The sequence below is a fragment of the Anser brachyrhynchus genome (assembly GCF_964034855.1).
Source record: "Anser brachyrhynchus genome assembly, chromosome: Z".
NCBI lineage: Eukaryota > Metazoa > Chordata > Aves > Anseriformes > Anatidae > Anser > Anser brachyrhynchus.
Genome location: NC_137697.1, coordinates 70,574,567 through 70,646,655, shown reverse-complemented (window position 1 = coordinate 70,646,655; position 72,089 = coordinate 70,574,567). Strand labels below are relative to the sequence as shown.

Below are 72,089 nucleotides of genomic sequence, written 5' to 3'. Positions count from 1 at the left end.
GCCTGTACAAACCTCATGGAGTTCAACAAGGCCAAGTGCGAGGTCCTGCATCTGAGCTGGGGCAATCCCAAGCACAAATACAGGCTGGGCGGAGAATGGATTGAGAGCACCCCTGAGGAGAAGGACCTGGGGGTGTTGGTTGATGAGAAACTCAACATGAGCTGGCAACATGTGCTTGCAGCCCACAAAGCCAACCATGTCCTGGGTTGCATCAAAAACAGTGTGGCCAGCAGAGCAAGGGAGGTGATTCTCCCCCTCTGCTCTGCTCTTGTGAGACCCCACCTGAAGTGCCGCATCCAGCTCTGGGGCCCCCAGCACAAGAAGGACATGGATGCACCAGAACACAACCAGAGGATGACCACAAAGATGATCAAGGGGCTGGAGCACCTCTCCTATGAAGACAGGCTGAGGGACTTGTGGTTGTTCAACCTGAAGAAGAGGGCTGGGGGGAGACCTTATAGCGATCTTCTAGTACCTAAAGGGGGCCTACAGGAAATCTGGGGAGGGACTCTTTGTCAGGGAGAGTAGTGATAGGACAAGGATTAAAGGATAGGTTTAGGTTAACTATTAGAAAGAAATTCTTCACTCAGAAGGTGATGAGGCACTGGAACAGGTTGCCCAGAGAAGTTCTGGATGCCCCATCCCTGGAAGTGTTCAAGGCCAATTTGGATGGGGCAACCTGGTCTAGGAAAGATGGCAGAGAGTTGGAATTAGACAATCTTTAAGGTCCCTTCCAACCCAAACCATTCTATCATTCTATGATCCAGACATGTAGAGTACTTTGATAGGACTTCCCAATTCATCTCAGGCAAATATGAACCAAGCTTCTTATTTAAGGTGAAGAAATGTCACTTGCTAAAAAAGTTGCCCAGCCCTCTTGTGTGAGGTCTGTGAAGATTTGGGGACTCCTGTGGTAGGGACATAGTTTGTGGAAGGAACAGAGAAGGTATATCAGAGATTCAGGATATTTCTATTGTTGTCCAATAAAATGTTTGGATTCATTACCTGGTGTGCAATAAGACAACCCACACAGTAGGCTGAGATATTGTTTATTTCAGAATTGTGCAAGTCTTGGTACGAGGTGGTTTCCCACAAAGCTGGAACACCTTAGGACTTTCCATGCCACTCTTTATACACTCCATTAGCAATACATTTACGTGTTTGTACAGTCCTCTAGTTTCTAATTGGTTACATAGTTAGCATACTGCTGACATGACAGCATCATCCTGCTCATCTTCAGAGAGGAAAGGTCCTTTGTTGGGCCCGGGTCTCCCAGACTAGGGGCATGATTTTTACTATTATCACGAGGATAGTTCATGGATTAGAATTAGAATACTTCCAGTCTTTGTTTTTCTGCCAAATATTCACATTACATTGATTGGTGACCTATCCAAAGGAATACATCAGGATCTTTCCCTTAAGAATGTCAACATAATGGTCTTCCTGATCAGCAGTTCCTCAGTTAATCACCCTTTAGACATCTCCAAGGTCTGGGTCATCTTGCCCTTTCCTCAAAGTACGTATTTTATCTCTTTCATACAAAACACAGTTAACTATCTACTGGTATTATTATCAGTTCCTCCATGGTCTCCATATGATTCCTTTCTCTACTGAGTGAATCTGAGTCATAATTTAGGGTCCATTTCAGAAAAAGTGGACCTTAAAAAACCTCCTTAAAAACTCCTCTGTTGTTGCAGGAAAAAAAAAAAAAAGATACAGGAGCTCAATACAAATATGTCAGCAGAATGGTTGAAATGCAGCGAGCTAAAGCAGTAATAAACTCCTCTTAGCTGGCTGAGGACAGGCAGAGTGCTATTATGAACTCTATAATAAAGACACTGACAAACTGCAAAATGATTATGTAGTATTAAAACAATTCAAATGGTAAATTCATGTCACTTGCTAAAGAACTGAAAAAACAGTTTTCTTCATACCTCCTTCCTATTCCCATAGCTGCTGGCATCCTTTCTAGAGTAATCACAACACAAGACTAGGAGAAACAAGGCCCAGCAGAAGACACCTCTTTCCCTATGACTCCGCATGAAGCAAGCACTTTATTTCACTTAAGACCAAACTACTCTAAATTCAGCTACCTGGTCTAGGACAGGCAATAGTCTCAATAAAGAAACCAGTTTATTATTATTTCCATTTAAAAAAGCACTTCTGTTGGAAGTGTTTCCTGTTGGAAAGATTTTACCGTATGAGAATAATATGAAAAAGGAATATTCAGAAATCCTGAAATGATGGCCAAAAAAGCAGGTACCTTTTTTGTACTATAACACCAAAGGGAAAACCAGTGAATGACTGGGGAGATAAGATAGGGAAATAACTCAGAAGGACTGATTCAGATGGACCAATTCAGAATGACTGGGGAGAGGACTCAGTCAAACAGTAAAAATGGTCTTGCTTTAGAGGGAATGGAACAGGATGAATGAAAGGGACTAGAACAGATACATTTCCCTGTTACTTAAATACTTCCAACTTCCTTCACCTATTTCTAGCACACTCTGTGCAAGCAAAACATCTGGGTCACCAACTAAATGGGCAGAATGACTACGTTCCCCTTAACTCCCCCCATGCTCCCCAACATTTCCAACCACTAGCAAATAGTGCTTGCTTTTGTCTGCAACAATTGTGATGTTTTGGGCATTTCTTTTTCTTCAGTCTCATAAGAATACAGAAATCACCCTGAGAATTCTTTTGCAGATACACATTCATGTCACATAATTTATTTTAAGTGCCATAGAGCTTATTTGTGTTTGGAAATTGAGAGTTTTGAAGTCAAATAGGATTCTGTAGGCTTTAGAATTTCTTTTCCTTTGGCAAGAAGTACATTTTCCAGAAAGAAAGTTGCCAAGAACCTTTTCTATTTCTTTGTTTTTATTTTATTTTATTTTAAAGTCCAAACAAATAGCAATCATACCTTTGCTCTTAATTTTGCTTTTTTTTTACATCCTCTTCGAACCTATTTTCCCATCAAGAAACCCTGGTCATTCCTGTATTTGGATTATTTTGGAAAGTAGAACTTTTTGTTAGCAACCACCACTTCATTTTTACATTCATCTGTTTTTGCCCCTTTCCTTGCTCAGCTTTGCTACACTCCATCTTACTTATTTTCTGCTGGGCTGGCAAAACTGTTTCACACTGTTTCTGTTCTCTATATGATCAGCAGTGAGGTTCCCCAATGCAATGTGGGGAATGTTACTTTTCAAAAGGTAATGAACCTGTGTCTGTTCCTTTAATGTTTAGAGGTTTGTCAAGGGTGAAAAAAGTTGGTCACCTGGCAACCTGTATCCTGAAATGATTTAGCAAGTGCAGAGATGCAGCAAGGGAAAGGAAATTAAAACCAAAGCTGGCTGGCTATTAATTATTAATATTCATTAACAATTTAGCCTCTGCTTTGTTTAGCAAATAATTTGCAAACCTATCCATCTTCCCCTACACAATATGTTTATTCTCTTAATAGTCTGGAATATATTTTTCAGATAGAATGCTCACCTATGCTTTTTTCTTCATTGCTTGCTTTCAGCATAACATGATGCAGACAATTGTTTCAGGAAATGGTGGTGACCTCACAAGTGGAAAATATTTAATTGAATGATATTGATGGACAGAGAAAAAACATGCAAAATTTTATCAAGACCTTTTTCTGCAAATTACCAGTCATGATGAAAAATACCATCCTGCTGAATTCCCACACGTTTTTCAAAGTACTAAGTAATGATTTCTATACTTCTCAATAGTCCAAATTCTTTCTCATTCTATTTGCTCCTATAGATCACAAAGATCATTGCAGTTGGAAAGCACAGGGTGAGATCTCTAGCTTAACCTCCAGCTCACCTCTGTCAGAACTGAATTCAGCCTGAGACCTTAGGTCACAATACCTCCAGTCATGTCTTGAAAACCTCCAGTAGAGAGATCCCACAACACCTCTATGACCCAGCCCTTCTGCTAGACTGACTACACTGTGTTTTTTTGTTTGTTTGTTTGTTTGTTTTCCCTCAAGTCAGAATCACCCCTCTTCCAGTTTACAAGCATTACCTCTTAGTAGAAATCAAGGTCAATCAGATTTCATAAACATCAGGTATGTAAAATTCAAGATAATTCACTGTGAAACAATTCACCTAAACAAAGTAACTGTTTTGAAGGGTGAATTACATGGCACACAATTCCAGGATAGCAGATCTTCCTCCAGTGCAGCTCAAGTTACTCCTCCCCAGCTAAGAATTGGTTTTCAATGCTGTGCCTCATTTTCCAGGAGAACCCAACTTTGAGCTCTATCTCTAGCATCTGCACAGTATTCACATTCTGAATCTGCAACAACAGTTTTTTTCGCCATTCTGTCAATTTTAAGAAGTTAGTCTTACCAAATAATAAACTTGTTTTACCATGGATTTTTGCATCTTCTTTGTTTGTTTCACTATCTAGAGGAAAATAATTACTCTTTCCAGGATGACCCTTTCCATGTAGTAACATCTAAACTCAAATCAGCTTTTTCCTTTGAATTATGTCTCTATTTCTATGCCTGTTAGAATGTTTTATTTTGCCGAGAACTTTGAAGTAAAAGACCTTCCATAATGGTGACTTGTTTTAGAACATTTCTAATTAATTATTCTATCTCGTGACCAAAACCAGAACCCAGAACCTTCCCATTGCTGTCTTCTTCCCAAAAGTACAGACACACATGCAGCAGGCCCACAGATCCACAAGTCTTTCCATAGTTACATTTAATGAGCCTCAGAGAGAAATGGTGAGCAAATAACATGTGTGATACAACAAACTTTATTGGAAAGCTTTGATGATCTGATGCATGAAATGTAGGAATAACCATGTCCAGTACTCTTGAAGCATATCAACTTTAAAAAAATGAAAACACAACTATAAATAATTAAATCAAATTATTATCTTCTACACACTTATCTTTAATGCTGGTTCATTCAAGGCAAAACGTGACAGACAGAATATTCATTAGCAATATCACAGACTTTTTGTAAAGTTATTTGCTTCTTTCCTAAAAGGGATTTTTTTTGTTTTGTTTTAACAGAAATTTTGTACAAAACATGCTAATTTAACTATGTTTTCCTTGTATTCCGTGAACACAGGAATTTGTCACGGAGCAGGAAATACTCTTTTATGAACTTCAGAACACTTTTATGAACTTCAGAACTCTTTTATGAACTTCAGAACTCTTTTATGAACTTCTTGATTTCACCATTCTTTGTGATGAATTTCTGAAAGTAGGTCCTGGTGACCAAGCTGCAAATAAGAAAATGGCTAAGTCTTGAAAGGTATTACATTTTCTAGGTATCCACCTTTCTTCCTACAGGAGGCAGAGTTTCTGTATATCACTTTGTAATAAGCAAAGAATTAGTGTGGCATTGTACTGTGGCATCACTTTCTAACCCAATTCCCCATAAGTAACCAAAATGGCATTGCAGTAATTGAGATTAGACCTTACTCTTATTATTTTTTGCATATGTAATTTGATCTGGTATTAATGACAACAGCAATTAATGTTAACACACTTGTTAGGAAAAGAGCAATCATGGTGATTTGTCTTGAAAAAAGCAAGGATCTTGTCTTACAGAGCAGAATTGTAAGCAAGTTAGAGAACAAAAAGATGAGTACAAAACCGGGAGAAAAAAAAAAATACACTGGTACTTCATGGATTAATTAAATAATCTATCAAGTGAAATTCCACAGAACTTTTTCAATTCATTATTTTCATTAGTGACCCAAACTGTGGACCTTTATTAAATTCTCAGGAGCCACTAAACTAGAAAGTCTCAGTTATACCAGAAAAAAAAAAAAAAACATATATATATATATTAAGAAGCATGTTGTTAGTTAGGATGAAAGAGTGCTGAATACAGAAAAAAGACCTTGGTATAAACAAGAGCAAAGTTCTTTGTATAGGTAGACAATCAACTGCATAAATTGATACAGGGGATTATTATTATTGACTAGTTAATGGTTTTATATAAAGAGATCAAGTAACTGGCTCAAGAAGTCTTGAAGGGGCATCAGAGATGACCTGCTGCTACAAAAAAAAAAAAAAAATGGAAGTGACATAGTGGATGACACAACAGGACTGTCATTACCAAATGAGAGAAAGATATACCTTGAAGCCTTGTTAAGTGTCCAGAAGCAAAGGGGGGGGCGACCTAGAAAAGACCTATGTAATCAGGAATCAGTATCAGCTAGGCTAGAGAAGAAAGAACAAGACAACAGTCCTGAAGCATGGAAAAGTTGTTCCAGAGACGTGGAGGGTAGGCAATAATCTTAAAATGAATCAAGATTTGGCAAGACTTTAACAAAATCTTTCTAACAGAAAGGAAAAAGAAACATTTGAAGAGTCTTCCAAAAGATGAACTCCTATAGTGAAAACTGCATCAGTTAACAGACACATTTTATCATTACCGTCTAAAAATGACAACTTAGTTGATCCTGCCTAGAGACCACAGACCAGACTATTTATTTTATTTTTAAACTCCCTGCTTTATCTTTTCCATTTCTTTGACAGTTTGCTTGTAGCAAACAGAGAGGGCTTGTTTTACTTTGCTTTGTTTTCTCCTTGAGCTTCTTGGATAATTAGCTTTTTCACTGGAACATGAGAGGTATCTTTTCTCATGGCTTTGCCTCCTCATTACTGATGTTTTGTTAATCATTACCTTGTAAAGTAGAAACTGAAAATGTACTCAGAGAGCAATTGACAGAGAAGTCCTCTTTATGTCTGGGAAAATAAACTCAAGCTGGTCAAACTCTGTAAATCAGCCCCCTTGCTGCAGTACTCCATGAGCAGTTGAGAGAAATAATTATAGTTTGGTGAAAACCAGATACTTTGCTATTTCTTCCGTCAGGAAGTTACTAGCCTATTTTATAATCCTGTTACTTCAATGGCTAGGATAGTTTAACTGAGTGTGGACTGGACACTTCGTCCCATGCAGCTTCCAACACGTATTCCACCTACATCTTTGACTAGATGCACGCTCTCTCTGAATACCTGAATATTTTTTTTCCCACTATTTTCCATATAGTTTCCCCTATGCAGGAAAATGTCACACATGAAGGTTTTGATTACTATTCCCTTTAAAACTAATTATGCATATCTGCCTGCTTTGTCTATTTTCCCTTACTAGTCACTCTTCCACACTTTTATTGTCTTCCTACATTTTAAAGTACAAACCAAACAGCATAATAATAGCCAAGGCACCCTAATAATATACCACTGTTCCAGATTAAGATTATGAGGAAAACTCAATGTGTGTATATATACATATATATATTTAAAAAGCAAAATCTGAACATCTTTTATAGCAAATGTTAGTAATAAAGATCCTTCTGGATTTTATTCTCTTACAGCTGATTTCCACATGTGCTGTTTCCAGAAGTGCTATTGTAAGATTATACCCCAAATTTAAACTGCCACACACATTGTAGCTCATTTAACAATACGCAGTGAAACTCTGATCACTAGTCCATCAGAGCAATGCAAAAAAATGCAGCAGAATGTGGATTCACAGAACCTACCTTTAGGCACCAAAATAAGGAAGCTAGATAAATGGGCAGTTAAATAATTAACTTATGTAGTGATGGGAAGCAGGGTTCCTCCCTATCAATCAAAAGAAAATCATAGTCATGGATCTGTCCTCTCTGACCTGTACAAGAACTATCTCAACCCAGGGGAATACAGCAGCAACAATGGCCTCTGTGCTTCCTGAAAGCATTATGGTAAGAGGGGGAAAAAATAAAAATAAAAAATCTTTCATGCAATTACTTGCTGCTTTTACCCCAGAAGTGTCATCAAGATAACTGAAAGATGCAGAAAGGGACATTTGCTGCCTGACTGCTGATCACAGTTATTTCCTACTACATTCACCCTAGTATTTTTTATCCTGTTTTTTAACCCTTTCTTAAGCTGGTGAGTGCATGTTTTACCAGCACTGCTGGTGAACAATTTTTCATGGTGGTTGTGAGGGATTTACTGCCCCCCTTCCACACACACACACAAAAAAAAATCTGGAAATGCAAAGGTTCCCTCCGATGTGGAGAGGGTGTATCTGGTGGAAATCCAAGCTGCTTGGACAACAGGAACTTCATCTTGTCCATATATTCAGCAGTAAAAATATAGAACCTACCACCTGAAATGTTCATCAAAGTTCATCAAATGGACGGGGAAAAAATATGTATTTCAAAAAACAGGATTCTAATTTTCATATGCATTATTCACAAGATTTATGCTTTTCTCCTATCAGGCTGTATTCAACCTACACTATATGTTTGTTCATTGTGCAGCTATATCAAAAATCATTGTTATTAATGAACAGGATAAAATTTTGTCATGTCTCGTATGCCATGAAGTACAATAATGAGCTGAATAACTGGTATCAAAGGCATGCCTTATGAGGTTTAAAAGTTGTTTCAATTCCTTATAATCCAAGTTCATTTCTAAAAACTGTAAAAACAAAATCAGATCTCAGCTAAATTTAAACATAATGCAGATTCTAAGCAAACCATACATTCCCATTCTTTTTACTGTTTAATAAAGCAGGGAAGCTTATGTACAAATTCATTTGTTTTTTGCAACAAACACCAGAAGACTGGCTTAACAAATTTCAGATTCAGTCAACTTTGTTCAGTAAAAAGGCAACGTATGTGGACAGCATATCTGATACTTAGTAGGATCTGAAACAATAGCAAAGTACATTGACAAGTGTATACAGCAGCAATTTACGAACTTTACATTAAAAGCACTCTAAAGACATGCTTCAGAAATCAGTAAAGCTTTCAGGTCACACGACTACAACTTATCCAACTTTTGACTATCTATCCTAAACCTAGGAAGTCATTACAGGCCTTCGCACATGAAAGACTCACACTAACAACATGGAAAGTTCCCAGGTAAAGGTAGCCCCCACTTCTGGCCATGAAATCATCTCATAAAGTTCTTTTTTCAAGCCTATCCTGAGAAAATCTTTAGAAGGAAGTAGAGAAGATTCTATGTTCCCACCACATGCAATAAGCTTCTGCTGAAACCAGAGAGAGAAAAAAAAAAGAAAAAAAAGGTCAAATTCTGAAAAACTTGATAGCCAATTCCTTCTAGAAAATCCTCATCAAAAAGGACAGGTGCAAAGTTGTGTTAAAAAGGCACAAAGTCAGGACCTGCTTAGCAGAGGGTGGTCACTGCAACTGCAGCTTTGTTTCACGCAAACAGTAAAGGCAGCCTGCAAAATCTCATGACAGGGAGCTAGATCACAAGATGTGTAACAGATGCCAGCGTCTCTTACTGAAGCTAGCTTAGGGCTATTAATAAGAGCAATTCCTGCACCACAGGAAGCACATAAACTTCTAGTACCTTCTTTACCCTGGGAAACAGGCTGCTGATAAGGTAATAAGGAAGAACAAAAGCAATTTTACCTTCAAGCAGCCCGTTATCTCTGATGTGATGAAAGCCGCCTTATTCTAAATAATGTGGAGGTAGCCAGAACCGCAGACAGAAAAGTTAAAATGATCCTTTAGAAAACGCCCAAAAAAGAAATATTCCATTATCCCTCCCCTTTTCTTCTGAACGACAAGGGCAATAAATATGTCATTCATTTACTTTAATTCATTTACCTTGAAAATTCATTAATCTGAACTTCTCAGGACACAAGAAGAGACTCAGACAAGAGCTGTTTACTTTATTCTTGCAAAACCTTTATCTGTGTTTTGTGAATTGACCTGTCATTTATGAATGTACATAATGTAGAGGGCCACAGATGGTGAAACATGTCCTGCTATGTGGTTCTATTAAATTTCAAAATAAAATGCTCTTCATTTCCATTACTCTTCTCTCCTGCACAGACCAAATTAATAGAAACTACACTGTCACAGCTATTTGACCTTCTAATTGCTTTGTTAAAAATGTATTAATAATGAACACATGAGCATGAACCTGTCAAAGCTATAACATCTTTTCTGTCAATTTTTAAAAAGAGAAGACAACATAAGGTGTCTCGAGAACAAATATTACAGCTTGAATAGAAAGAAAAATAATTATTATTTTTTTCATCATTACCATCTTGTTTACTGCAGATGAATGGATTTAAAATCTGAATTACAAAGTTCTTGCCACAGGTTCTTAGTGGAGGAGTTCTTAGTGGAATGATTGACTTTAGTGGTCTGCTTCATCTACCTCTACACAGATCTCCTGTGATCTCAATTCACCTCTCACCAGCTGTTTTATAGTGATAATTGTAGTCTTGCTTTTCAAGTCCAATCTCAGTTAGAGTTAAATTGCTAATGTACAAAACCAGGAAAAAAGTTATAAACTGAAAAGGGAAAGAATGCAGAAACAGGCAGTTAACATCACAGAATCACAGAAGGTTGGAAGAGACCTCAAAGATCATCTAGTCCAACCTCAGCCCTAACATTAACAAGTCCTACACTAAACCATATCAGTAAGCTACATCTAAACGTCTCTTAAAGATCTCTAGGGATGGCGACTCAACCACCTCCCTGGGCAGTCCATTCCAGTGCCTAGCAACACTTTCAATAAAGAAGTTCTTCCTAACATCCAACCTAAAACTCCCCTGGCGCAACTTTAGCCCATTCCCCCTCGTCCTGTCACCAGGCACGTGGGAGAACAGACCAACCCCCACCTCTCTACAGCCTCCTTTAAGGTACCTATAGAGAGCGATGAGGTCGCCCCTGAGCCTCCTCTTCTCAAGGCTAAACAACCCCAGCTCCCTCAGCCACTCCTCATAAGACTTGTTCTCCAGACCCCTCACCAGCTTCGTTGCCCTTCTCTGGACTCTCTCGAGCACCTCCATGTCCTTCTCACAGCGAGGGACCCAAAACTGAACACAGTACTCGAGGTGCGGCCTCACCAGAGCCGAGTACAGGGGGACAATCACTTCCCTAGACCTGCTGACCACACTGCTTCTTATGCAAGCCAGGATGCTGTTGGCCTTCTTGGCCACCTGAGCACACTGCTGGCTCATATTCAGCCAACTATCAAAGAGTACTCCCAGGTCCTTCTCTGCCAGGCAGCTTTCCAGCCACTCATATGCCAGCCTGTAGCTCTGCTTGGGGTTGTTACGCCCCAGATGCAGGACCCGGCACTTGGCCTTGTTGAACTTCATACAGTTGACCTCAGCCCATCGCTCCAGCCTATCCAGATCCTCCTGCAGAGCCCTCCTGCCCTCGAGCAGATCGACACACGCACTTAGCTTGGTGTCATCTGCAAACTTACTGAGGGTGCACTCGATCCCCTCATCCAGGTCATCGATAAAGATATTAAAGAGGACCGGCCCCAGCACTGAGCCCTGGGGGACTCCACTAGTAACCAGCCTCCAACTGGATTTGGCTCCATTCACCACAACTCTTTGGGCCCGCCATCCAGCCAGTTTTTAACCCAACAAAGCGTACGCCAGTCCAAGCCACGAGCAGCCAGTTTCTTGAGGAGAATGTTGTGGGAAACGGTGTCAAAAGCCTTACTGAAGTCAAGGTAGATCACATCCACAGCCTTCCCCTCATCCACCAAGCGCGTCACTTGGTCATAGAAGGAGATCAGGTTCGTCAAGCAGGACCTACCTTTCATAAACCCATGCTGACTGGGCCTGATCGCCTGCTTGCCCTGCAAGTGCCGCGTGATGACATTCAAGTTAATCTGCTCCATGAGCTTCCCTGGCACTGAGGTCAAGCTAACAGGCCTATAGTTCCCCGGGTCTACTCTCCAGCCCTTCTTGTAGATGGGCGTCACATTTGCTAGCCGCCAGTCGACTGGGACCTCCCCTGATAGCCAGGGCTGCTGATAAATGATGGAAAGCGGCTTGGCCAGCTCCTCCGCCAGTTCGCTCAGTACCCTCGGGTGGATCCCATGGGGCCCCATCGACTTGCGTACATCCAAGTGTTGTAGCAGGTCGCCAACCATTTCCTCATGGATAGCGAAGGCCACATCCTGCTCCCCATCCCCTTCCACCAGCTCGGGGTACCAGGTATCCAGAGAACAACCGGTCTTGCCGCTAAAGACTGAGACAAAGAAAGCATTGAGCACCTCAGCCTTTTCCTCATCTTTTGTAACTAAGTTTCACCCCGCATCCAGTAAAGGATGGAGATTCTCCTTAGTCCTCCTTTTTGTGTTGATGTATTTGTAAAAACGTTTTTTGTTATCTTTAACGGCAGTAGCCAGATTGAGCTCCAGATGAGCTTTGGCCTTTCTAATTTTGTCCCTGCGCAGCCTCGCAACATCCTCCTGAGTAGCCCGCCCTCTTTTCCAAAGATTATAAACCCTCCTTTTTCTCCTAAGCTCGAGCCACAACTCTCTGCTCAGCCAGGCCGGTCTAGTTCCGCGTCGGCTCGTCTTTGGGCACGTGGGGACAGACCGCTCCTGAGCCATTAAGATTTCCTTCTTGAGGAGTGCCCAGCCTTCCTGGACTCCTTTGCCCTTCAGAACCTCCTCCCAAGGGACTCTGCCAACCAGTGTCCTGAACAGCTCAAAGTCAGCCCTCCGGAAGTCCAAGACAGTGATTTTACTGGTTCCCTTCCTGACTTCGCCAAGAATAGAGAACTGAACCATTTCATGGTCACTCTGCCCGAGACAGCTCTCGACCACCACATCTCCCACCAGTCCGTCACTGTTTGTGAACAGAAGGTCCAGCGGGGCACCTCCCCTGGTAGGCTCTCTAACCAGCTGCATCAGGAAGCTATCTTCCACGCTCTCCAGAAACCTCCTAGACTGCTTTCTCTGGGCTGTGTTGTGCTTCCAGGAGATGTCTGGGAAGTTGAAGTCCCCCACAAGAACAAGCGCTGATGATTTCGCAGCTTCTGCCAGCTGCCTGTAGAACTCCTCATCAGTCTCCTCATCCTGGTTCGGCGGTCTATAACAGACCCCCACCAGGATGCTTGCCTTGTTGGCCTTCCCTCTGATCCTAACGCATAGCCACTCAATCTTATCAGTCCCAGCCTCAAGTTCCTCAACATCTAAACACTCTCTAATATAGAGAGCCACACCACCACCCCTTCTGTGCTGCCTGTCCCTTCTGAAGAGCCTATAGCCAGACATTGCAGCACTCCAGTCATGAGAGTGGTCCCACCACGTTTCCGTGATGGCAACCAAGTCATAGCCTTCCCGCTGCACGATGGCTTCCAGCTCCTCCTGTTTGTTACCCATGCTGCGTGCATTAGTGCAGATGCACTTCAGTTGGGCCATTGCCTTCTTCCCCGGCTTTGCCATTGTTCCCCCCGGCACAGCTCCAACAAGCCTTCTTTCAGCCCCATCCCCCTTCTTTCCTAGTTTAAAGCCCTCTCGACGAGCCCTGCTAGCTCCTGGGCTAGGATCCATTTTCCCCTTAGAGATAGGGACCCATCTGCGGCCATCAGGCCGGGTGCCTAGAAAAGCGCCCCATGGTCAAAAAAAACAAAATTTCTGTGTTGGCACCAGCCTCTGAGCCACGTGTTAATCAGGTGGGCTTTCTGTGTCCTCTCGGTACCCCTCCCTGCTACTGCAGGGATGGACAAAAACACCACCTGTACTCCCGCTCCATCCACTAACCGTCCCAGTCCCCTAAAGTCCCGTTTGATAGCCTTCAGGCTTCTCTCATCAATATCATCACTGCCAGCCTGGACTATCAAAAGAGGGTAGTAGTCAGAGGGGCGGACCAGGTTGGGAAGCTTCCTGGCGATATCCCTGACCCAGGCCCCAGGGAGGCAGTAGACTTCCCTAAGGGTAGGGTCAGGTCGACAAACAGGGCCCTCTGTTCCCCTGAGAAGGGAGTCGCCTACTATGATCACCCTTCTGTCTTTCTTGGTGGAGGCAGTCTTGAGGCGTGGAGTCGGCTTCCTCGCCCTAGGCGTCCTCCTGGGTAGACTTTCTACCTCGTCCCCACCCACTGGTCTCTCAAGCTCCAGGGCCTCAAATCTGTTACGTAAGGGCACCTGGGAAGGTGGCGCCGGTAGGGGGGGGATGTTGTCTGAAAGGTCGAGCAGGGACCTGTCTCCATCCCTCCTCAACTTCTAGGTTGCCTCCCTCTGCCCGACAGCGACAGGGCAGGGAGTCCATCCCCATTTGGGGTGTCTCCCCCTGGTACCTCTCCTTCAGGCCCTGCAGGGAGTCACTCCACCAGTCTATCTCCCGCTCACACTCCCTGATAGCCCTGATAGCCCTCAACCTCTCCACCTCCTCTTTGAGTTCTGCCACCAGGCGGACCAGGTCATCCACCTGCTCGCACCTCACACACACGGCGCCTCTGCCTCCCTCAGATGGCAGCAACAGGCTCAGGCAGTCCCTGCACCCAGAGACCTGAACTGCCGCATTGTTGAGCAGGCAGTCAGTCTGGGTGGCCACAGACTTTCTAGAGAGAGTGCTCTGCCTGGTGAAGACCATCGCAGCCCAGGTAGCAGTCGACAGCCATTAAAGATGTTGTTCTTGTGGGCGGGGGGGAAACTCTGCCCTCTCCGCCCTCCCTGCTCGCCCTGCCTGCGCGAACATGATGAAGATATCTGAGGACTGTTAATCTGCTAACAAGATATTGCTTGTATGCCAGTCTGCAATGGTCACTGAAAGAAGGAAATTTATATGTGGGCTTTAAATTTACTCTTTAAACAGTGCCTCACAATTGCTTAGGCGGGATGTCTGCAAAATGGAGTATCCTGTATATTCTTCGTTCCTAATGCTACACAGAAACAATCTTTATTTCATACTTAGTTACCCAGTAATTTTTCAGTGGGCTGGCAGAGGTTGTCTTCTAAGAAGGCCCTAAACTCAGTAATAGAGAAGAATCACAGAATCATAGAATGGTTTGGGTTGGAAGGGACATTAAATATCATCTAGTTCCAACTCCCTGCCATGGGCAGGGATGCCACCCACTAGATTAGGTTGGCCAAGGCCCCATCCAGCTTGGCCTTGAACAACTCCATGGATGGAGCATCCACAACTTCTCAGACTATCCACAACAAGTCTGGGATGGTTGGGAGGGGTATGTCCTACGTACGCTGAGGAGCAGTGACAATGGCCACACTTTAATTGGTGGAGCTTAGCAAAGCCCCTCTTCAGTTTATACATTTGCATTGAAGGTCCACTAGGAATTTTCACTAAAACTGTACCCCATGCCCCAGTACCTACTTTCTTTCAATAACTTTACCAACCCCTAAGGCAATGCCTTGTGAAAACACATACTTTATATACGGCAGACATTTTTAATGAAGCTTGCTCTTTAAAAATGTGTTTATACAGTTAAGAACAATGATGGATGATGAAAATAACATGAAATTCACTCAGTCAGTGGTATCTTAGACCAGTTCCCATATTTAGAGGCAGAAATTTTCCTTTTTCCTCCTCTGTTCTGTTTTAAAGTCTTGTAGAATGGAAAGGACAGGAAAGAAGGAAGTGAAAAATTCTGCATCTTTTTTTCTACATTTTTTTTCTCATGTAAGAGATCTCCATTTTTATGGACAGATCAACAATCAAACTGGTAAGTGCTTGAGAGATTACCACAGAAATGAATAAATCAAGTATGCTAGGGAAACTAGGAGATTCTTTAGAGCTAGATGATGCATGCACAGTATGTGTTCTTTAATTTCTAGATTTCCCATTTTCATTCTGCTTTCTAGCTGCATGAGAAGGTGTAGTTACAGTTATGTGTAAAGCATTAGTGAAATGACTTCAAACTTCCACTACACAAATTCAATACTGCAGTTACCTGCATGAGATAGACAAGCGTATATTAAACAGGTTTAAGTATTTCCCAAATATTTAGCATTTTTCTCATAAAGAAAAATCCATCTTTTATATAATGAAACATAAATTACCTTCTAAATTGTAGAATACTATTTCTAGCAGGAATGACTTTCTCTAATATTTACAAACTATTTAGTTTTGAAAATTTGCTATCCAAACTTTAATGTTGGTAAGCTGCATATAGTATTCCTAAGGGACTGTATCATTGTAGTGTTCTATCTAAGAACAAAAGTGAAAAAAATAAAATAAATTTAAATAAATAAATAATAAAGGTATATGTATTACATTGATTCTTTATACGAAAAGTCAACATTTTCCTGACAAAATTATCTGTATTGTAATCTAGCTACTAGGTCTGTTAATCCTGCTATAGAAAGAATGCAGAAGAAAATTTCATCAAATTGCCAAATTTGTGTTGATCTTGGGGAATTAAAAATGATGGCTTGGTAATGTTAGATTTCTTTTTACTTTAAGGCTATTTTAGAGTTTCATCCAACTTGTTTCAGCTTGATTTAGGAATGCAGTTCTAGGTCAAAGAAGACTGAGAGTGTCCAAGCAACAAGTGATTAATTAAACTATACTTTTCAAGTTGTCATTTATAAGAAGGTGTACCTAGCAGAAGTGAAAATAAGGCGTTGAAAACACAACAGCTCAAAACAAAATCTAGATATATTCACATTCCATGACCATAGATGATTTTTTTTTGGGGGGGGGGGGGGGGGGGGATGGGGGAGGTCAAAACAAAACAAACAAACAACAACAACTAAAAAACTTGGAAGCTTGAAGACTAGCTTGTCAGCAAAGCAACACAGTCTCCACTGTTCTTTATCTGTAAGTAAGATTATTTACAAACACATTATATAATGTGATGTTTCTATGTTTCTAGACCTCTACTATAAGTCTTGTCAAAGGGGAAAAAAAAAAAAAAAGTGTCAGTTATGAATGACTTTGGTGTCACATCACTCCATTACCATCTTAGAGAAAATGATGAAATTAAAGTTAATGTATTTTTTTGGCTCAACACACCATAAAGTTAAAGCTTTGGAATCATGAAAGGGATAGCTGAATGCTATTTATTTAACACCACTGACTCTATTCACTATTTTCTTCTGTTAGTTTTTCCAGGCATTTTTCAAATGTTTAGACAGCCCAGAATACTGATTATTCAGAGAAGAAAAAGTGATCATCAGGAGAGCTTAAAGGTACATCCTAGCCTGATCAGAAGGAAGAAATTTGAAGAGTGAAAAGGCAGCAGGATTTTCATTATTATTAAAATTCTTATCTCAGTTGCTGAAATGATCATTGTGACTTCATCCACTTATCTGCCCTTTGCACTTAATGTCATATGTCTATTAACACATCTGTCCAATTTTCTGATTATACTGATTTGTTACTTAATGTGAGTGAACATATTCTGCCCATCCAAAACTATTAAAGCAAAGTAATATAGGATGTAATTTATGCTCATTTAATACATTTTCATTTTACCTTTAGTCTCAACAGAATACCGTAAGACAGAAGTCCTCTAAAAATCAGAACCATTTTATGAGATTTTTCTTATTTCTGGTTATGACTTTGCTCCTAATTATTATTATACAATCATATATTTTTTGTTTATTATTATTATTATATTGAATAAAGGATATGTGTGGACAAATAAGAAGGTGAGATTAATTGATCTTTCAGTTCTGTATCTTTTGTGCTTTAGATAGATATAAACACTTTGTTTTGATTCTAATGTTATGGGTAGAAAAATAAGAGTATTGATAAGGTATCGTAGAAAGAGTGGTATGTAAAGTCCTAAGGTGTCCCAGCTTTGTGGTACTCAGACTTGCACAGTTCTGAAATAAACAATATCTTGACCTAGTATGTGGGTTGGCTTACTGTGCACCAGGTAACAAATCCAAACCCTTTATCAGACAGCAATGGCACTGCACAAAATAATTTTGTTACTTTTTTTTCGTTGTTTTTTTGTTTGTTCTTTTTCCTGGGAAATAATTAATAAGTTTGGAGGAAAAAAGTAGTTGATTGCACCTACGTATAAGAATTTCAAGAGGCAGAATGTCTAGAGGTCAAAGGAAGCATCTGCTTACAGTAAAAAGAAGGTGCAAGGCAAAATTCGTTGGTTCCTATGATACCATGCAGAATCTAGGAATTAAGCCCAAGGAGGAAGAGTCACAAATTTGATCCTTGATGTTGCTCAGAAGGAACAACAAAGGCAAATCAGAGGGTGAAGCAAAGAACATTTTTCTGTGCCACCAACCAGAAGCTCATTTAATAGCTGCATTATTTATTACTTCATGTTCTTTCAGCATTTGCCCTGGTACAGTAACTTCTAAGGCTCTCTGTGCTAATCCCTAGGCAGGAATCCTTTCACATGCATGTACAGGTCAAGTATTAAAACATCTGCAGCTTACAGGAAAACAAGTAAGAAAACTGCTATACTTTTATCATTTAACTTGAATGCTGCAGTGTGAATGTTTTTCCTAGTTTGACACCAGCATCTCTGTGACTGGAAACTGACGGTCTCATCTGAATGTAACAGTACATGATACTCTGACAGTTTTGTGGCACAAAATGATTTGTTGTGTTTTGAACTTCTTACATTTTTTTCACCCTCTTCAGTAACTAAAACCAACCTTTTTTATTATTTTTATTATTTTTATTATTTTTATTATTTTTATTATTTTTATTATTTTTATTATTTTTATTATTTTTATTATTTTTATTATTTTTATTATTTTTATTATTTTTATTATTTTTATTATGGTATACCATGCAGAGCCCACAGTCTTGGATAACCAAAATGCCAATTAAAATTACTATTTTCCTCAAGAAATATCAGTACTCTCAGTCATTTTCAAAAGGTCAAGACTTAATTTATGTTACTTACATTGTTTATTAGAATTCAATTAAACTGTAAACTGTATTCCAGTAAAAGCTGATATTTCCTCTCAATGACTTGGTGCCAGCTGTGAAATATATTGGTAAATAACTATGGTAGAATTCAGATTCTTCCGTTAAGCACAATTGCATCTTATTTTTAATAGGTAAGAAGAGTACTATGACTGTAAAACTGGTGTACTTAAGTAAATAAGGATGTAGGTACATATAATCTTTGGATATTGCAGTTATTCTTTCATTTGGGAGATAAAACATGATATCAGAAAATTGTAACTACTTAGGCTACTGTTCTTGAAATTAATGGAAACCATGAATCCACTACCAAAAACACTTAAAGTTTACACTTACAGTATAAGGACAATGTCCAATGCATTGTTCATTAAATCACTTTATATTTAAGAACAAGCATCTTTAATTTGCCTCAAGGGGCACAATAAAAATTCCACAACACAACACATATTTGGGGGATGGTGGGGAAAGTCATGCACCTCTCTACCAATCTTACACACAAATTCCAAGCTTTTGATCAAGAACCTTCTTAGATGGTAAGTAATGCTTTAGCTCCTCCTGCCATTTTGCATTTGGCTTCTGCTTCCAAAAAGAAAAAATATTTGTGATGTCTTTCTTGTCTACTTGTCTTCTCTTTCTTAAAAATCCCTGGGCAAATTTTTTTTCACTATCTTCCTGATTTTTTTTTTTAAATGACTTTGATCAGTTTCTTTAAGCAATTTACTTGTCACCAGCCATAAATTTAGCATAGCAGGAAATTTATTTATTCAGGGAATTTTCCCTGTGATCAGTAGGACATCAAGTTTCATTGTGTATTCTAGTTCATTGTGTTTCATCATTTATTCTACTCCTTTGAAAACTCAGTCCATATGCAAGTTAAAGAAAATTAAAACTTCACATACGAAATGGATACTGTGTTCTGACATACATACTCAGAGAGTTGCCTTCATCTAACAGAATTCATAGCTGTACGCTGACACATTTACTAATAATACAAAACAGGTAAAGAATAAATGATGCAAAACAGGCCAGACTTACACAATTTCAGAAGAAATTTAAGCAAAACATAAAAGCTTTTTGCTGAACATTTTCACAACACAATTTTAATTTTTATCACCTGGATTTGCATATCTTAGGCACAATTTTTCTCTCTGAAATGTCCTGTAACAGATAAGGACACTCCAGCCAGGAGACTGATTAAGGATATTCTTAAGAACAGGGGAGTACAATGCGAAAGTGGTTACTTTATATATACATATATATATATATATGCACATATATAAACACACACACATATAAATCACTGTTTGCTAGGACTCAACAAAAAAAGTTATAATAGCCATGGCAAATACCATGGTTTGCATAGGAAAACACCCAAATACTCAAACAGAAAATACACCTGCATTTCTAGTTTTCCTTCTAAAAAGACTTTCAGATGTGATTTTCATCAGAGACACACAGATTTCGGAGTAAAGAAGGTGCAAAGTAATCCCTCCAGCAACTTAATAAAGACAACAACTCTTCTTTTATACCAGTCTTGCCATTGCATTGATGTGACATAAATACCAAATTAGACGATGTCATGGTCTAAGCTCTTTCATGCTACCTCTAGATAACTGGATAGAAAACACACGTTACTGTTGGCAGGTCAGGACTAATTTATGTCCTCTGCTTCATGCTGAGGATACTGCTATTCAGAGGTTTCTTTGACTTGTAGCAGTTACACCCCTCACCGTGTTACCCATCCTGGTTTAAATAGTCTCCTCTCAAGATCTTTAATTTCAAGCAGCCTTAAGTTCCTCCACCTCCCCAGAATACTTATGTATTCATTCAGCTGTACACAAACCTATCCTGAACACAGCCAGGAGAGTTTGTAATTAACTAAGACCAAATTATCCCCTTTTACTCTTAATGGTTTCTTAAAGAATGATTTTCTGATTAGAGGGAAAAACAGTCTTTCAGAGAAGCTATTAAAAACAAACCTGAGGGAGAGACAGATGTTTGTAAAGCCTAAATATTCCTTCTGCTAGTCTACAGAGGTCTTACATTGTTTTGTCTTTTACATTTGCTAGTTCTACAGTTTAAAGTTTACAGCTTCACATTTAGCATGGAACTGAAGGACATTTCCAGGGCAACTGAATCTGACACTATCTTCATCATTTTCCCGAAGGTATTCACATAGATGCCATTAACAGACGTTAATTTGGTAATGAAATACTTGAGTAACTTAGCTGACCTCAGAAAAAGAAAGGAAGGTGGGAGGATTGAGTGATTTCTGGTCATCTCCTTCCCAAGTCTCATCCTGTGAAATGTATCAGCTTTATATTTGGCCATTGCAACATGGTGTTTATTCTGTAAGTGACCTTCTGGATTTTAGAAACACACACATAACACCTGTTTTCGCTTCTCAGAAAGATCAGCTAAGTTATTTGAAGCTTTGAGTCCCCTCAAGATGACAGATTTCCTTTCCTTACTTCTGATTACTAATAAGAGCTGCTTAGTTTAACCAAACTGAGTCAGTTGCCTTTTAGACTGATTACCTAGTATGTTTCGAATGTTCATTTTCAACCCAAACTCATTAAAAGAGAAAAGTTAGACTAACTTGAGAACACCCCAAAGTTCTATGTTCTCTAACATGAGAACACTAATTTGTTAGAAAGGTGGCTATTAGAAGTGGTACTTGTAGAGTCCAAGATCAGTGTTGAAGCTGTCACTTCCTCAAAAGCAGACACAAACTATGGAAAACAATCAGTAAGCATAAAATTGAGTGCTTTATGTTCAGAAAGTTATCTTTCAATTCTCACCAGCTCAGCAGTTTCTAGCTTGAAGATTCTCATCAATTTTAAAGATTTTTGTTTGGTAGGTTTCTGTAGCAAGTGCTTACATATTCATAATATACCAGCCTCACTGAGAAAAAAGGAAAAAAGAAAAAAGCCTATAATATGGTAGAGAGTCGAAACATACTTGGAAAAGGGAGGGGAAAACATCTCAGATCAGCTGATGGCCACAGTTAGATGCATTTGCCACTAGGAAGAACTGGTATTTTTACAAACACCCTTTTTTTTTTCTCAGCCATTTTCTCTTTTCCTATACTTCTATCTTCACAGAGCCTACACTGTGAAAAGTAGATCTGCTACTGTTGCACATCAGATTGATGAGCTCCTCATATGGCATAGCAACCAAGACAGACAGCACAGAAAACAAACAAACAAACAAACAAACAAAACATCAACAAAAGAAAAAAAAAAAGCACCAGATGTCTGTGAAATACATTGTATTTTACCACTGCTGTTTAATATGCTTTGTTTTTTTTTTCGTTGTTGTTGTGGTTTTTTTTTTTTTTTCCTTTTTGCAGGGTGGGAGAGAGGTGGTTATTATTATTTTTTATTTATTTTTTCTGAAACACTGTGCTTTATTTGTGTGCAGAAACATCTAGTAATACTGTATCACTTTTCGTTTTGATATGCTCATTCCTTTTTCTGTATCACAGAATAATGGAGATTGGAAGGCACCTCTGCATATACGCAGTCAACACTCCCATCTAAAAGCTGGGTCAAGTAGAGTGGGTTGCTCAGGGTTGGTGTTTTAAACATCCACACCCAAAGATGAAGATATTACAACCTCTCTGGACAACTTCTTCCAGCATTTGACTACTCTCTTTGTAATTTTAATTCTTAAAAATGTAATTTATAAAATTTAAAAAAATGAAAAAAAAAAAAAAAAAAAGAAGAGCCACAAAGAATTCCTTCACAGAAGTTTGATTTGGATAAAAAGTGGAGTTGATTAGGAGTCAGATAGCCAACCTTTAACAGGTAGTTAGAAGCAATTGGTCAAATAAGTTAATGTTCAGGTGGACTCTCAGGGATTCAAATTGACATATGACTTGTGCATGGAGAAAGCATGAGCTCTGAGATGGGAAAGGATTTAGCTTTACCTTTTAGACTTGCAGGTCAGGTAACTGACTGGTACAGGTAAACGAATAGGTTGGTGCAGGTAACTGTATAGGTTTTTGTGGGAAGAAAATGTCTTTTTTTTTTTTCTTAGTACCCAATACCTTACCTTACTACTTAGGAATGGAGTACCATGCTACTGTTCTTTCTCTAAAAAATGAGAGTTGCAGAGGCTAGCGTCCTGTTGCATCCTTATGGAGAGGTGAAAACAGCTATACAACAGGTCTTATGGAAGATGGTTTTCTGCACCTGATGCATCTACTGATAATCAGTGCTCTGTTTCTTCAGTCCTCCAATTATGTAGAAAAATTAGTTTTAGCAGCTTTTTTTAAGAGCAAATAGAAATACCAAGGAAGCCAGCTTCCCAAAGATCAACACTGCTGGTGTGGATCTCTTTGAGGTCTCTAGTGTCTAATGAGAGCTGTCTTGTGTGGTTGCTAACTTCTTTCCCCATCAGAATAGTTAGTAGGGTTCCTACCTCTGTTCATTGCCCTTTGTTGAAAACCAGTAAAAGTGTAGCATTTTTGAAGCCTCTGTTTCTTTGCTGGATAAGTTACAAGGGAAGTGGGAGAAAGTCATCTGGATGGATCTGTATAGTTTTGGCCTAGTGCATTTTCACATTTATCAGTGAATCTGGCTAGAATTTTTCCTAGGACAAAGAGGTACATTTGCATGCAGTCTGTCATCTTGAAGAGGAGATGAGTCTTCATTGTCTTAGCTATCTTTCTGTGGGTGTTTTTTCTGGCTCCTGTTTCTGGGCTTACGAAAACAGGAGCTGTACTTCAGTCCATTGCACCTTGACTTTTCATTTGAACTTGATGAGATGCCCATCTTCTCTCAGAGTTTCATAGAATGGCATTAGGAAAAGGCCTTTCTGACAATGCTTATGTAGAAAACAGTTTTAATTCCTAGAATGCCCTTTTCATTCCCTTTTCCATTTTGAGAACATGAAGCAGAGGACATAAATTAGTCCTGACCTGCCAACAGTAACGTGTGTTTTCCATCCAGTAGAGTGTGCTATCTAGAGGTAGCATGAAAGGGCTTAGACCATGATGTCTTCTAATTTGGTATTTGTCTCTCATCAATGCAGTGGCAAGACTAGTATAACAGAATAGCTGTTGTCTTTCTTAAATCACTGGAGGGGTTATTTACTCAGTTATCTAGAAGTAGTATGAAAGGGCATAGCAGCTGCAGAAAAACATAGTAGCTACTGAGTAAAACTCTTCAATTAAAACCTTTCAGCTTTCCTTTCTTTTAAACCTAGTTAGGGAGAAAAAAAAAAAAAAAAAAAAAAAAACAACTTAATCCTGAACTATCTGTTCTCTGTTCTCTTAGCCAGCAACCACACATTTTATTATTGACCTGAGATGCTGGATAGCCAGTGAGGAATTTTCAGTGAGTTATGACCACAATTAAAAGCTCATCTCAAATACTGTGATAACTTTTAATTTTATGACTGCTAAGTCATAAAGATATATAAGACCCATCATTATCTATAATATCTGAGCCATAAAGCATGTGCCAACTGAGGAGTTTAGAGCCTCATAGTTCTTAACTGATCTGGCTGGAAAAAATAAAACACAGGCAACCAGTTGTGAGACAGTAGATAGAGAATGGTTTAGCTAAAATGTAACTTTCAGCTCAGGATGAGAATTTCTTAGGGGAATTAAATCTCAGCAATGACTAGAAGGTAGTGATTGTATATGTGGAAGAAGAAAGATGGTAAATAATATTAAAAGTTAAGATTAAAAAAAAAAAAAAAAAAGCTCTTGGCAAGAGCTGTAAGTGTAGTACTTTGCCATACTAAACCAGATAGAACTGTCTACCCTAAACAGTACAGCAGTTGTTCTTGTCACTTGCTTCTTCAGCTTTTCTTTTATATATATATATATGACAGGGAAAATAATAATAATAATAACTTAATTTGACTAATGCAGCAGTGCCACTCATATAATAAAGAAGCTGTGATCTTCACTTAACAGATGGATGCCTCTAACTGAGCCTGTCAAAACCCTCCACCTTGGCAGTAACTGCTGTTGAGAGCTGGCAGTTCAGGGCACACAGAGTAAATGTGCCACTTCAGTGTCATTATCCTTTAGACTACAGCTAGTAGAACCAGTTCCAGTGTGTCATATTAATTCCTTCCTACCAGCTGCAAGCGATGTTTCCTTCAGGAAGCAGGATAACTCTGTAGATGCAATCGCATCTACATGTTCTACCAAATGTTCCACCAAAGACTTTGTATGTACTGTTTCTTTACCAATAACATTGTGAGAAGGCTGAGAAGAGCAATTGCTTGCACTCTCTTTCAATGACTTTGAAGGGATTGAAGTGGAGACAGTGCAAACACATTTATAATGCCATCACTTGCCATGACATCAAGTTTAGAAACATTTATTTTCCTACCCCTTTTCTGACTTCAAAGTGTCATCTACTGAGCAGGAAGAAAGTGTTTCTAAAGTGAAAATTACAGATGAAAATAGGTGAATATGCAAGTGACGTGCTGTATCAGTTGTATCTTTCAACAAACTTTTCAAAGATATATTGTATCTTTTATCAGTAATATCATGGGAGATGATCCTTCCTTCCCCTCTTCGTTATCGATTTTTGCCTGGAGAAACCTTCAGCTGTGTTTCAATATCTATACTTAGCAACATAAATTCTCTTAAGATTGCCAGAACCAAACATCCATGACGCCTGACATTTGCCATGACCTTCCTACAATAGAGAAGTTGGTCTTGAGATGGATTCAGTTTGGAGTTATGAAGAGTGGTAACTGAGGTACAAAAAGCCGTATTTGTATAGCATGCTGCTAGCAAGTGTCAGAGCTACCAAAAGGAAAACAGTTTCTTCTGACTGTCCTTGGATGCTTAAGCTTTGAATAATCCACTCTCTCCCTTTCAGCAGCAGATTGAGACACACTGCAGACTATCAGACTGAGAACAGATAGGAAGAGTTACAAGAGGAAGTAGGGTGACTCTTATATACTTCATAGGTTTCTCATAAAATACTCTAAGAACTTTGTTTTAGTGTTGAATTCCACGGGTGGACAGTGGCAGGGGTATCCCTTCCAGAGAGCAATAAGCAGCATGACTGACCTACTGCTAGCAGGATATAGCATTAAAGCATCCCACCTGAAACTTCTGTACAATGAAACTCACATAAGAAAACAGGCCTTGTTCTGAACAACCTGCAGTAATAAGAAGCAGATGACATAGGAGTATGGGTGGACAAATGTTTGAAATGAATCTTGAAGGTTTCAGCTTCAGTTCTATCAAGTCTGGGCATCTTTCCTTGCCTAATGTCCTATCTTGGGCAAATATTAATGCTCCATGAACTGATTTCTTACAGTTCATTTTAACATAAGCTTCTGTAATACTTTTGTACACTAGTCACCAATGGAGAGCTGATGTGTCCATCCAAATTATGCACTTCTGAGATACCATCAGCAGAAAAAGCTGAAACGTAGGAACAGAAGTGAACTGTCAACCACTTTGACCTATTAAGTATGTTAATATTCTTTTTTTTTTTTCTTTTTCTTAAGTGCTCTTTGATGCAGAGGAGGTCATAGCTTTTGCAGAATTATAAGCAACTGAAGTGATGGAAAGAGATGGAGAGGCTCTTGAGATCATAGCAAAAACAATCAAATCAGTAACCAGTATCAGCATGTATGCAGCTTCAGAATCAAGCATAGGCCAGAAAGCTGCTGTCCATTTTGACACCCTGCTGGTAAAAATCAGAGTAATTCATGGTGTATTCCCCACTCACAAGTGATGAGGATCTAAGTGAGTGTGTTGTACTAACTCTTCTGAACAGAGGAAACAAGACTGAGTTCGTTGCGTAAATCCATTTTTTGCTCACTGGACCTAAGGTTCCATGACATGGGATTATGCTTCCCATGTGTAACATCTACAAAATATCAGTAATGCTCTTTCTGTTGTGTATATGTGAGATTGGAGGTCTTCACAGGAATAAAGCCGAGCTGAAATTCTACTTCTCATTCCTTGGTCAAGTGGTTGACTTTCTGAGCAAATGGCCAGGGAAGAGTTAGAGGCTTGTTGAAATTAAGCAGTGTTTCAGGAATGTAGTGAAGCTACTGCTACTGGTAAACACTGATTCTTGACTACACACTGGTATGCTAAATGTTGAATGTCATATAAGCATGCCTTCCATTTGATTAAAGGAAAATGAATCATTTATTGAGTGTTTTAAACTTAAAATTGTCTAATCTCAGCTGTTCAGGGTAGGAAGAGTCCTCAGTCAGATAGTAAGAATGAAAAATATGTAATTTCTAATGTTGCCAAAACCACCTGTGACATTACTATAAGTGTTCATAACTGCAAAGGAAGAGCTAAAGAATCATTCTCAGCTAGCAGCTGAAACAGGTAATGCCAGGTATGGTCAGACAGAAATTGTGTTAAGAACTCCTCAAAGTTGTGTTTTCTTGAGTGTGTAAGATAGGGCTTTATGACTGGTTTTCCTGAACATATCATATTCCCTTTGAAGTACAGAGGTGCTATATGCCATCCTTCTGAATGGAAATAGCAATATTTAACATGAACCTTGATGTCTGACCCACACCTTTAAAAGACATCCCTACTCAGTGATATTCAGAGAATCTGGAACACCTGGAATAGCTGCCTCTGCAACAGCTGTCATCCTTGAAAATTGTATGCTACACTTTCTTTGAGGATTTGACTTAGAAACTAATGTTCTTCACTGTTCGATTAAAGGACAGACTTTCACCAAACATATTTAATCCCTTTACTTTATCAGACTTATGTACCTAATGCACATAAATACCAAATTCCTGCCTTGAGATATTGCATCTTTTCTTGTTACGGCACCTGTAATGGCTGTATGAATGCTCATAACACAATATCCATAGGAGGTTACATTAAAAACTAGTTAAACAGAAGAGTTTGGCATTCATTAACTTGTTCTTGATCTTTGCCAGGATGCCATGCAGTCAGCTAGCAGCTGTTTGTGTCCATCCCTTAGCAAGAATAACACTTGTTAGTATTTTCAGATAAGTCTACAAAATGACTGGAGGGGTTTGAAGCTCTTGCTGTAAGTCAGGGGAAACAAAAAGATGAAAACTACTTGTGTCTGGACTCCTATTTTCAACAAAAATCCAGCAGATAGCCTTTCCAAGCTTCATGGAAAAAATGACACAAGTTAGGTAGAGCATGAGGTATTCATGCAATTTAACTCCCAGCTTCAGCAAAGCAATTCCCCTGCAAGAAATTGTGTAACACTTTGAAACGCACTCAGAGTTGAAGCCCCTTTGTTCAAGCTTAACTGGAACAGTTAATCATCTCAGAAGTTCCCAGTTCTGCCTGTTTATGAGTTGTATCTGGATAGCACAGTGGCTGACTCTCACTCTTTGCTTGCTAATGAAGTGCTTCACAAATTTGGGATAAGATAACACTTCTGAAAAAAAATATATATGTTTTAATCAATTAAAGAAACTTGTCAGCAGTAAACTGAGCAAAATACTTTCAATAATAGCCATTGCTGTGACAGAATTGTGCTCTAAATTCCTAAATAAAACCTGTTAACATTAGTGGAATGGTTCAACACTTACATGTCACTTACAGACATTACTTTTCTAATCTAGCAGGATATGCTCATGTAGACATTCCTGTATATACACTAGCTCAACTGTGACTTAAACCCTTTCACACAAGGATGTAAATATTTGATTCATAGCACGAGGTACTGAAGAGTTCTTCTGTTGGGAGGTGTTGTTCAAAGAGGAAAAAGTGTAGGTGGTGCTTCCAGGAGTTTGTCTATTATAAGCCACATGTTGGAACTCATAGTGGAAACTTACTTCTTGCAAGCTGACTAGTAGTATCAATGTAGTTGGCCCTACCTTCTGATCTCTGAGAATGGACTCACTGTCTCCCATCTGCCTTCCCATACCCTAGATTAACTGATCCAAAGAGGTGGACAAGAACCTTTAAGATGGCAAAGAGAAGAAAAAGCACTATGGCTACAGCAGAAGCAGAAACAGCTTGGAGATAACAAAGACCTGGAATCTGCCCAGATAGAGGTTTATCATCAAGCAATACAACCTCATGCTATACTAACAGATAAGGAACACTGAACTCATACCATAATTCTTTTGTGCAGAACAGTAGGGAGTATGTTTCTGAATTCCTAGCCCTTCTTTACCACATACAGAGTCTTGTGCTCTGGCAGAAGTTTGTGGTAACATACAGTTCTTGAAGGATATCTGTCTGGTGTCCATAGTCTCCCCAGATGATATTCAGGAATAGGTCCATCAGACTACATACTACTGAAGATGTTCCTGCTTCCTTCTCAACTGACACAACCTTCCATTCTTTTTCTAGCATCAATTTTTGCCAGATTAGATAGAAAATAGCTTGAGTGAAGGAGGGTGTGGATGTCCTGCTGGACTACCTAATTCAAAATATTCCCTTTAGAAGTTGTGTAAGATTCTTCACTCCTGCAAACTCATTGGACAGGGAGGAGGAAAGCAGCCAGATAACTTGGACTTGATAATGTAAACTATTAATCATGCTCCTTCTTTTTAGTGTGTCAAGAATAGCCAGAACAGCTAAATATAAATTGTTGTTTTCTTAGCTTATGTAAAAGTGACATGGTTCATGACAGGTTCAGTACACCTAGAATTAATACGGATGGTAAATCAAAATTGTTATGTAAGTCCTGATTTTCATGCATGCAGCTTTAACTCATATGCTTTGCAAACAGTACCAACCTTAGCCACTGGTTAAGCAACAGATACCTGTATGATAATAGGACTTAGCCAGTGCTAAAAGCCTATGAGGGAGGAGTTCAACTAATGTCATTCAGTGTGGAGGACTCTGTAAAAATGTTTTGCAGCATAAAAAGCCCTTGTACATGATGTAACATTTATTTACATCCTGCCATCTAAACACACTAAACACCTGCTGGCAGCCAACACAACAGTAAGAACACAAAATGAGATTGGTCTAATATGTCTACTGCAAACGACTTCCTGATCTTCTGGAAAAGAACCCCTGACTTACCTTACAACATGATAATTTGAAAATGTTCTAGACAACAGTCATGCTTCAGAGTAAATAGCCGTTACATTCTCAAATGTCTGCCTCATTTGTTATAAAGTAGACCTATTTGTGTATAAGAAGCAGGAGAAACAGCTGAAAAAAAAACTTCAAATAAACAGCTTGTAAACACCAGACCCTCGTAAACACTAGACTCTCTTAATAGGTCTTCTAACCTAGTTAGTGATATCAGGGTGCTAAGGCACATAACTAAGGCTTGCAGGGTTACAAGATATAATTAAGTTCTGGACAACATCAGATCCATTATCTCTTGGGGCGTATCCCCAAAAATGCAGCCACGTTTAGGACGGCTCCTTGGTTAATCTGTAATCAACACATAAGGAATCTTCAGCCTCATTGTTCAATAAACTGGTGGTTGTAGGCTGTTTTCTGCCATTAAAATACCTGGATCAAACCACATGGAGGAAGGAAGAGTTGTAAAACATTCACTATTAACAACAACAACAACAAACAAAACAAAAGAAAACAACACACACACAAATAAATACATAAATAAATAAAACAAAAACTGGGAAGAAAGGAAGTAAAAAGTAAGAGGATGTGGAGGAAAATTGAACCACTGCTTTCCTTCTTGCTTACAATTGTAGCTGAGTTAACAATGTATGTATGAACTTAAATTCTCCCCATTTACTTTCCTCAGAGCCATCTGTAAACACTTTTAACCAAGAGAACCCTTTGTGGTACTGCTTTTTTGAAGACCTGCATGTTAGGGGGGAATACAACGGTTCTAGTAGGAATGGTGCACAGCTGTGGGCCCTTTACCTCATTGTAGTAGAGGTCTGCATTTCCCTCTGTAAGTACTAGGGCTTTCAAAGAATGAAGTTCGAGTCCGAAGACTGGTAGGCCTGCCAATTCTCTCTTTTTTCTACTTATTTTTATTTTTCTTTATAAAAGAGCATTTCATTGTGAACTGAAGCTATCTTTTACTCTGTTGTTTGCACCTTGGTCCATCTCTTATTTCTTCTCAGTTGTTGTCTTGTGTTGCTTGACCCTTAACTTTTACGCCCTTCAGAACTAGGTTTGTGTCATGCATTTCGGTTATGGTGCCACAGGTTCAATGCCTGTCTTTTGCAAAGTCAGAGTCATACTTCTGAATGTAGTAGCCTCATGTGATTGCTTAGTACAAAGTATATCTCTGCTGAGAACAACTCTTTTCTCAAACATCCATCCATAATGGATTATGTTATGTTCTACTTTCAGCTAATACTTCAAACAGAAGCTATTCTAGTTGAGCACTGAAATGTTAACCTTGCTGTTTTAAGGGGTTGCTGACTGCCTAAACTGAAACTGTTCTCAGTCAGCTTCTGTGCAATCACTAGCTGTCAAAAATGTTCACTTATTCTCCCCATGTTGTCCTCTATTGTTCTTATGTCTATATATGCATATGTCACGAAGACTAAATTATACTACAAAAGTAAAAACACGTCCTGATTGTGAGACAAGATTTTTCTGTTTTATATCATCTTGCTCCAATATTACTCTCTGTCCTTTGACCCAGATTTGAACTGTAATATAGTATGGCTGAGGGGGGAGCTCTTAAAGTAATAGCGAACCTTGTAGTGTAAAATCTTGGTTATGAAGAGTCAGACTGTTAATTTACCCCTTCTACACGTATGGAAGGTATCCTGCTTTTAATCAGATGATCATAATCTTCCTGTAAATTCTTCCTAATTTTCCAGAATTAGGAAAAGTAGCACAGTTACACAAAGCTAGGTGTAGAGGCTTTTCATTTGCTGCAGAATTTAGCAATACAGATTGTCATGAAATTGCAAGACAACTGCATTCAGCACAAAACAACTGCAGTATCTCTATCACCTACTTGCTATCGTTGTTTTTGTGAACTGATGAATGTTGCCTCATTCCTTGGCTTGTAAAACTTGATTGACCAAGAATCTATTTTTAATACTCTCTAGTTTTGATCCTGTTATGCCTCACCTCTAAAATGAATATAACAACATCTGAATCTATATAGAGTCCCCAGAGCTAAACATTTCATGATACTTGGTCTACTCTGACAAAACATCATAAAGTAGTCCAAGGGAATCAATTCTTTTTTGCAGAGAGACATTATGAAGGGTATATGGTAAATTTCTTTTCACAAACGCCAAGTCCTCATCCCAGACCAGAGTCTCATTTGAAGAGAGAGCAGTGTGATCACTAATTCTTCAAGCAATTCTATACTTCCTTCTTGGCACCAAAAAAATGTCTTTTCCACTGTAAGTCAGAGCCTCTCAAAGCATCTGTCTAGGTACAACAGGCAACTTTGCAGAGGTTTACTAAGCATTGTCCAGCTTGAGGGGCAAGTTCAGAGAACAGTAGCTCTAATACCACTAATTCAGGGAGCAGAGAGTGGCTGAGTGTCTTCCCACTTGGGTACAGAGGTGGGAGGTAATTCTACCTTCATAGAAATCTCTTCAGAAGTAGGAACAGCCATGGTAATATTACGTTCTGTAAAGCTATGGAAAGCCAAAATGTACTTCTAAATGTTTTTGAATGCTTGGTAGTTTTACAGAATGTATATCAATGCTTTGATTTGCTGAAGTAACCGCACAGAATGGTTCAGCTCTAGAAGAAACAGACATTGTTGCAGGGGTATGGTACTGTAGATACTTAATGATATACACAAGTCGAACTTTGCCTTCATAACACTGATTTAAGATAGTTTGGTCCATATGATCCCCCTCTGTGTAGGTAGTTGAGAATAATGGAGACATCTATGCAAGCATCCCTCTCAGAATTATGGATCTCCTCCTACTGCTCTAATCTAACCATATATGAGGCCTGGAGCATGGTCTCTCTTCAGATACCTGCCCATGTAGTTGTATTCCTGATTTCTGCACATGGATTAGCAGCATGATTTATATTTTCTTCTGGCTCTAACAGATAGGAAAGACCAAACTCAGAAGAAATAAATGGATTATTTTTTTTTCAATTGAGAAACAAAATCCACTCATTTTTTGTTGATATTTTATAAGTAAGGTTTATTCCATTTTTGAACATCCTCATTCTTCTTTATATCTGGGATTTATGAACAAATATTCCATTGTGAACTATGAAGTACCCGAGCAGAACTACAGATTATGGTACTACTTTCAATTTGGCTGTTGTATTCTCAGGAGCAATTCAGCCAAAGAAATTGAGATACTTACATTCAATATAATCCCTCCTAGAAACTGACCACATTTTTGGCCCATACTAAAAGGAGCAGTATCTGCTTAAAGTTCACATTGTCAAGAGCACACGTGTTAATTTTAACACATAACATCAAAACTCCCTTATGTATTCCTTATTTATAGCTGCTACCATGTGTCTAAACAGCACCAAACACAGAATTATTTTGGCAGTTTTAGGAACATCTGGAAGATACCACATCATGTACACAACATTCATGGAGGCAAAATTTCATCCTGAGAACAGTCAGAGTCCAGAACTCCCAGTGAATGGAAGAAGCAAGCAGAATTGCTTCAAACAGTAGGCTGGAAAAATAAAGAGCTAGATCTTTGAAATCTTAAAGTCACCATCACTAAAAACATGATTTTCTAAAAATATTTATTATTCAAAGAGCTGCAGTTTGCAAACGTTTGTCTCAAACAATTCAGAGTGTTTTCAGAATGTTATGGAAGACACTGAAGCACAGCAAAATAACCTAATTCATGAAGCACTGAAACGTAATCCTGGGGAAACCAAGACTAAAGTTATACAGAAAAAAACATTTTATACAGTCAAAGTACACAGGGTGTTTGGGTCCTGGAGGATCCTAATGTTCTGTCTGTTCTTCTCTCTGCAATAGAAGAAAATATATATCCATTAATTCCCAAGGAGGTTTCTTTATATCTGGTTATATGCTACTATCTGACAACTCAATAGTTTTAATACCAAAGCAGCCCATGGGTCAGAGGCAAATCAAATTTACAAAGCAGCAAGATAAAGGTTAGGCTCAGCAGTGGATCTGAGAGGTCTCATGTATGAAGAAAAACAGAAAAGCAGTAAATGAGTGAAAGTTAAAGATGTACTTGGAATATAAACAAAGATTAAATGCATGTGTGGTGCAGTAAGCATGCCTAGTGCCTGTTTTTAGAAGAGGTAGCAAACTTTTTTACATGTTTCTGGAAAATCATGTATAAAAATATTAGAAGTTGTTCAAAAGCCTTTTTTTTTATTTATTTTGTTGAATTAGAGAATAAAATAAACTCTCCATCCAAATGGATTTTTTTTCTTTTTGAAGAGAAGTAAAAGCATCACCCCCCAAATGACTGAAGACAGATTCAAATTACCCATTTCTCTATGCAGATTTCCTGATGGAGCACTAAAAAAAATGTAATACATACCTTGTTCTACATACCTTTTCCTGCAAGTGGCGTCTTCCAAATGCCTCATACCTGTATTTCCCACAGCATTACTTAATCCAGCATGAAATTGCAGATCTAGAGATACAGAAGTTTATGCCTTAAGATCTAAAGTTAATGGATTCGGTCGTATCCTGCACAGGCATATCCTCTTAGATGAATAGTCTTGTGAGGAAATGGAAGAAATTGACATGAATCAAGGTTTATGGAATATATGTATAGAAGACAATGACAGCGTGCAAGGGAGGGAGGGTTTAGTAATCACATCCTGGAGAGAATCAGGACAGGAAGATTTCTGGAAAGAAACCACAGCTCTTACTGTGTAGCATAGTCTTTATAAAAGCAATGTAGGAGAATTAGTTAAAATGAATGGATGCTGGGATTTTCTGACAACTCTGCTTAGGCTTTCTGAGTCCTCAATGACAGGTCCCACTGTGGACTTCTCTCTGTCCTCCCCACTTCACTTGATTTTTAAGGAATCAGCCAGCAAGATTAGACCTTAACATTGTATTTGCTGACTATAGCTTCACTTACTTCCCTTCTCAGGAGCCTGGGAAACTATTTTCTCCCTGCAGCTCCTCCCTATATTATATATTATACATACTTATTACCAAGTTTTACATTCTAAAAAACCTTTGCTTCTCATGTCACCAGTAAGTAAGAACTGGAGTGAAACTGATTAACTGAAAAAGGGATCTGTATTTTTTAGCAAGTGTAATTTTAATTGGCTCAACCGACCTCATGTGTTAGTAGCGAGTCTGGCCCAAGGACTCTTTCCCATTTTACAATCTACTTTTCTATGGTTTATTCATTGATTAGGTACGTTTTGTGCTTAAACTCCAAAAGATATGTAATAGAAATGTTGCCAAGGTGCTGGGTTAGGTTAACAGCCCCTAGAAGTGGTGCAGAAAATAGTGCAGGGACCTTTGAGCTCCTCCTAGAGAGACACTCAGTTCTGTTGAAGGAGTTTATGTATTCATTTTCACTCTTAAAGTGCACAAACACTTTTTGCCAATTTAACTGTGTGAACTAAATGCCCTAGGGATAAATAATCTCTAAATCACTAGGGCTTTGACTTGATTTTAACCTAAATGAATGGCTTCGTTCCGTAATTGCAAGTTAACTTATTTGCATAAGAAAAAATTAAAAATGCTCACCCTTCAGCCTAAAATGAACTGTAAGAAAAAAGGGGGAGTATCTCATCTTTAATCACTTCCTTGTGTCAGCTCATCCCATTGTATTATGTCCATCACCCTGAAAGCTGGCAAGAGACACAGCTTCCTCCTGACATTAATTAACCACAAAGATAAGGCAAGTCTGCAAGCACAGTTTTCAAGACAGTTCACTGAGTAGGACTGTATGAATAGACACTCTCCTGAGCATTTCTCTGTGGAGGGAAAGGAAATCTACTTTCAGCTCACCTAAGTCACTGCATCTGAAAGTCTCTTCCCACCCAGTCTCAACACATTCTCCTAAAACTGTTCCCAGAAATGCCACCCAGCTATGATGAGAGATAAAGATGTATATTACATATTACTCTAAAGAGACATGAAGAAGTAAATTGGCTAAATATTTGTTTTGTTCTTTTTAGCTGATTGAAACTGTAGCTCATAAAAAAGTTTGCACTAATATACACAGCTATAGTAAAAACAATTAATTGCAATGCTAACTTCTCCACACCATGGAATTGCTCTGTTATCATTCACACATATTTCTCTTTCCTAAGCCATCCTTGATTACTGACTTCCTAGTACTGTTTACTGACTTTGCTCTGAAAACAATGATCTCTGGAAGATAACAGAGGAGATAGCTGGGGAAAGAAACCTCTTAAATTGCTACTGAAAAATTGTCAGAAATCGCGTCTTAGAGTCCTTTAAGCTTCAACATTGTGGTGAAAAGTGATTTGGTGAATCAAAGTAACCTGAGAGAAATTAATGCTTTTTCTCTCCTGGAAGGTTTGGCCTCCTATTAATATTCAGAAATGTTTGAATATACATCCTAGTGACAATCTACCTATACCAACCTGACGTTGGTGTCCTAATAGCATGTAATTCTGACCTGACCTATTGCACCCTTTTAGTCAACTTTTGCACTTATTCTCAAGAAATATTTTCAGCATTCAGTTCTGAGGAGAATAACCATTAACAAATCAACCACAAAACCATGAACAAATTCAATCAGTATTAAATTGCCATTCTAACATATATGTGAATGCAATTAATCCTTTTCATATGTGGTCAAGCCAGGCAATTAGTTTAACAAAGACAACACAGGAAACCAGTAAAGAGCATGATATCAGCTGGATCTAAGCATTTCAGGGATTAATTGGCCCCAGCATGCTAAATCACTCCATTGACTTTAACAGTGTGACATCAGAGATGAACTCGGTACATGACCAAGAAAAGAAAAGAGAAGTGCAGAAAAGAGAGGGAAGGGGTGCTTAAAAGTCATTAGCATAATTCAGAACATTATATAGGAACATTTCCTGTAGAAAATAAAAAAGATCCCAGTATTTTGAAGCATGACTCCATGAGCATCTAGATCCCTTGCACATGACAATTTATAGGAAGTATACAGAACACTTTCAAAAGCAAATATGAAACTGATGACCAAGTTTAAAATGGGAAAAAGAGCTGAATGAAACAGCGGACAATCTGTTTACCAGAATTGCTTGCAATTACCTTCATGCCATGTCCCACTCCAGTTCCTAATCCATTAAAAGCATTTCCTGCAATAAACAATCTTCACAAAAAACTTAAGCAAATCTTTGTTTCACAAAAATTTATTTTTTCACAGAAGTCTGCATTGTCTCACTGGTTAGCAGTTGTTTCCTTTTTCTTTTTTTCTTTTTCTTTTTCTTTTTCTTTTTCTTTTTCTTTTTCTTTTTCTTTTTCTTTTTCTTTTTTTCTTTCTTTTTCTTTTTCTTTTTCTTTTTCTTTTTCTTTTTTTTCTTTTTCTTTTTCCTTTTCCTTTTCCTTTTCCTTTTCCTTTTCCTTTTCCTTTTCCTTTTCCTTTTCCTTTTCCTTTTCCTTTTCCTTTTCCTTTTCCTTTTCCTTTTCCTTTTCCTTTTTCTTTCTTTTTCTTTTTCTTTTTCTTTTTCTTTTTCTTTTTCTTTTTCTTTTTCTTTTTCTTTTTCTTTTTTTCTTTTTCCTTCTCTTTTTCCTTCTCTGTTTCTTTTTTTTTCTTTTTCTCTCTCTCTCTCTCTCTCTTTTTTTTTTTTCTTATCCAGAGATTCTATTTATAAGACCAAAGAATCTAGGCACTTCTAGGCACTTCTTGCACTTTTATTGAATTCATATATACCAGAAGGTGCCTCAACAGATAAAATTCTTGTGCCCCACATGCAGAACAGCAAAGGCAACTACCCCTGGAAAGTCTTCACTCTTCTTCAGTGTACAGTAACAAGGTTTAAAATTCTTGAACTAAAAGGCATACAGCAAAAAATGTTGAGAGGTTACATCTTCATCAGATTCTCCCATTTTTCACATGGATGTAGAATAGCAATGAAGTTCCTTATTTCTAAGTCAATAAAAAACTGCAGTGTTGGTTCTATTTAGGACCAACACATGACATTTTACTCACAGGCAAAACCCCTAGCAGATGCAAACAATATTTATGGAGTTACACCACAGAAAATCTGTTTCACTTTTACCCATGAAATACGGTAAAAAAATATGCATTGATGCACAGTGATATGTATGCCTTAGACTACATGAAACATTCATTTTCTTAGGACAGTGACTTAAATGAATTTTTGAATGGAGATTTGCTTGGATGCCAAACTGAAATAAAATTAAAAAAAAAAAAAGGGCAAGGGCAAGAGCAAGGGCAAGGGCAAGGGCAAGGCAAGGCAAGGCAAGGCAAGGAAAGGAAAGGAAAGGAAAGGAAAGGGGAAAAAAACAGTTTAGTAAAATAGAAACTGATTTTGGAATATTTTTAATATAAATAAAAGACTAGAATTATAAAACCAGAGAAGGATGCAATAGCCTCACACACACTGTAATGCAGAAGTCAAGCACTACTGTGGAAAGCAAAGCAACAAAATTCTCCCACCTGCTATGAAATAACTTAAATTGTAATTATTATTTACCAGCCTCCTAGAACAGTAACCTTTAGTGATCACTTAGAGTACTTTTCATTAACTCATTTCAGTTTCTCCTGTTGATTTGTTATATACTCAGTGGAACTGAGATTGAAAAAATAACTCAGTAGTTAGTAAGAAGGACACTTTTATAAGGCCTGCAAAACTAGTTTGCTATTATTCTCATAATGCCTGTTTTACGTATCCTTGAGAAACTGCCTTGCCCTGAGATATTTAGATTTTTTTTTCCAGAGTTCTTCATGTACCACTTAAGGCAGTCACTAATGAATTGTGGTACCTTGGATACAACCCTGCTGAAGCAGGCAAAAGGGGATTTGAACTGACTCCCACACCCCAGGACAGTGTATACCTGTCATGCTGTGACATGTCTGCCTCTGCTTTAAAGGTCACTTAAGCACCTCGCAGCTTCATTTAGTCCAGTGGTTGCTCAAAATTGTACGGGTAATTGTTTGTCCAAAATGGTATTTTAGCGAAATAAAACATTCACCAGAATATTTCCTGTGCTTTATTTTTAATAAAATAATTGAACAGGAAGTGAAAGACTGTCCAAATCATTAAGCTAGAGGTCTGTGGTATTTTTAAATCCAAGATACATTAACGATTTCCAGGGTCATACTCTTAGTATAATATTCTGGATTAACAGATTTCCCTGGTTAAATGTTAAAATGAAAACAAAAACTGTAATAGACAAGACAATAACAGCCCCTCTCAGTTACTGTGTATATCACAAACGTGAACAAAATGCAACTTGCACCAATCTGTAAGACAAGATCTTGTTTGTCTTATACATCCTCTTTCACTTCTGTTAACAAATATTTGTCTAATTCTTTTTGCTACGTACATATTATCCTGGATAGGCTTACCTGCATTCACTATTATTTACTGGCATCAACAATTTCAGGTTGTCATCTGAAACAAGGATCCTAATAACACTGTTCCAAATATATAGAACTTCTAATGTGGGAAAACACAACGTGAGCAAGTAGGGCAGAGACCCTAGTGCAGAGAAAGCTTCTCACTCTGAGCCCAGTATTCAACCCATAGGCCACAGACTTGTCTCATTAAAAAGCTGAAATTACTTGGAATTATTTCAATTCTTTTGTTGCCAGGAGGTGGCACAGCTGGCATCAGAGACAATATGCTGTGCACACAACTGTTGTCTTCCCAGGTCACAGGAAAAAGGCCTGCTATTAAACTGGTATTAATCCGTACTTGGGCTGAGGCAGGGAGCAGACAGAGACAAGGAGAAAATCCTCACTACCCTGGAAGAATTACAAACACGCAGGGTGCATTAACACTGAGATACAGAGACTGACATATTAACAAAGACACTAACTGCCCGAGCTACAGCCTTCCCCTCTCTCCCATGAATACTCAGGTATGGGTGGTTTACTGTCCTCTTGACCAGGCTTTCATTGAGGCGCTCAACCCCTTCCACGCAGCAGTGGAATAACAGGCAACACACAGAGAACTACTTCAACTGTACTCAGTAACAAAATGGAGCTCACCTGTGCTTTTTAAAGATTAAAATCAAATTAAGCTTAAAGAATAAGGGAAGGACAACAGTTGCAATTCAGTTTGCGCTGTTTCTCTAAGCTAAGTGTGATGAAGTACAGCCTCCGTACCACACATCTACTGTATACAGTACCTGGAGGTGATAAAGTTACGGACGAGAACAGTGAAGTTTGAGTGTGAAACGTGCAAGGTGGAAAGGACTCTCCAAAAGCACACTACAAAGATTAATCTAGTATTCATTGATGGAGGGTTGGATTCAAAGAACAAATGGAAGAAAAGTTTTATAATCCATTGATTATAGAAAAATCCAGTAATGAAAGAGAAAAAGGAAGGAAGGGAAGGGGACAACAATGAAAAATACAGAGTAATAGAAGAAAGGAATAAAGAGCCGTCATCAAGGGAACAAGCCCAGAAACTTCTTGCAAAGTGAAAGCACTTTGCAAAGAAATAATTTCCCAAACCACACCAGAGCACCTGCAAAAGGAAAATGTGACCTCAGAGCGCAGAGAAACAATGCCATTTATAGTTGCGGAGAGTAAAAAAAGAGACCACATGTTGTTAGAGTATTTTACAAGTACTTTCATAACCTGCAAGTTCAGCAGTTCTTGACCACATAAGAAGCAGGGAAGCCTGTTATTTCACGGAATCATAGACTATCCTGAGTTGGAAGGGTCCCAAAGAGATCATCAACTCCAACTCCTGGGTCCCCAAAGGACCACCCAAAAAATCAGACCATGTGTTGGAGAGAATTGTCCAAACTCTTCTTGAACTCCAGCAGGCCTGGTGCCATGACCACAGCCCTGGGGAGCCTGTCCCAGTGCCCAACCACCCTCTGGGTGCAGAACCTTTTCCTAACACCCAGCCTGACCCTCCCCTGTCCCAGCTCCATGCCGTTCCCTCGGGTCCTGTCGCTGTCCCCAGAGAGCAGAGCTCAGCGCCTGCCCCTCCGCTCCCCTCGTGAGGGAGCTGCAGGCCGCCATGAGGCCTCCCCTCGGCCTGCTCTGCTCTGGGCTGAACAAATAAAGGGACCTCAGCCACTCCTCATATGTTGGGATTTCCCCTTCCCAGGTGCAGAATTCAGCACCTGCTCTTACGAAACTTCACATGGCTGGTGATTGCCCAGCCCTCTAATTTGTAAAAATCTCACTGCAAGGCCTCTCTACCGTCAATAGAGTCAAGCGCTCCTCCCAAGCAAGTGTTATCCACAAACTTACTTAGTATACCTTCAAGTCCTGCATCCAAATCATTTAGGGAAACATGGAAGATAACTGGCCCTGAAATGGACACCTCTGGAACCCCACGAGTGACTGGCTGCCTGCTGGATGTAACCCCATTTACTGTAACCCTCTGAGCCCGATCCATCAGCCAATTGTTCACTTATCATATTATGTATTTCTCTGGCTGTATGCTGGACATCTTGTCTAGGAGATTTTTGCTACATACACAAAAGAGGGAAGTTATCTGTAAAATTGCCTTACTGCTGGAATTTCATATAAGAACCCCAGGAAGGAGATGGATTTCTTCCCAACTGCATCCTGACATACTTAGCCATTTAATGACTTAGGTTGCAAAACAGATCACTAGTCAGCAGTTCTTACTGATTTATCGATCTGCAAGTGGATTTTTGACACCTGCTTCCAGGATTGATGTAATAGTTGAGGGCTCCAAGGTGGGGAGCAAAGTGTCCCTGTGCTCTCACTCCTGCCAGGAAGGCAGGCAGAGGACAGACACACCATATATTTAGGGAGTGGCACAGACCGGATGATGGCAGAGTTCAAGCTCCATCACTCTGGTGAACTGTGCAGTTTTTCTGCTGCCAAGTCAGAGCAAGCCCCCAGGCATGTCATTTCTGACTGACAGCATTGGTTTTGAAAGCCAAGACAGAAAAAAACAACACCTCTCTCCTCAAAAATGCTCTCACACACACTTGGAAAAACTCTGGGAAGACTGTAAGACAGCATGGTCTGATGGCATTGCAGTTTCTATGGGTCCACATGCTTTTGGAAACTCTTGCTACGTCCCTGACTATCAGTGCTCTCTCCTCCGTCGTGCACCATGAAATTCAACCACACCAGGGCTCAGCACAGGCCTCCATAAAGTGCTTGTTACACCATCCCATCACACCAGGAAGATGTTTCCAGTACCACCACCTTCATTAAAATGACAACCCCCTCTGAGGATGAATTTGGTGGATGTCATTACTACTGCCAGGGGATCGAAGCACAGGGCCTCAGCTCCCAGGAACCAAGCCTCACCCGGCCCGTGTCCCCACCTTTGTGGTGGGCTCCTGCACCCCAACCCTTGGGTTCCATGGCCATGAACACCACCCCCATTTCTGGCAGCACTCACAGGCTCTGCTGTGAGCTCTGTTTTGAGTAAGAGCAAGACACTCTCTGTAGAATCCTCATGGATTTTGTGTTTCTTTAATGAAGGACCAGCGTAGCCCTGTTAGTGGCGCTGTTGGGGCAGCCTCTTGCGGGGCTTGGGAGAGTCGGGGCAGCTGCTGGCCTTCCTCTTCAGGGGGCACTGGAGCCCACCAGGTGAGTGGTCCCTGCCCCGGCCAGGAGCAGAGGCCCAGTGGCTGCAGCCCTGGCCAGCATCATCTTCTGCTGCCTGCTCGAGCTCCGCATGGGGCTCCTCCTGCTTGCTGGAGACACGTGGTGGGGGGGTGGCCGGGGCCCCATGAAGGGCAGCACTGGATGTGCTGGGGAGCTCCTCATCATCGCTATCTGCAGGGCTGCCGGCGGGTCCAGGGCTGGAGGTGGGAGTTCTTTGCAGGAGGGTAGCAGGGCGATGGGTGGCCACAGGGCTATCCTCCTGCTCCCTGTTGACGTGGTCCTCCTGGAGGCCCAGCAGCCTCCAGGCCTCCTCACTGCACAGACACACAATGGTATTGACCAGTCTGTCCACAAAAGCTTCTGTCCCATCCCCCAGGCATCTCAGCAGCTGCTGGATGAGGATATTCCTGTCCAGCCCGGCATGGTACAGGGTCTGCAGGATTGTTCTCTTCACCACCATTGCTGGCCACCAGTGTGCCCTGTAGATGGACATCTCCTGACGCAGTCAGGGCAACATGGGATCGAGGATGCTGCAGTGCTGCCTGAAAAGTGCTGCCCAGATACCTGCTGGGCAGGAGGTTTTGCAGTGTGGCTCTGTCCCCCTGCCCCTCATCCCCCGGCCCTGCTCTTCCCTGCAGGGAGGACCGACTGGTGTCAAGAGTGACGCCTGCCTGGAAGCCAGCAGGTGCTGGCAGTCTTGGGGGGGTGACGATGCACTCTAGGTAGTCATCTTCTCCGCGCACAGACGTCTTGATGGTGCTCACAGCTTCCCTGCAGAGCGGGCACTCCGCCTTCAGCTTTGCCCACCGCAGGATGCACCCAAGGCTGAACTGGTTTTCACATGGCATTGTATATGCGATGTCCGTTTGTGCCTCACAGCAGATGGGGCACTTCCATACCACCTCCACAGTCACAGTCTTTTCGCTGGAGCAGGCTGGGGATAGCAGAACACGAGGAGCTGCTCCCCTTCGCTGGTGCCACTGCGGCGAGTGCTGCACACTACAAGAAGCAGAGAGGCCAAGCCCAGTGGCTGTGCCAGGGCGGTCAGCAGCAGTGCCCCGGCCCCTCAGCAGGAAATCCCCCAGCACCATCCCTGTGGCTGGGCTGTCCTATGCCCCCCGCCCACTGCCCCCGGACACGTGTCCCCGCACAGTTCACCTGCGCTGCTGCGAGTGTGCCCCATGGGGCCCCGGCTGCCTGAGCCAGGCAGGGCCGGTTAAACATGGGCACTGGCTGCGGGGACCGGCACCGAGAGCAGCTGCTGGTGGCCCCACAGCATCGCTCCACCAAATCCTTGCTCAACGCTCCAAGCCTCATACACACCCTGAGCAGGAGTCCAGGCATGAGCCAGGCTGGGACAGGCTCTGCCGGCACCCCAATATGAGCAGTGAGGGCCGTGACCACAGCCATCACTCGGTGACCTCATGGCCTGTTGCTCAGTGAAAGGCTCACCCCAGGGAAGCCTGTCCAGCCCCGCAGCACTCACCCACCCCCCCACCCCCCCCACCCCCCACCGCAGCACTCCAGCCAGCACCAGCATTGTGCCTCTGCACAGCCACTGGGGCTACCGCAGTACCACTGCCCATGCCCTCCCCTGCCAGTGTCAGGGCTTCCAGCAGCCACCCTGGCCTGGGCCTTATCTTCCCGGAGCCCTGCCACAGCTCTCTCTGGCCACAGCACCTGTCTCTGGCATAGCTTAATGGAAAGGGTATATAAGAGGTTTCACTAACCTGAATGGTCCCACAGCAACTATTTCGAGAACGTGACATATCCCTCAAAATATAAAAATTATATATTTTTTTATCCCCCCCCCCCAAATATGTCAAATATATCATGAAAATGAAAGAATTTCAAAATTGTTGAAGCTTTCTGTTTACCTTGATCAGTTAAATTGAGAATCAGTGGAAGAAAAGCTTTGGCATGATCATAAAAAAGGCACAAGTGAAGAAGCTGCAGGCTACCCTGAGGCCTCCCCTCAGCCTTCTCTTCTCCAGACTGAACAAACCAAGTGACTTCAGCTGCTCCTCATATGTCTTGCAAAATTATTTCAGAATATGCCCAGAAAACTACTGAAGAGGGAGAGCTTACCCATCTATACAAACTATAGGAAAAGCTACCTTCTCAAGCAGACCACTCAGAGCCCAGCAGAACATCTTCTTCAGCCTAAAGGAAACCTTTTAAAAGCAATAAGTCTTAAAGAATGCTCTGTTTCTCCAGGAAAATTAGCATAAGGACACCATAGGTAAAAGCCTTTCTCCCCTCCTCATATTCCCCAGATGGTGGAAAATGTCCCTGTCCGTATAACACTCAGAATCTTCAAAGAAGAAAAAAAAAATAATAATAAAAAAATGACATGAGAGCCATCATGGAAAAACACTGTTTCTTCTATTCTAAAAAGATTGTCAGGGCCTGGGATTTGAAGTGATTTGAAGTGAGTCATAGCTCTCTTTCACTAAATTTGCACGGCAAGACAATGATGTATTTCGCTGTCTGCACAGAAAGGAAAGATGGTAGCCTGCTCTCTGCCTCCTATTTCCACCCCAATCCGGGGAGCAGGTGTACAGGCGTCCCTCCTGCACCACCAGCACCGCTGCAGAAGGAAGGACACCCCAAGCTGTCCAGTGGACTCTGTCTTACCGCTACAGCCTCTGCAGCTGGAGCATGCTAGCGTGCAGAGGAGAGCAATGGGCACTGGTGGTGTGGATCCTACAAGCACTCACTCATTGGACCTCTGCTCAGCTGGTGCCTCTCTAAAGCACTCCATTTGGCAGAGACATGATGTACCCTTCCAGAGCACTCGGAGTACACTCCCTTCCTCACCCTCCTTATCTTTCAAGAGCCATTATGTATCTCTAAGTGTTTTGCGAATGCAGCTTCCTTTACATCTGCTGGTGATGCAAAAACAAAACAAAACAAAACCAAAAAAAAAAAAATCCAACAAAATCCTCTCTAATGTGGGTTGCAGCAGCCAGCAAATGTTTGCTCCCGTCAGAGCAAAAAAGTGTTCCGAAGATACAAAACAACATTAGTAAAAGATATCAGGTAGGGGGAGGGGGGAGTAGAAGAGAACCAAAAAAGATCTTTGTCGCCCTAAGGACAAAGGTAAACTGGTTTCACAGAAAAAGCAAACAAGTTAGTTGTAACTAAGGATTTTGAAAGGCTGGGGGTTACATTGGTATTGCAAAGTCATAGCTTAAAGCTGTTAGTCGATGGCTTCCTTGCATAAAGGTTTTGTGTTTTCTTATATCTTTTGATGTATCCAATACTTTTCATGGTAGGAAATGGGCTACTGAATAATAAACTGTGAATCTAGTCTCCTCTGACAAATCCTTTGCTTCTGTCCTGTGAAAAGAGGACACATAGCTTTCCTGAGGGAGCTCCTCTCTGGTTTACTGAGAAAGCTGAAATTTTCAAAGATTAATAAAAGAGGGGAAAAAACAGCATATAAAAATACCCTTGAAATGAAGAATAGAAAGACAAAACAATAACAAACTCAGCAAGTTAAAAATATGGCAAGCAAAAATAGATACAGCATGTGAAAATAAGCAACATGAGAGAGTCTACATCTTCTGAAGTCTCTAGGTGACTGCTGGATAACTTTCTTTTTCAAAGCAACAGAAACATGCTAAAGCTGATGACACTGCAATCACTTTTTTTTTTTTTTAAAAAAAAAAAAAGCATTTGAACAGCTATTACATTTTGAAATTGTGTTGGCCAGGCAACTTTATTTTTCAACACATGATAGGTAGAGCATACCAGATGTCTGGTAAGACTTTTGAAAGGTAGAGAATGAATGACAAATGGTTTATGTTCCTATTCTTAATGTCAGGAAACTATAATTCCAGAAACACAAATGTTAAGAGTCATTCTCTGTACCTTGAAAAGACTGCAATTTGACACAGATCTGTGAGCAATTTCATCATTCACTCAAAGTCCTGTTCTTTTGTTTATAACTTTCGGATAATCCTCAGATCGTCTCCAGGTCATTTCTGCAGGATGTATTTCTCACCACCTTAATTCTGCAGTGGTAATGGCATTTTGGATCTTCATTTGCCCTAGATCACTGACATGCTGCTTTAGGTTTTAGTGATACAGAGGTCATGGTTATGGGGCAGACCTCAGTGCTGTGAAACATCCTGGTATAGGATGCTGTCAGTGAAAGTGATGATGGATATCATATAGATTTCTAAAGATATCCTGTTGGACAATGTTGACTCCACATTCAGTTGATGCATTGACACACAAAACAGAAAGATATGCCTTTTGTTTATTTGTTTGTTTGTTTTTTAATCTTGCCCTGTTATCACTAGGAAAATTGTCATTTATTTCATTTTAACCAGTGAACCAATAGCAACACAAATATCACCTGCTGTAGAACATGTTGGTTTCATACAGAAATGTTTGCTCTCGGTTAGGTTTGAAGTATTGGTTTCTCAAGTGGTTTAAAGCTGAGTCTGCTCTGCAGATCCCCTGAAAAGTTTCCTCATCATTGCAACTATTATTTATTAATTTGAAGGCAGATGAAACAAAATGCAGCACATCTGTTACCTCACCATTTTGATGGATTAAAATGAATGGCTGTGATATTAGCCTGCAGTGCAAGTCCAGGCAAAAATAAAAAATAAAAATAATTAAATAATAAATAAATTGGAGAGTTCAGTCTCTTCCATAAATCCACATATGGCTGCTTTTTTGATGCGATGAATCCAAATGTTGAACACAGCCAGGATGAAGTATTGTATCCTTTGAGACCCAACCATCATCATCTTTCAGTTGGAATGGCAGATTTTTACTGCTTAAGGGACTCCAAATTCCACAAAAGATGAAGGGGAAGATAAGTAAGGTGTTGTGGTTTTTTTATAATTATTATTATTTTTACATTTGAAACATCTCCACCACATCACTGCCCTATCATGAGAGCTCATTTCTGTGAGCTCCGTGAGCTGGTAGGTAAGTGGCATTCTCAAAACCTAAAACAGCATAACAGTTGGGTGTTGATGCAAAAAGGCAGAACACCATGAATAGGGACACCCAGGTGGAGATCACCAAGTGAGGACCAATTGCCTCCCCACAGTTCCAAGGTATAATGCTGAATGCCCTTTGGTGAGGGAAGAAGAAAAGGGGACTTGAGAAAGGTTTATTTTTCAGCTCTGACCAGGCAGCACCTCCCCAGCACCTTCCCAGTCTGAGATCCAGGTTTGGTTGAGTATGGAAAACAATTGCATCTCTTTGACCCGTACACATAAGTCAGGAAAATTCAGGTTAGTCAGAGAAGTTTGGTGCCCTTTCAGGTTGCATTTTAGCCTAGTTTTAAGGCAATGCTTCATGAAAATATTTGGAAGATCTGCCTACAAGCAGCTGATCATCAGGTCTAACATCTATTCCTCAGCTGTGGCTGAACACAGGGGCTTCCTCAATTATATTACTCCTTGAGAACTATATATAAAAGTTTTTGTTACCCTAAGCAGAGCTTAAGAAATCCATATGATCTTCACAAACTGACTTTTCTCATACTTCTTAATTTCTGTCTGATAGAGCCTCTGTGTATAAACATAGTGTTAATGTAGAAGCACTTGAATGAGGAATTATTATTCAACTTTGCCATGTCTTCTTAATATAGTATTCAGTTTACAGAAATTCAATACATAAAGTCTCAACTATCAAAATGCATTGCCCTTCAAACAAAGAAAAAAGTATCTGTAGAGACAGCTCATCAAGTTGCAATGACAGAATGAACAGCATCATCTATCAATAAGGTCCAATCTATTAATTCCCTTTTTTTACTGGGTTTTCAGATAGTAAGATTAATACTTCTCCTTTACCCTTAGTTCCTAGCTCCACATTTTAACCTTATTTTAAGAGGCTAAACCACAAAACACACATAGAGCAAGGGTGATTATTCCCATCAGCAGTTCTGGTAAGAGCTGGTGACTAAGCTTTAATCCTAGTTTTGACCATTTATTCAATTAGACAGGCAAATAGACTATGAAATTTTTGTTATACATTTCTATTCTAGTGATTTGCTAGATTAGCTCTTTCGACATCTGCATAAAACAAAGATCAGTTTCCACTCATTAGAACCCTGGGGAAGGTTCATTTATAATTGGGTTTGGGTTATTTTTTAAGCTTTTTAAGCTACCCACATAAAAGGAAATAAAATGAAATTACTTAAATTTATGCCCTTCCAAACTGGTGGGACTGCTTACTTACATATATGATGCAACGCCTATCTATAAATACTGGTAGAACTAAAATAAGAATATATCTTTTACTACTCAAAGACAAAAGGCTGTTTCTAAAAGTGACAGCTGGAAAGTGAAGGAAGAAAATGAATGTAGAAACAGGAAGGCTGCAATATTGTCCCACCATGAATCTTAATATCCACTGATTTAAATGTGTCTGTAAATACAAGGTGCCAGAAAGAGCATGATCAGCACCTATGATATCACAGGCCAATAGCTACTGTTAGAAAGTAAAGCCTCAGACATTTCCCTGTGTGTTTTGAATCATGTGCAGCATTCAATGGCCTATTGATTTCAGGACAGGAGTACAATTTCAGTTCTAAATTTGAGAAGTAACAGTCATTTTATTTCTCAGGCATGCTCAATATTGTCTTGATTTCCTGTGGGTGGTTCCCTCTCCAAAAGAAATGAAATCAGAATGAAACCATAATCCATTTCCAAATACGGTATCTTAGAAGACAGGATCTTAATCTTGTAATTAGGTCATCTGTTTCATTCTTCATGTCTGTACAAGATGTACATCAGACCCTGGCAAAGAGGAAGCTATGCCAGATTTCGCTTTGGTTGAATATCAGAGCTTTTGGATGCAGGGGCAGCAAGGCTTTTTTCCTTGGGAAGGTCACTTCCAGAGGTATCCCCAGGTGTCTTTGGGACAGCCGCCTTGGGACCTGGTATATACTGTGTTGTGGCAGCACGGGTCTCTGTGCAGAAATCTCAGTTTGCGTTTGCACTGTCATTGATGTTACAGGTGAAACTGTGGCAGCATCCACTATTCACTGCTACCAGTACTCAGGATTACTTACAGCAAAGCCACAGCTGTATGCCAGTACTCAAAGAGAGTGGAAGAAATTCCATTACTTGTAGGGATTAATTAGCATCTTGCTGATATTGGCAGTAAATCCTTACAGCTCCTTCCAAGATATCTTTTGCGAAAGTCCAAGCAGTTGGGTGTGGGTTTTTTTTGTTTGTTTGTTTGTTTGTTTGTTTTTCTGCTATTGAACAATGACCTGTTTGGCTAGTAGCCCCTGATTCAGCAGAATTCATTCACGATTTCCTGAAGTCAGATAGATCAGGGACAACTTGTAGGTCATTTACAGACTAAGAAAGGCACAGATTCCTTTCATTATTATAGTACAGATTTATGGCACCTGACTCTTTAGAAGTATATCTAGGGTAAAGATAGATATCTGAATTGACTTACTAACTTCCAAAAATAACAAAATTACCAGGTATATTTCTGTATATACCAAAGGGAGCACAATAGGTGTGCTTCCATGACCAACAATTTTCTTCTGCTATCTGAAACATGGATCCATACCTAGCCCTTCATTTATCGTAGCTCTCTACAGTTCTTCTTTTTGTGTTCAGGGTTCCCAGGCACAAGTATAGCCTTTAGCTGACCCTTTCCAGTGTTTTCATATGCTATTGCAAAATCCAGGTTTCATATGTGAAAAATGGATTTCATCTGAACAGCCTTTGGCCTCCCGAGCTGGCACAAGGGCTACTCTTCACGGGGTCTGGACATATGCCCTTCCAACTTCAGCATAGTTATACAAGCCCTGCATTTCACTTATGGATATGCAGATACTTACACACACAAGTACATGTATATATAAGGTAAACATGTATACAAAACCGTCTACGGTATATGCCTATTTCAGCACAGTTGGTGTCAGAACGATTCATTCCTTACATGATTTCAGGCACTAACTCAAGTGCTCCACTCCATGGTAAATATAGCTCAGCAGAGGCAGGAGGAGCACGTGAACTGAAAACCGGGAGCTCATATAACACCCTCCTAACAACTCTTGAATTTTCACTTTCAATTGCATCTTCCAAGTTATGCTCATTTAACCTTCTAATCTAATGTTACCTGTAGCAGTCAGATTGTGTGATCACTGCTTTACCATCAGTGTCGCTTACCAGCATTTTGCTAATGCACATCCAGTCCTTGCTGTAGTCAATTTCAGCTGGGAGAAAGACAGGCAATTAGAACAAGGCAAACAAACCAGTCCACCTGATGAAAAGACCACTTTAAATCGAATTCTCTATTATACTTCTTTCACTGTCACAGCCAGGTAGAATTCTGTCTAATATTTTTCAGAGTGACTTCAGATTTTAGCTTTCTAATACAGTTAAAGTGTGTCAGCTACTCCCTGTTCTTCTCTTCATTGGAAGGATATTTGGGGCAGAATTAGGTGTAACTCTGCTAAGTCTTTGGCTGATGCTTCTTTATTCTTCCGCACCCATCTTAAATAACTCAGCTCCATCACACATACTCAGTATTTAAACGGGTGAAGAAACATTTTCCTTTTATTAAAACTGTCAAGAGAAGTGCTTGCTTTTCTTAAAAAAAAAAAAAAAGGATATGTCAAATGCTTTTCTTTGTTTGTTTGATGAACTGGGAACATCAGAAGTTTGGACAAAATTTCATAGCCTTCTACTATGAAAAAAATCATTGGGGAAAAACAAAACAGAAAAATGCTAGAAGTCTATCAGCATGAGAACAAAATATACTAAGCTTCTCAAGATGATTTACAGAAAAGAATGAGGATTTGTTACCCCTTCCTTTTTTCTTTCCCTTCTCCCTTAAATACAATTTTCAAAAACCCTGAACCTTATGCTATAATGTACCTTGTTGTAGTAATCAGTGTCTCTGCATGACCTTGTAAATATAATAATTTATGAAAATGTGTTTCTCTCCTGCTCAACTGCACTTTAACCCACTTTCTGTGTCTGAGACATAATGGTAAAAATTTGAATTAGTAAATCCTGATCCTTAGTCCATTTTACCTTTTAATGGCCTATCTCACAGACACTGCTGTGTCTGAATTTGTTGTAAACAGAAGGTTTTGGTATTCTTAATTATTTAATTACAGTTTCTTTAGCTTCATTGGAATTGAGGAGAGTAGCTCAATGATAAGGAAATACACTGGGGTCTTTTCATATAATATAGCAGAGGACATAGAAAAAACAAGTACTTCTCATGCAGACCATGAGAGCAGTAGCTAGAAGGTAGTCTAGCAATATCAGCAACTGTAGTAGTGACTGCTGGGTAGCCATGCCCTTAAGATGAAGGTGAAAATCAATTACTGTCCATCTAAACTATTGTGTGCTGGTCCTCATGATGGATATACCTTTTCTGCAATAAGGCTGCAGCTACAGGCATTGTTTCTCAATTTGGGAGAATCCGTAAGATCCAGACTAGGGTGTAAAATATCAGAGATCTGCAAGATGACCTTAAAGTAACAAATTCATACATACTTATTCCTGCAAGAACAAGCAAGATTGTAAATTGTTGGGAAATTAATTTTAAAAATTAAGCAACTTTTTTTGTTGTTGTTGTTATTGGAAATGTGAACCATGATGGCAGCACCACAGCAATTGATCCTTCTGTATATTTAAAGAAAAACTGGGTAGTTTTAAAGAAAAATTGGAAAAACTGGGATTTTAAAGGGTTCCAAACATGTCTCTGCAGAATTAGTAGTAGCAGTTGTCCTCTTTCTACAGAGTTCCCTACGCTAAATGGACCATCCAGGTCACCAGGAAAAGTAAAAATATCCTTCCAAAAACTTCTATGGTGGTTTATGCCCTTCTCTGAATGCACAGAAGATCTCTGGGTAGGGAAAAGGTGCAGAGTCTGGTGAGACCATTTCACTATCTCTAGATGCTACCACTTTCCCAGATTGGTTCCAGGTACTCCCCCAGAAGGAGCAGCAAGGACATCTATCATCACAAAGTTTATTTGTTCACATATAGGAAGGTATAAAGATGCATGAGCTCCTCCCTGTTTGGAAGTGTAGGAAAGATTGCTTAGCTCCTCAACAGGAACACAGACACAAAAGATTTAGATTTTTTGATCAGGTTGCCAAGAGACAAAATTCCTCTTTCTATCCCTATTTAAAGAACCAGAAGAAAGATTCTTTAAATATACTTTTAGAAGATGAGAGCAGCAAAAGTCTGATTTAACTAATAGAAGGTCAAATGTTTCCTCTGTCAACATGGTATAAATCTGGAGTTTTCATAAAATCAAAGCTTTAGCCTGGAAACTTACACAGGAAAGTCAGCTCAGAAAAACAAAACCATTTCTAAAACCATGTGTCTTTACTGTCATCACCAAGCAAATTAAGAGGATGCAGTAAATTAACATTTAAAGAGATACAGGGTATGAATTTTTTTCCACTGGTTGAACAAAATACACTCTTCTATTAAAACAGGTGCCTTCATGTTGCTTACCCATTCTGATTAACAGGAAATAAATAAAATTTACTGAAAGAGTTAATGAAAACAGAAGCAGCCCTCCGAGTCTCACAGGACTCCTGAGGTATTCCTAAGGGAGGCTTTTCTTCTCCCTCCCTATAACAGAATAGGTCAAACATTGGTAAAGTTGCTTCTAGTTAATCCTGTAAAAGAACCTTCCATTCTGTTTTTGTTTGTTTGTTTGTCTGTTTTGTGTGTGTGTGCATTTGTTTTAAAATTAACTTACAAACAAAAGAAAAAACATTTTTTTCCCTTGCACTTCTCTCCATCTAGGCCTAACATCCTACCCCACTGTACATGAAAATACCAGTAAATCTGTACTGTAAGCTCCATGCTTAGTAATATTGTCCAAATTTCTTATGTTTGAGTTATGAGAAGATAAACATAGAATCAGTAAAAATGTAGGGCTAGAAGGGATTTCAGAGAAGTCATCCAATTACCTCCCTTTGCTCCGAGCCAGGAACATCTTTCAGTGCTGTAAATCCATGTATTAATTGTGATCTATTAAACCAGACTTGCAAACTGCCATACATAAAGAAAAAGTAAAGCTTTTTCTGTGTGAAAGCATTTCAGATACTGCAGGGTAGGGTTCATGAGCAACGCAGGCACCAAAAGATTAAATACACGTTGTCTTGACAGCCCATTGCTGAAGAAAAGCAAGAATACCAGAAATGCGATGGATACTAAACAGTTTACTGTCTCTCTTGCTCACTATCCTCACTGTAAACATCAGCAATTTCCTAATGAAAAATGAAATTGATTTTTAAGGGTATATCTATCATTTCTATCCATCTACATTTTTGTTACATTATAATTTCTTCTGCACACTTCTTCTATCTGCTTCCACCTCCCCAAATACCCCCACTAAATACAGGAATATATTCCTAGGCACTTAACCGATATGCTCTGTCTGCAGAACAACCAAATGATCTCCTGGAATCAATGACTTTTAAAAGGACAGAGGCTACAGATCTGTATCCAAAGCTTCTGCTCCACTGACCCCTGGCAGCCTGCAGGAGAGGATTATCACTTCAGGATGGTTCCTCATCTCTCCCAAGAAATAATTCAGTGCATCCTAATACACCTCTAAAAGGTATTTCTCTTATTTTTTCTTAAGGTGTTCAGCAAAAGGTATTCCCTAATTCCTCTAGGTAGCTTCTTTTATTGATCATCTATACTTAGGGTAAAAAGTCTTCCCACAATCTCTCTCCAGTTCTTTTTTCTTCTCTTTGGCTGGAGGCTACTTTTAACTTTCCCCCTGTAGAGGTCATGGAGAATGGTTTACTGCTGTCCCTTATGCAACAGTCTTTTAGTTCTAGAAACCAGCTACTGTTTTTCCCCCTCAGCCCCTCATATTACTAAGATGAACACAGGTAAGTCATCCAACCTTTCCTCACAGACACTGTTTTATAAATCCCTTATCCTTCCTGGTGTTGCCTCCTGCACCCTTCCCAGTTCAAAAGCTACATTCCTCCAGTGCTGTGCTCGAGCTGGGACACACTGCTCCCGCCTCACCAGTGCCCAGGAGTGGGGCATAATTTCCTCCCACATCCTACATTTGATGTTCTTTTTAATATACTTCTGAGTGTAACTGCCTCCCCCTCTTGCCTCCTCCCCAACAGCATGGCTGATTCAGACTCATGCTGTGATGTGCTGTGATCTACTGCATATCTCTCTTGCCCGCCTTTTCTTTGTTCACTTTTTTTTTTTTTTTTTTTCATTCTTAAACATAGTACGCTGCATTTGCATTTACTGGATTTCATCTTACTGATGCTGTGCACTTTCTCCAATTTATCAGAATCATATTTAATTTTAATCCCATTACCCATCATGCTCTCAGCCCTTCCCAGCTCCACACCATCTGGTTTAGCAAAACATTTCCATTTTGTCGTTTAAGTCATTAAACAAGACATTATCTCTCTGCTACAATTAACCCCCGGGACATCACTTGCAACATCCTCCCAATACAAGGCAGCAAATAGGTCCACAGGCTGTACATCTGCATCATGTTCTACTATGCAGTTCATGTGAACGTTTCATAGCACTCTGTCAGAAGTCAATACACCACATCTTCTGTTTTTCCTGTGCCCAGTAAACCGGACATGCTGTCAGGGAAAAGTGGCATATTAGACCTGATCTTGTAATTGGTGGAACAGTTTGAGGGTTTCAGCCATAGTCCACGGATGTCTATAGCAAGCTGCAAGAGTATTAGCAGGTATGTTCATTACTGGTTGGTTTGGCGGAGTGGTTTTGGTTTGTTTGTTTATGGTACACATATGATTATCTCATTTTTTTTGCTGTTGATTTCAGAAAATCTGAACATTCTTCTCTCTCAGGACTCAAAAGGAAAGCTCAAGATGGAACTGCAGATAGATGCCCATGAGCAGGAACATCATACCCTGGAGAACGTCTCTCTTCCTCCTGCCCCTGCAAAATCCTGTTGCATCTGTCAGTAGCAACCTGCAGTTCATATACAGGCTAAACTGCCCCTTTTGCAGGGTTCCATGATTACCTTTCCACATTCTGATTGCATGCCCTTCCCACTCAGCTGGTAATGTAAACCTGTATTACAATGTGAGTGTAATATGGGTTTACACACCCACAAATACAAAATCAAAAAGTAAAGACAAGGTAGATCTGGGGAGAAAATAATCGAAGACACTGCTCTTACAGCTTTTTGAATTACACCACTGAGAGTAAAAAATACCTTGCAAGTGTCTAGTCTTTGAGTCTTTTAGCCCATTCTGTCAGCATTTTTGGCAAATCTGCCCAGAATTAACATAAAACACTGAGAGTGAGCTGTTCCATATTGTTTACCACAAAGCTTTTCTCCACATTTATCTGCCTCTGCTTCCTATTCTTTCTGTTGATCTCCAGCTACTTTCCAGAGAGAGGATGCCAGTCCACACAGACCCTTGATCTGATTTGAACTTTCTCCCACTTTTGTTTGTCAGTGTTTCTCAAATCCAAACCAAAAATTGCCAGAAAAAAAACCAACTACGCATTTACATCTCAGAAAGGAAGAGGCATCACATGCATTCTGAGACAACCCGTGTCTTGTCAATTCTCTTTGCATTTGCAGCTGAGTTAGGACCAGATTTAAAAAATCCACAGCACTTAAGTAACTGATCATCCTGATCATCCACAACCACTACCATCAGTGAAAGAGAAATCTCTGGAGTATACTGTATGGGTTTATGCAATCACTTTCAGAGACGAGTAGTCAAATAGTCATCCTGCAGGCCGTACAAGTTGCTTGAAGTGCAGGGCAAAACATATATAAATATCTGATCCAGTGACTAGAACAAAACTGTTGTCTTCGTTTACAGAGTAAGAGCGGCTGCATTCAGGAGCATTAAAGGTACTTGCTGCCTGTCCCACACCTGTCTGAGAGGATGCTCTCATCGCATCCCGGTATACTCCCCATACTCTTGAGCTCAGTCATTCTACCTTAGCTCCCAGCCTCAGCAGACATGGAGCACAGAAATGCAATTGTCCCAGATGCATGTTTTTTGGCTTCTCTGTGGCTCCCGTGATTTTGATTCAATTACACTTCAGTGCACAGGTAAGAAGTATCAGCAAGAGTGGGCCTCTAATTCTGTCGTGTATGACAAAACTGCTATTTGCAGTGCTGTGTGCATCGAGCAGCCTTGCTTTATTGTGGTTCTTTTTTATGACGATCTAGGACAAGCTTTATCAACAAAACAACTAAATTCCTCTTCTCTCTTCTTTCTTTGTGATCTGAAAGAAAATCGGCACTTGATATGTCTAAAATAAGTTCCATAATGGCAGCAAAACCACTTAAATATATTCAGTGTGCTGAAAATATCAGATAAATGGCAGGCTTGGCTCATGTTAACAAGCTTTGCACTTTTTGTGTTCTTTTCATCTGTGACAAAATTCAGCACTTACCAGCCATTAAGGTTGTATTGTGCAAGTCAAAAATGCAGACAGATATTCTTAGAGCATTTTAATCATATAATCACTGTACGAGACATTCAGATACTGTATGCTCAGATTTCTTTTTCCTTTTTTCCTCCCCTTAATAAAACATGCACACAGACAAAATCAAGACTTCTGAGAGAAAAGGTTATGTATGTGTTCATCAAAACAGCTGTTTTGAAAATGGAAGGATAGATGGCATTGTCAGGGACTACACCAAGCAAAAAGGTCACATCCCAAAAGAGGGGAAAAAAAAAAAAAAAGAAAAGATGAATCTGATGGAATCTTTTCAGACTCCAGGAATTTACACGATGCCACAGGTGACTAGAACAACTACATTACAGCAGTCTGCACAAACAGGCTCTGGATATGTTGGTTTTTATCTTCTGACATTCAGAACAAAAGCCACCTGAGGTGAACATGGCAATTATAATTGCAATTATAACCCTCTTGCAGTTATCGTTCCTGGTCACCTGCCTATTCCAGTTGTTGTTGCAGTGACACTCGCTACAAGCACCGGCTCCCTATGGAGCTGGGTCATGGGGCAGCTATTTGCTGTTGCATGGAGGGCAACAAAGGTGGGACATAAAAGGGGAATACATGAGGGCGCAGAAGCTGGGGAGGACAGAAGGAGGCACACACCAGGTCTCTCAGCACGGTTCCTCGGCATCCCAGCTGCCCACCGCTCTGCCAATGGTCACACCTATGAAGATATTTTAAAATTCTTTAGAACAGTACACAAGGGAGGTAAGGGAAATGAAAGAGGATAGGAAAGTGAGCAGAAAAATGTCTTATGTTCTGTCAACCATCTTCAGTCCCGTAAGACTTTATGTTTATGAAGAGCTAAACTTCATCTCTACTTTGATCAGGTCATCACTGCATGGAAGATGACACGGAGGTTATGTCCTCATATGCACAATGCAGGGATGTAAACAAAAGAAGTAAGGTTTGTGGCTTCAGGTTGGCTTCAGCTTTGGCTATCCCACGTCGTGTCAGCTGGGGGTTTCTAAGCCGGCCAGTTCAAGCTGGAGTAATATCTGAGAATTGGATTTCCACCACAAATCAGAATGTAGATGAACACTTTTCCTACACAAGCAGTACCTGAAATTCAAACCAAGTAGGAAAAATAATAACAATAATAATAATAATCTTTCTCATGGTCTGAATTTTCAGACTTTAGGAAATTGAAGGAATAGAGCCTGCTCCATGAAAGCAAAGCTCTCAAAATCCACAACTAAAAGCTTTTTTGTTGATAAACAGAAAGAGCCAACACTAGAAAGCTCAAAAAAAAAATAGGCTTTTCAATATCCTTTTCATGTCAATGAAAAAAAAATATCTAGATAAACTTCAGGAAATTCTAGATTTTCAGAGCTCTCAATCTCTTAAACCTCTAAAGAAAGGAGCCCAGATATTTAAAAATTCTCACAACACTTGCCGTTTTTCTTCAGAGTACTTAAAGTGTCAACCACTTTGCCTAAACCATGAGCTCTGCAGAGAGACTACCTAGCAAAGCTCAGGCTGTTTGCTGAAGCCAAAATGCCTTTCCCAACCTGTCACCTGCATCAAAAGCAAGAGCCAGCTATTTTCTAAACAATGTTTGTGAGACAAAGACCTCTTAGGAACTAGAAGGACAGAAAGCCAGAATTGTGAGATTCTGGTTCTGGCTGTGAGTTTGCTGGGTAACACTAAAGATTATTCTGTAAGGGTACTTTCTGTCCTGAGATCTGAGTATTTATGAATCTTAATTGATCAATCATCACAACATCCTAATACTATGACAGGCGAGTATTATTAGAATCTGAAAAATCAGAACTGAAGAAGTGATGAGAAATTCCTTTTCTGCTATGGTTTCAGAAGTCATCTTTGTTCCCTGGGTTGACATGAGCAATATGACAAGGAGACACATTTTGTCTTTCTTAGGAGTACATTTTTGGATCCCTGTCATAGCACTACAGCATGTTTTTATAGAACTGTTTTTAGCCAATGGCATTGGTTATATCAGGTGTTGGTTTCATCCCCATTTTCTTTAAACTGGATGATTTTTACTATAAGAATTCCTAAGGAGTCAATTCATATTATAACAAATGTCAGTGAACATCCATGAGTCATTGCTCATTTGCTCAGGCTATTGACCTCTGGCTATCTCAGCTCATGACGTATTAGCCACATGAAAATATAGGCTCCCATTCCTATTGCATTTCTAGAAACAGATCACTGTCTAACTCTTCCTGTTAACAATCTCACATCTCATTTGGTAGCTTAATGAAAATCCATGGAATAACTGATTTTATTTTTTTTCTTGGAGGATAAATTTAAACCCCCACACTTTAATCTAGAACAAGCCTATAAAAATGAAAAAATATCCAAGATTTACAAGAACATACCTGAAACGAACATTCTGACCTTTTTATATCTGTATTTAGAAGGTTAAAAGAAAAGAGAAAAAAAAAAAAAAACAGATGGGATACAGGTGTATGTTAAAAATTATAAATTCTTATAAATTCACAAACCTATAAATCCATTCAAGATTCAAGCAGATCTAAAACAAAGGGAAACAAGCTGCATCATATTATTTAATTCCTGTTTTGTCTGAAATTCCTTGTTTAAGACCAAGGCTGAAGGAATACACCAAAGTCCAGCTTTCAGGAAAAGCTGTTGTGCAAATTCACAGTCCAGCTTCCCCATCTCAGCCAGGTGTGTGGGTGGGGGGGCACTTATTTAGAGTGAAGACTCCACAAACTGAGCCACATCAGGGTTGGCAGTTGATGAACTCAACCACTGCAACTGCTCTAAAAAGCACTCAGCAAATACTGTCAGAACTTTTCCTAAATCACCACAGCCTTAATATGCTTTGACAGTTGATCTGGGAGGAGCAGGTTGATTACACTTTTTGCTTTTCTTGACTCTTCACTGTCTTCAGCTCTCTGGTCCCAAAGGCACAAGGTCAGATTCTCCTCTTAGCTTCCTCCAAGCAACTTCATTGACTGCAATATTTTGATCTTGACCAGTCCCAAATTCTACTTTTTTAAACACAATGTAATGCATAGGTTTTGCTATTTTCTTTCTGAATGGAAGAATTTCAAGCTTTCTGTTGTTCTCTCTTGTGTACTGCTATAACATGTTATTTCACCCGATCATGACTGAGAATATTGAGTTGCTGTTTTCCCAACAGATCTGTAGTGAGCACAAAAACCTCTGCTTTTGTCCTAGTCTGCGTGGATTAACTTGGTGTAGGGAAACACATTCTGAAGTGTAAGTAAGGTAATTGATTCTGATAAGAGATTTCCCAGGAAACCAGGATATTGTTTTTCTTTTTACTGGGTTCAATGCAAATAATAATAATAACAATAATAATAATAATAAAAGATACATGCAAAATTTAGATCCAAATATGCATGTGAGGTTGGTTCCTAGTCAATTTCAGCTTTGATTTCTGACTTCTAAGTAAAACTCTGTCACAAATGCCGTTATTGTATGCTTTGAAGAGCTCACCCAGGCTGGACTCAGAGATACCCATATATGCATGATGCACAGCAAATCCTCCAGACTGCTGTGGAACTCTGAACAAATTGTATTTCATCTATGTTTGAACATAATTTCCACATACCCTAGTAGTATCTGCCTGTGCACAGGGCAATGACTGATCAGCAGTGGCAAAATCCCAATGCAAGCCAAGCAGCAGAGCCCCCTCTCCTACCAGCCCTGGAGCTGGGATGGAGCAGGATCGTGTCAGGGGAATGTGGACACACAGGAGGTTCCTGGGCATATCACAGAAACACATACATCTTCTTTCCAAATCCTAACAGCTGCCCGTGCAAGGTTCAGGAGTCCAAGAGAAGGCATGAGATCTCAGCATCATGGTGTGATCGGTGATAATTTGCAAAGTCACAACACCTTGTCTTTCCTGAAACCAAAATGTAACCTTGTTTTGTCAACTGCCTTACAGCAATCTTTTTGATTGTCGGGGAAAAGACAGGCCCATGTGGTTTAAGTAATGGATAGAAACTGGATTTCACATTGAGCACTTGGTGCTTATGTAGATTTACTTCATGACTGTGAGAAATTCACTTATTTGCTAACCAAGTGTGTTGGGTCTGTCTAGGATGGAGTCACCTTTCCCTGCAGCAGTCCACACAGTGCTGTGCTCTGCGCTCATAGCTGGAACAGCACTGGTATCACTCCAGTGTTGTGTCTATTGCTGCATAGTGCTGGCACAGCATCAGGACTCCCTCCAAGCCCCCAGGAGCCAGCAGGCTGGGGGTGGGCAAGTGATGGGGAGGGGACATCGCTAGTACAGCTGACCTAAACCAACTAAAGGGATATTCCATAACACTTGATGTCATGCTCAGCTATAAAAAGGGGGGCTCTCATGGGGGAAGGGGCTGTCCTCCTGAACAACCGCTATGCGTTTTGAGGCCCTGCTTCCCAGGACGTGGCCAAACATTGCTCGTTGATGGGAAGTAGAGAATAACTTTTTTTTTTCTCACTGTGCTTCCATGTGGCCTTATTGTTTCTTTTGTTTCTTTTCCTTCCCATTCCCTTTCCCTTTAATTAAATCATTCTCATCTCAAACCTCGAGCTCTTTGTGTTGTATTTTCTTCCCCTTCCTCTTTGAGGAGGGGGGGAGTAAGAGAGCAGTTGTGGTGGAGCTCGGCTGCCCACCTGAGTAAAACCACCACACCAAGAAGTTCTCATCTCCTAGAGACATCAGAAACATAAATAACAAGTTATTTCAGGTCCCACATGTTCAGATTTTACAAAATCTAATGAGCATGATGTTATGGTATTCAAACAATGAACATTATTTGGACAGTAGGAAAAAAAGACACCAGTTTTATTTTAATAATAAAGATGTTTTATCTGTGGTAGTGTACAAGATGCAAACAATATCAAATTATTGCAGGTCCAAACATACACTTTTTCTTAAAAAGACAATGAAAATGACCAGGTTAGCTTAATTATTTGTGAATGAAAAAAAAAGTCAATCTGAAAATATATGAAAAAATCCAAAATAGCTGTTAATACTGCAGAATCTCATTAATTTAAGAAGTCAGTGTTTTTCTGGCATGAATGGTATGCCAGCTGAATGGTAGCTCAGCTAATCAGGGTGAGCCTGCTGCTTGTTCAGAGCTCACCAGATACAGAAGTTTGGCATTAAAACGGTGCACTCGTAAGACAGCAGAGATTTTCCTTAGATGTGCTAATATTTGTCTGTTTTGCAAATTATCGTCCTGGGCAATTGTTCCTATGCAAGGAGAGGAATATTTAGTAGCAATTCTACCAAGCATGGAGTATCTGGGGTGGCTTAAAATACATTTGGCTAGCTATTGGCTGCCTTGCTCAACCAGCAGCTCAGGAAAAATTATAGTGAATCATCACTTAAGTCAGTGCATTCATACGCAACCTTATTCTGCAATGCCCTTGTGTGTTTACTAAGCAGAATATACTGAGTTTCAGACTTTTGCCATAAAAAGTACAGAATTGTCCCATCACATTCATAGGCAGTTTTAATTATTATTCATTGCACCTCCTTCCGCAGTCTACTACAAAACCTTTCATAGACTGTCTCTGCACCTTTTGAATACCCTGGCCTTTGGCAGCACAACCATGGCCAGGCAGCCCTGTACAACAGGCAGACTACTGCCCACACACCACATCCATGAGGTCATGACTGAAAGCCTTCGGTTAGCCCATGCAACCAGACTGTTTTCACAGGGCTCTCGACTAATATGGGGCAATAAGTATCTGTGTAAGGGAGAAATGAAAGTGGCCCATGTTCATGAAAAGAGTTATAAGGCACAAAGTAGTTCTGGCAGTTTGGACTGGAGGAGAAAAAAGAAGAAAAAAAACCACAATACTGTAATGACTTGTCCATTTTTTGATACAGGAGATGCTCATCTTAGTCCTTAGAACAGCTTGTTTGAGAGGACTAAACTGCTGAGCTTCTCCTAATACAAATGTGTTATGGTAGCCATTATTATCACTATATTTAGTAGTGTTTTTCAATCTCTTGTTCTCATCTTTGCTTAAATATTTGACTTCTCTCAAATATCAACCAAGGCAAAAAATATCCAGTTTTCCCATGAAATATTCACGTTATGGGTTAGAAGAGCTGAAGAACCCTCAACAATTGTGGAGGAGAGATTTATAACTACATTCTAACCAACACAAGGAAAAACAAAGTTGTCACATGTTCATAAATAAAAAGGACATGTAACTATAATAGAGAAACAACAACACAACCTCTCAAAAGAAAGAGCTGAATCTTCAACTTCATTAAAGTCAATGGAGCTATGCCTGTGTGCACCAGCAGAAAATATGGCTCTGGATCTCTGCTTCTGCTAGTGGGGGACATATGGCAAGCCTTCACATGACTGAGTCCTGTCCATAAATGAACTATAGTATTTAGCTAACTTTATACATATGAGTTTCCTGTCTGTGATTTGAATAACATCCCATGAATAATTCATTATGGAAAATTACAGTGCTTTTCTATCATTTTACCACCAGTCTTCTACTCCACACACTCTGATAGTATTATTTCCAGAGATTTAACTCAGGCAAGGCAACACAATTCCCACATAAGTAAATGTTTTAGTAACATTTGATGTCTGCAATGCCTTTCCCATGAATGTGCTCATATTTGCTTGAATTTTGGCAACACAGTAAAGGACAAAAGACTGACAACAGAGACCAGGATGCCAGACCCAGCTGACTTTCACAAAACCTTTCATGGGCAGAGATATTCAGCAAAATACCTGCAGTAAGTACCTGTAAAATACCTTCACCTGCAGCAGTAGTCAGCAGTGCATGATGGTGTGAAGGAAGCCGATGTCATTATGTCTCCCCAGCAGAGAAGCCTCCCTCCAGGTGGTGTGACCCCCCACCAGAGATCCACCAACCTCGATGACAGCTGAAGTAATAAAGAGCAGAGCCTGGCCAGAATTCATAATGCCCTCTCCAAGCAAAAAGCGACATGGTATGTCAGAAGCACAGAGCCAGGACCAGCTCTGTTGCTCCATTCCACTGCATTGCCCTACAACATTTGCACATGGTAAACGTTAAGTCCACTGTTGGTACAATTTTATTCACTTTTATTTATTTTTGCCTGCTCTGTCTCCCTTTCAAGATAGCCCAAGACAAAGGGCAACCCACAGCACTGCTTGAGGGCTTCTCTTCCTCATTCCAAAAGAATCACTTACTTCACTCAGATAACTATAGTAGACAGCTCGATTTTCAGTGGAAAGGTTTTCAGACAAAATGCACAACTGTTTTTCCTCACTGTTTCAACAAAGAGCATGCCATTCCTCTGGTATCCGTCACTTTCCCCTCTTCTGTTCCATACATAAAACCCATCTCTGGCTACATAAAGTCACCATGCTTATTCTGAATTTTCAACTGCAACTATTTTACCACTTGCCTGTTGGCAAAAATCTAGATTTGCCAGTGTGCTACACAACTTGAAAGTGTTAATCTTCTGATTTTTTTCATTTTTTTTTAAATTCTTTTCTTCTCCCTCTTAAAAGGTTGTACTCTTCTCAGCAGATGTCCAGTTCTTCAAAACCAACTTGTAATTTTAGACTCTCTACTTTAGTGCTTCCCACATGAGGTGTATCAAGATTACGTCACTTTCTTAAGAGCTCAGTATTCAGTCTTGGAAAACTGGATCCTCAGGATAACCAGTCACTAATCTTATTTTACCTTCCAGCCCCTCAACAATTTATCTCATATTCAAAAAACAAAAAAAAAAAAAAAAAAAAAAAAAAAACAAACAAAAAAAAAAACACACACCACAACAAAGAGGTGAATCAAGACACCAGAAAGAAAACAAGTAGCACCAAGGAACTGTGAGTAAGACTGAACTGAGCCTGCAAGAAATGACTGTCTGGAACTGGGGCTCTACTAACTCCAATCCATCACAGATTGATAAAGAACACCTTCATTATTGCCTGCAGGAATTTTTCTAAAAGGATTTCAATCCAAAATTCAGGTTTGAGAAGGAGGAGTAAGTTGGTGAGCCATAAGGTTTTAATAAATCAACCTTGGCTGAGTATTTGCAGAATGATCTTACTATCTCTTGCTTTGAATTAATGAAAGGGGCTGAATTGTCCTTGATGACAGCCCACCAGGACACCAAGCTATACCTTTTCCATGTAAGATCTTTAAAAGTGACCATCTATTTTGCATTATTTAGACAAATTAGTGTTGATTATTTGTTTTCAAAAATATCTGCAGAGCCTTTTTAACATCCAACTCTGTGTACTGTATAGACTGGAGTACAAACCATTACTGAGGAAAAGCAAGAGTCTCTTTGCCTTAGTTTGACCTTCAAGGAAAAGCTGATGGTCAGAGATTGCCACCTTTCCCTCCAGCTGCAAAAGTTCCACAGGTAAAAATATTAGAGGTGAAAATGGATGTCATGAAAGTTGTGTGTATTCAAAAAATTCTGTGCAACATCTGGGGGGATTTCATCTGCAATGAACAGATCTAGGAAATCAATAACTAGCAGAAAATCTGCAAAACTGATAGCAATCAGCGTGCTCAAAGCAGACACACCGATTATTAACAGACAGACTCCTACTTAGAGCTGCCAAATTATGACAGAATGTGGAGGAAACAAGGGTACCTAGCAGAAAATCATTCAGAACAAGATAGGGTACAGAGAGCAAAAGGCCTATGAAGAGAATGTCAAATAGAGAGAGCTGGAGGAGATTTGGGTTTTGTCCTTCAAGCTGGAGTTCTCACCAGAACATTGAAGAAATAAACTTCAAAATTTTCAAGAACAGAACAGAATAGAATAGAATAGTTCAGTTTTAAGGGACCTGCAACTATCATTGTATCCAACTGCCTGACAACTTCAGGACTACCAAAAGTTAGAGGATGTTACTGAGGGCTTTGTCCCAATGCCTCTTGGACATGGACAGGCTTGGGACACCAGCCACCTCTCTGGGGAGCCTGTTCCAGTCTCTGACCACCCTCACAGTGAAGAAATCTTCGCCGATGCCCAGCCTGAGCCTCCCCTGGCCCAGCTCTGTGCCATCCCTTGGTTCCTGCCATGGGTGACCAGGGAGCAGACGCTGGCACCTCTCTCTGCCCTTCACCTCCTCAGGAGCTGCAGGGAGCTGCCTCTCAGCCTCCTCTTCTCCAGACAGGGCAAACCAGGTGTCTTCAGCCTCTCCCACACAACATGCCTTCCAGCCCATTTACCAGCTTTGCTGCCCTCCTCTCAAAGCTTTCAGGTATCTTAACAACCCTTTCAGATTGTTGAGCCCAGAACTGCACACAATACTCAAGCTGAGGCTGCAGCAATGCTAAATATAAGCAGGAGAATCAACTGTTTGGACTGGCTAATTACACTGCTTCTATTATTCAGAAAGTTACATTAAGAAGAAAGTTATGTTCAGAATCTGTTATAAGCTGATTCCTCTTAAAATAATAAAATTAGTTTACAGAAGTCAGATTCCACCACCTGCTGCCTTTTCAATATTGAACTAGCAGAAGCCAAACACTGCATTACAATGATATCCATACCTACCGATGGATGAAATTTCCACTGAGAAAGGTGTATCATCCCTGCTAAGGGAGAGGAAATAGGAATCCATGTCCTATTAATTTACAATCCCCGAAAGAACTGAGTTCAGATAATAAAACGATGGCCAAGTGGTTAGTCAAGGCTTGATGCAAATTACAATGTAATAAACTTCCCAGATCCATTGTTTTATTGTTTACAAGTGAAAAACTGAGAACACTTTCCAGAAAACCATAAAGGGGATAAAAATTCAGCACAAATAAAACATGAGAGTGGCTCTTTAGAAGTTCACCTCAGACTGAAAAAAAGATCTCTATAACTCATAACTGGGCACCACAGTACAAAAAAGACATTAAACTGTTAGAGAGTGTCCAGAGGAGGGCTACAAAGATGGTGAAGGGCCTAGAGGGGAAGACGTATGAGGAGCGGCTGAGGTCACTGGGCCTGTTCAGCCTGGAGAAGAGGAGGCTGAGGGGGGGCCTCATCGCAGTCTACAACTTCCTCGTGAGAGGGAGTGGAGAGGCAGGTGACCTATTCTCCGTTATCACCAGTGATAGGACCCACAGGAACGGTGTGAAGCTGAGGTAGGGGAAGTTTAGGCTGGACATCAGGAAGAGGTTCTTCACCGAGGGGGTGGTTGCACACTGGAACAGGCTCCCCAGTGAAGTAGTCACTGCACCGAGCCTGTCTGAATTTAAGAAGCGATTGGACTGTGCACTTAGTCACATGGTCTGAACTTTTGGGTAGACCTGTGCGGTGCCCGGAGTTGGACTCGATGATCCTTATGGGTCCCTTCCAACTCGGGATATTCTGTGATTCTATAAACTATGACGGTTGATGTAACTAAAACAATCCTGAAGGATGCTAAACACTGCACCACATATAGAGAAGCAGAACCAGGCCATGACTCAGAGCTTTTCAAATTCCTTCCTCTGAACATCTCCTCCCACCACGTGGGAATTAAAGGATGGTTTTACTGAAGTCAACAGGACTATTCATTTTCCCAGTTAAGCAGATGGACATGCCTCTGAGTAAATCAAAGCTTCACAGTGTAGCCATGCTGAAATCAGCTCTGATCAGTATTCCAGTTTTGAACTGACACACAGAAGACATAATCATATCTATCTCAGGTCCTATAAAAGCTAAATTTGCTCAAATAACAAATTAACAAATGTGAACCTAAATAAATAAACTAATAAATTAATTTTAAAAAAATCCAAACATACAATATTAATTTAGTAGATTTCTGATTCCAGTACTGAGAAAGTTTAATTCATCTGGTATCTGCCAAACAGTAACTGTTCTAGGATTATATGTGCATGTGGTTAAGAAAGGACTAAAGTATTAATCGTGTAAGTTGTAAAGAAACAAAACAAAAAAATATATAAGTGGAAAAAGGTCTTGAGAGTTATAAGGTTTCCTTTTTTTTTTTTTTTCTTGAAATCAGAATCAGACCCACCATCCCAGAATCAGATGGGTAACATCTGCCTGTCGTTTCTGAGGAACCTCCCCCAGCCACCGGGACCTTCCCAAACCAACAAAGAGCAGCTGCATGAGGATCACAGACAGTTCCCTCAGTGCCCTTGCACGCACCCCCCTGCTCTGACAGGCCCAAAGAGTCATTGCGCTCTTGGTTTTGCTCTTTTTTTCAGGAGCTGAAAACCCTGTTCTTCTCAGGGTCAGTGCAGCTGGGGCTGCCCTCCCTTCCCTTGCCAGAGTCAAGCTGTACAACATCCCTGTCACCAGAGCCAAGCACCTCAGCCAAAGAGGACAGCCAGGGTAGTCCAGCATGATTTGCTTTACTGTCCTAACCTGCTGTCGTGCACAAGTCTCTGCAACCCTCAAGCCTGGGTAAAAATATCAGTATTCCAGCCTTCTCAGACAGTAATGCCCTTGCCTTTTTTTCCCTCATCTCTCTGTTGTTTCCTTTCCTTTTTGGTTTTAAGCCAGAGTGTTCTCTCAGCATTTCACCTCAGTTCTTGAACTTCTGCAGTGAATTCTATTTTCAGATTGGCTGCTGAATGCTATCACTCAGCTACACTGAAGAACACTCAAGGAGAGAAAGCATAGGTCTGCTTCAAAAGCAAAGTGTGCAGGTTGGAGAAGCAAATCTTAACTGAAGTCTTCTAACATAAGACCACTACTGCTCTTTCACAGCTGGGAGCTCTTTCCATAAAGTGGAAGAAATGAAACAGGAAACTTAGTAAAAAGTAGCTAACAACCTTGCTACACACTCTTCTCAGTACTATGAACTTCGATGCTTTAAAATATTTGTCTGTTGTGAAATCTCAGAAGTTAATATCAACATTCTTCATCTGGATGTCTAAAAGTTGACTTTTAAATAAAAATCTCTTACTTTTTTAATAGGGATTCTATCAATTTCCAAAGTTGTTCTGGAAAGATGCAAAGTTCTCTTATGGTTTAAGTATGGTAAATTCAAGGTGCTGTTTCTTCACACACCTAGGTGTGCAAATTTTGATTCTAATCTCTAGTCTGAGGGTTGTTTTTTTAAGGTTAATTTATTAATAATTATTTTCTAGAGGTTTATTTATTTAAGACTATGGCAACGCCTAAATGTATAAAGGGTAATATGTAGATCAGGATAATGTTAGCATTTGTAGTTCTTCTGTTGCCACCAAAGCACTGCTCCCATAAATCGTACTACCACTGAGTCATCATTCCTCTGGCCAGCCTATTAAATAGGCCTGCTCCATTTAACAAGCCTGTTGTTTAACCTTATCCACTGTTGCCTTTCTATAACGAGGGGGAATACCTTGGTAACGCCAATACCAACCCTTATCTGGCTCTTGTCAGTGTCGGAACTCCAAGGGAAAAAATTCTTCTGGGGACACTGGTCAACTGTTAGGCAGACCCTCAGTTCAGAACTACTGAGGACCTCAGGCAGAACTCCAAGGTCAGTCCTTGTAGTCTCACATGGATGGCAGTCATTCAGGAGGTCAAAAACTGCATGAGCACCTGTGGGAATTTGATCCTCAGCTCCTTGAATGACACAGCACAACGAGCATTCACTCTAGCTGTGCTTCCTGGCAAATAACAAGGAGTGGGAGAAACACATGCAACCCATTCAATTCTTCCATTGCAGAAAAGGCTGCTGTGATGTGAAGATTATTAAATAAGAAGAGAAGCAGAGGGGCACTGTGAGGAAAAAGAAAAAAAAAAAAACCTAATGTAGTCTTAAAGAAGACTCTGAGAGAGTGTGGGGAAAATTGCTTAGATAAGCCTAAACACATCCCAGAATAGGCTAGAAATAGATGGTATTTACATCAGGAGTCCATTTGTTGCCATTTTGTAAGTAAATAGGCTTGGGATAGATTTTGCTCATGTGTCTTTCATGTCTAACACAATGTATTAGTAGACTAAAAATATCCTTTTTCATGCTGTATTTCAGGGCACAAAAAAAAAAAATTAAAAAAACCCACTCCAGAACTCTTTTCATGCTATACTTCACACAGCTGCAAAAATTCAGTGTGTGCATACTTATCTGTGCAACTTTGCTCTCTTGTGTCACTTAGAGTAGAGTTACTAACATGCTTAAGGTTTGCAGAGTGTAAAAAAGTGGAGAAATAGGTGTTGCAGACAAGATATAGAAAGAAACATTACTGCCTGAGGGCAGACTACTGATGGTGGTGAGAGGGGGCAGAAGACTTGAAGGTGAAGGGCTAAAAGATCTTGGCCTGTGGAGAATGCAGGGAATAACAGAAAAAATGCAGAAAGTGAAAGAAACAGAAGAGATAGAAACAACGGGCTGACAAGATCTGCTACAGCAAGTCTCAGTTGTGTTTTGAAAAATACACAGAGACATAATTTTTCTTAAGTGAAAATAATTTTTCTTATTTGAACCCAGCTCTCAACAAGATGGTACTAAGCTTACTGAGTTAATTAGAAATGCGGTTGCAGTAAGCTGATGTTCTGCAAAGCCTATAAACCCAGTGCACTGTGATTTATTTTGACAATATCACTGATCCTACTTCAATCACTGAACTCCAAAACCTACACATCCTGTTTAGACCTTTGGATCAAAAGAACCCTGTGAATCCAGAAGAAGACCTTAGCCACAGAAGTTAAAAGCGTAACCACCAGCAGAGAGCAAAACCTACCTGGTACTTTCATCTGAAGAGTACAAAAATGCATGGATCCGAGGATGAGTAAGATTTTTATTCCTTCAGGTTCTTCCTTGCCTTCCTCTGAGGAAATGTCATGTGGAACCTAATAAGGGTAAATGAAAAAAAAAAAAAAAAAAACACCAAAACAAAAAAAAAACCTCTATAGAAATTCAGCAAGTTCTATAAAAGTGGCTTTAGACATACTTGTGGGATTTTAACACATAATCTTTTTTTAGGCCAAATGAGCACACAGCAAGACACTGGACTTACTCAAGCTTTCAACTGTGCTTTCATTAGGGTGTCAACACCATTTACTCTTTGGCAATCCTTTACGGAAGCCACCCCAACAGCTGCTGCTTTTTGATTGCTCTAAACATTGCTTTATATCAGCAGAGGGTGATGAGAAGAGCGCTTCCTTCCCCAGAAGTACCATCTATTATCTTTGGTCATTGCCTGCCCTGTAAAAACCTGCAGGAGGAATACAGTTTGCTTCTAAAGTTTCTAAGAATATTCTGAATCCTTAGCAAAAGATTACTATCTCTTCTAAAATTCTGAACTTCACATGGACATTAAATATATCCCCACTTTATATATAACTGTTGATTTAATTAGAAAGCTGCCCTTTACCTAACACAAAGGAAAATGGCATTTAATGCATTTATAACTCATTCGGCTTTCTGTTCACTCATTAGCAGCACACATTTTTCACCTGCATTTTTCATTATTCACAGTCAGTCTATTTTTACAAGAGTATTTTGACAACTTTTTAACTGCAAACGCTCACTGATTTTCTGGCAGTTCTCTGCAGAATTTTTAGCAGGATATGCTTCCCTGGCTTGGTACCAGCAGAAATCAGCATTTGCTCTTCCAGCAATTCAATTCAGTGTATGAAGCCCTTTTTCGGGGGTTCCAGTCCTTTGGTTAAATTACCCGGTCCTCAGCAGGTGCTGTTAATTCGTACAATGGCAGTGACCCCGGTAGAGCAACAGCAAATAATGCATTATGGATTTTCCCTGCTTGGTTTGCCATTCTTCCAGGTCCCTGCTGTTACCACTAGTTGCCTGGTTCGATCTCAAGGCCTTCTGCCCAGACAGGGTGATGCTCTGGGTGTGATTAACTCATTACCACACACATGGGCTTATTCCTCCCACAGCTGATGACTTCTTGTGGAACCATCACAGGGGGTCCTGCTTCTGCTAAATGCCTGTTGGCTCTGGCTGCATAAACTTTTTTGGTCTAAAATTATATCAACATATGATTCATATGCATCCGAGCTAACGTCAGACACAAGCTGATGAACTTAACCAACACATCTGCCCTAAAAACCTCTGAGCAGATACTGTCAGAAAGTGTCCCACAGCCTTGGTAACCTTTTGATGGTTGATCTGAGAAGAGCAGGTCAATCACGCTTCTTGCTTCACTTGGCTCTTTGCTGTCTTCAACTCACTGGTCCCAAAGACACGTGGTCAAACTCTCTTCTTGGCTTCCTTTGAGTAACTTCATTAACCACAATATTTTACTCTTTACCAGTCCAGAACCTGACCTTCCTCAACACAGAAAATGGGACATGCAACTTGTTTTATAAATTTATCTCTTCCTTCATTTAAAATACTGTCAACAAGTACACAGTGCTTTATCTATTCATACCTGAGTACTATGGTTTTGCTGTTGAATGGAAGAGTAACAACAAAGACATCCCAGTCTCAAATTACGTGGATTTGCTGCTATTCCAAATTTGCTACAAATTTCAAAGAAAAAAAAAAAAAGGCTCGAACAAGGAAAAAATAGCACAGTTT

At 40.0% G+C, this 72,089-nt stretch overlaps 1 protein-coding gene across 5 annotated transcripts; it reads right to left on the bottom strand.

Moving 5' to 3' along the window:
* Window positions 1–33,039: 33,039 nt before the first annotated feature.
* Window positions 33,040–71,590, bottom strand: LOC308185385 (uncharacterized protein). Of its 5 annotated transcripts, none has more exons than XM_080573384.1 (4): window positions 71,224–71,590; window positions 70,288–70,396; window positions 34,018–34,099; window positions 33,040–33,456 (listed from the first exon to the last, which is right to left on the bottom strand). In XM_080573384.1, exons 1-4 carry the CDS (start codon window positions 71,320–71,322, stop codon window positions 33,390–33,392), a joined length of 357 nt encoding a protein of 118 aa, XP_080429510.1. In that variant the 5' UTR covers window positions 71,323–71,590; the 3' UTR covers window positions 33,040–33,389. The 5 variants fall into 5 exon arrangements, 1 of the variants encoding a protein (XP_080429510.1); XR_013943336.1 differs by lacking the exons at window positions 33,040–33,456; window positions 34,018–34,099; window positions 71,224–71,590 and adding exons at window positions 57,388–57,741; window positions 70,564–70,761; window positions 71,078–71,212; XR_013943337.1 differs by lacking the exons at window positions 33,040–33,456; window positions 34,018–34,099; window positions 71,224–71,590 and adding exons at window positions 68,536–69,325; window positions 70,564–70,761; window positions 71,078–71,212.
* Window positions 71,591–72,089: the final 499 nt, after the last annotated feature.

Excerpts from the sequence above, each read along its gene's own strand:
- LOC308185385 (XM_080573384.1), bottom strand. The coding sequence starts at position 71,322 with ATGGCAAACCAAGCAGGGAAAATCCATAATGCATTATTTGCTGTTGCT. Across the intron at positions 70,397-71,223 it reads CAGCACCTGCTGAGGACCGG|GTTCCACATGACATTTCCTC; the intron begins GTAATTTAACCA and ends TACCCTTATTAG. Across the intron at positions 33,457-34,017 it reads GACGCCACTTGCAGGAAAAG|AGAGAAGAACAGACAGAACA; the intron begins GTATGTAGAACA and ends CTTCTATTGCAG.